This window comes from Carcharodon carcharias, chromosome 17 (assembly GCF_017639515.1).
Source record: "Carcharodon carcharias isolate sCarCar2 chromosome 17, sCarCar2.pri, whole genome shotgun sequence".
NCBI lineage: Eukaryota > Metazoa > Chordata > Chondrichthyes > Lamniformes > Lamnidae > Carcharodon > Carcharodon carcharias.
This window is the reverse complement of record NC_054483.1, coordinates 79083818-79155906: the sequence shown is the minus strand read 5'-3', so window position 1 is coordinate 79155906 and position 72089 is coordinate 79083818. Positions and strand designations below refer to the sequence as shown.

Sequence of the window (72089 nt, the reverse complement as noted above, 5' to 3'; positions counted from 1 at the left end):
GAGCCCATTGTGCCTACTGCAGCACTGCATCCAGGTTCTTGGTGTTGAAACGTGGCATTGACCTACACAGCTATCTGCTCCCATTCCTTTTTCACTCCATGTCAGGAATGCCACCTGCTCCCATGTGAATACAGGACATCTCTCATCCTTTCCACGTCCTCCATTGAAACGTCCACAGCAGCATTAAAAACCTGTGAACCTGTGCTGTGCCAATTCTCACTATTTCGCAGGACAGATTCACTTCCTGCTTCACTCCCAGTACCTGCCTCAACCACAATGCATCATTCCTTTAAGTTGTGCAGTCTAGCTTTAAACATTGCAGGCTTACTTTAAGTGATACTAGGAAGTTAGGATTTTGGGCCCCCTGCTGATGTGTGCAGGAAATGAACAGTGTGGTTCACCCAGATCCTGTGCCTGTCCTCAACAACGATACAATCTTGCCTTCATTAATATTACTTAGGGCTCTTAACAGAGAGTGAGCAGATTTCGTGAGTCCTAGCTTGAAGGAGAATGTGAAAGGACAGTTGTTTCAATCTACTGTAATACTTTTCTTTGTTTAAAAAAATTATCAAAAGAGACAATTTATACCTTTCTACGTGTTAAAATAATCTGCCTCATCTCTTCAGTGAGTTTCTGGATAAGACTACAAAGCCTGCACAAGTGTAATTACAATGGCCTGGATCTTCAAAGGAGCGGCAATCATCATCGTTCTGCTGGAACATTCCACTAACTCAACGCTGTTCCCCATTTCTTCTGGGACCTTCCAAGCCCAGCTTTCCTGCAGCAGACTAGAGTCAGGGGGAAGACAAGACACGCCCCCTTTTTTATGGCACCAGCTGCTGCAAATCCAGAGTGCATGTTAGTGAATGGGTGAGTGGATGAATGAGTAAATGGGTAGGGTGTAGGTAGGTGACATGGTAGGTGGGTAGGGTGGCAGCTGGATGAGGTGGCAGGTTGGTGATTTGGTAGATGGGTAAGGTGGCAGGTGAGTGAGATGGCAGGTGGGTGACATTGTAGTCAGCTAAGTGGGTAGTTGGGGCAGTTGCGGGAGTAGTTGGGTGATCAGGGAGTAGTTGGGGGGGGTCAGGTGGATAGCCAGAGGCTCAGGGGTGTCAGTGTAAGTGATTGGGGAGTCAGTTCTGCAGTTACGGAGGAGTTAGACTAAGTTTTAATCTGTCTAATATTTCCTGGGTAACTATCCAGGCAAGTACTGTGGAACTGTCTGAAGTGTCCAACTTTAACTCAAAGTCTGAGACACTCATGGAGGGTCCTGGGGAACAAGGGAATTGCCCACCAGAAGTTGACATTTTCCCGGCAATTCTCACATACGTTAGCATGTCAGGACTTCCACAGGGTCCTGACGTACATCTTAGTCGAAGATTTGGGCCTATATCACTGGTGTTTAATCACTAAAACACTGAAATATTGCACATTGCCATTAATAGTTGCAGATACCTGTCCAGTAGACTTTTATTGGCTGGGTAGATCTTTATTCCAAAAAACATTAAATATCATCGTCAACTGGCAGAATCTATTGAAGGTTCCAACCATCTACCAATTACCAATATTACTAATCTGGCTTGGGAGGCAGTGGCAGCAATAGTCAATGCCAATGCCCTACAAAAAGGGACAGCCATCCAGTGCCACAAAAGGATGAATAATCTCCTCCCATCCATGGGACCACTCACCACCCACACATGCCAAGCAACCTTATCATTTGGCTTGGCAGGCATCCCGCTTACACTCTCTCCAACTGTATTCATTCAGGACAAGCTGGCACACAAGAGGGAGAGGTCACAGACTGGAGGAGGAATACCCGACATCAAGGTCCTAACTTTGAAAATCGAGTCATCCAGCTGGCCGGCGAGGATCTGGACTGTTTCTGAGCTGACGGTGAGGTCAGTGGTGCTCTGCCAAGTGAGTAACCAGCAGTGCAACATCTATCAGACAACCATGCTGTGAGTGATGTGTCCTGTTTCACAGGCCACTGCCATGCACTAATTATCTCCCTTTGCTTCCGCAGGCACATCTGGGAAACAGCCGAGGGAGTCCAAGAGCCAGGACGTCCGATCAAACCCCGAAGACACCTCAGAAGAACAATCTGATGACATCCTCGTTGAAAACCTGTCACAGCGCTCACCCACACCTTCCACCAGCACAGAGAGACACACCTTGGTGGGACCTAGTTCTAGAATAGCTTCAGGATCGCAATTTGGTAAGCAAATCACACTGTCTGATCCACAGCAGGCAGCGGCAGGTAGTTCCCAGGTTTCCAGTACTCGGAGGACTGTTGGAGACCAGAAATCTGTTAAGTCTGAGTCAGATGATGAGTCTCTGGAGTCAGTCGTACCTCAGTTGCTGGAGCTGCAAAGGAAAGCTCAGGAACATCAGGAAGGGATGTCCACTGCACTCCTCAGATTGAAAGGCATGATGGAGGAGTCTGTCCGTCTTCAAGCTGAGGTGATAGCACCGGCATGCCAACGCACTGAGGTCAACACTGGTAGGATGGCACCAACATGGGGACCTTGGTCCACGGCATCAGTCCTGCACTTTTGCATGGGCTGAACTCCATCGCTGACGCCATAGTTCTGTCAATGTAAGAGGGGTGCAGGGCAGCTCGATCTCACTCCAGCTTCCCCTTCTCCTCAAGGAATTAGCCAGGGACCCTTGGGTACCCATAGGGAGGAGGATCAGCAGGTGCACACCCCGGGGCCATCCACCCAGGTAACTCCAGGAGTGTCCGGCCCATCCGAATCCCCTCTTCCTGTGACCCCAGAAGCTTCAGCTCTACAGACCAAGGAGGGAGCCACTGACACACAATAGGATCCTGAAACCAGGCTGAGGCCCTCCAGATCTTGGCGTTCCAGAGGATGCCCATCAAGGCTGCCTCCACCTTCACTGTGGATGTTGGGGAGTACCAAGACATAGCAGCAGGGTTAAGAATGTTAAGAAGATGTAGTTGCACAGCCTGGGCACAGCTGTTAATCACTTGTACATAATAGTCACCATTGTAAATAAACACCCAAGAATGTCTCCTTGCCTATGGCTCCTTGTTCTGATGAGCATTGTTCGTGTCACTCAGATGTGAAACCTTGGTTCCTGCACAAGATAAAGGCAGGTGTCTCAGTCCAGGACCTCTTCCCTGGTACTTGTCATTGTTGCCAGAATGTTGTGGGCTGGTTCCATTATTATCTCTGTGCGCTCTCATCACCTTTGACTTGGGGCTGGCCTCCCATCTCGTCAGCATCTGTGACCAGTGATGTTGTGCTCCTGAAGTGGTCAGATGCTGCAGGCTGACAAAGGATCAGGTGCACTTAAAGCTTCGTGGCTGTGTCTTGGTTGCACACGAACAGGGGAGAGACCTCATCATGAGTGAGACACAGCCAGGGTGAGTGTGGGTATTAGCAATTTGGTGCACAGTGGGAATTCGGTGCATAAGGGAAGAGGTGTTCTTTGCACTTTTTCTTTGCTATCCAACTTCTTAAATCTTCAGAGAGTGGTCTTGCCCTGCTGCAGCAGTGGAGGCTACAAGAAAAAGGAATGACTGGTAAGTAGTGGGTAAGGTCGGGTAAGTATTTACTACTTTTATCGCTTATAGTTTAAGGTCTTTTTGTGGTTTATAGTTTGTATATTCTGTAGTAACAAGGATCAGGAAAGAAGGGCCCTAGAGTAATTGATTTAAAGGTTTAATTTAAAGGGAGAAGTCATGGCAGGAGAGCTCAAAGCCATGGTGTGCTCCTCGTGCTCCATGTGGGAAGCCAGGAACATTTCCAGTGCCTGGGACCAGCATGAGTGCAGGAGGTGTGTCCAGCTGCAGCTCCTGGAAGCTTGGGTTTCAGAGCTGGAGCGGCGGCTGGGGACCCTGTAGAGCATCCGCGAGTCTGAGAGCATCGTGGATAGCACGTTTAGAGAGGTGGTCACACAGCAGCTGAAGGGACTTGAGGAAGGAAGGGAATGGGTGAGTACCAGGCAGTCCAAGAGAAATAGGCAGGTAGTTCAGGAGTCCCCTGGGGTCCCGCTCGCAAATCAGTATTCCATTTTGGAGGCTAATGAGGGCACTGGTTCCTCCAGGGAGTGCAAACAGAGACAAGCTTCTGCACCACAAGCAGCCTGTCTGTACAGGAAGGGAGGAAGAGAGGAAGAGCAATAGTAATAGGGGATTCTATAGTCAGGGGAACAGATAGGTGCTGCTGTGGCCGTCAACGTGACTCCAGGTTGGTGTGTTGCCTCCCTGGTGCCAGGGTCCGGGATGTCACTGAACGGCTGCAGGGCATCCTGAAGGGGGAGGGTGATAAGGCAGAGGTCATGGTACATATTGGTACCAATGACATAGGTAGGAAGAGGGATGAGGTCTTGCATCAAGAATTCAGGGAGTTAGGCAGTAGACTAAAAAGCAAGACCTCTCAGGTTGTAATCTTTGGATTACTCCCAGTGCCACTTGCTAGTGAGCTCAGAAATAGGAGAATAGCGCAGATGAACACATGGCTTAAGAGTTGGTGCAGGAGGGAGGCTTTTAGATTCCTGGATCACTGGGACCATTTCTGGGGAAGGTGGGACCTGCACAAGCAGAACAGTCTACATTTGAATCAGAGCAGGACTAACATTCTTGCGGGCGGATTTACTAGTCCTTTGGGAGGAGTTTAAACTAATTCAGCAGGGGGAGGAACACAGAATGTTAGCAGAATAGGGACACATCATAATACAGTAAAACAATCAAGTCAGAGGGAGTACAGCTGTATTAAGTTTCAAGGGAGTGAGGAAAGGCTGGGTGGCCTCTACTTTAATGCCAAGAGTATTACAGGTAAAATGGATGAGTTAAAAATGTGAGGATTGACATGTGGAATTATGATATGGTAGCGATCACTGAGATGTGGTTGAGGGAGGAGCAGGATTGGCAGCTCAACATTCCGCGATATAGAATCTTCAGGCGAGACGGGAGGAGGGAAAAGAGGAGGAGGCATTGCATTATTAGCTAAGGAGTCAGTTAGGAGAAATGATATCTTGGAGGGGGCATTGAATGAAGCTTTGTGGGTAGAGTTTACGAATAAAAAAGGGGCAGCCACATTGTTAGGTGTTTATTATAGACCCCCAGATAGTCAGCGGGAAATTGTGGAGTAAATATGTACACAATTTGTGGAGGTGTGTAAAAACAATAACAATAGGGTAATTATATTAGGTGATTTCAACTTTCCCAACATTAATTGGGATAGACATAGTGTTAAGGGCTTGGATGGAGTGGATTTCTTGAAATGGGTACAGAAGAACTTTGTCGGTCAATATGTAGAGCATCCAACAAGGGACGGCGCAGTGCTGGACCTAATTCTGGGGAATGAAGCCGGACAGGTGACTGAGGTGGTGGTGGTGGGGGAGCATTTTAGTGATAGCAACCACAACATGGTACAATTTAGGCTTGTTATGGATAAAGAAATAGACAAGTTGCAAAAAAAATGTTTTGGGTGGGGGAGAGCGGATTTTAGTAAAATAAGGCAGGATCTGGTCAAGGTAGAATGGGAACAGCTACTTGTGGGGAAATCTACAGAGGAGCAGTGGGGGTCGTTCAAAAAAAAAAATGGGGAGGGTACAGGTTCAACATGTTCCCTCTGGAGTGATAGGAAGGAATAACAAGCCCAGAGAGCCATAAATGACCAGAGATGTGCAGGATACGATGAGAAGGAAAAGCGAGGCTTTTAGCAGGTATAAGGGAAGCAAATCAGCGGAGGCATCAGTGGAGTACAGAAAGTGCAGGGTGGAGCTTAAGAAAGCAATTAAGAGAGCAAAGAAGGGATATGAGAAAGCTCTGGCTGGTAAAAGTAGGGAAAATTCCAAGATATTCTATAATTATATCAATGAGAAGAGGATAACCTGGGAAAGAGTAGGGCCCATTAGGGACCAAGGGGGCAATCTATGGGTGGAGCCAGAGGACGTCGGTAGAGTGTTGAATGAATATTTCACATCTATCTTCACCCAAGAGAATGAGGATGAAGGTATGGAACTCGAGGAGAGAAATTCTGAGGTTCTTGAGCAAATTGATATAGGGAGTGACAAGGTATTGGAGGTGTTGGCAGGCTTAAAAGTGGACAAATCTCCAGGTCCGGTTGATTTGTGTCCCAGGCTGCTAAGGGAGGAGATCGCAGGGGCTCTGACCCAAATTTTTAATTCCTCACTGGCCATGGGAGAGGTGCCAGAGGACTGGAGAACAGCTAATGTGGTTCCACTATTAAAGAAGGGTTGTAGAGATAAGCCAGGGAACTACAGGCCAGCAAGTCTCACATCAGTGGTCGGGAAACTATTGGAGAAAATTCTGAAGGAGAGAATCTATCTCCACTTGGAGAGGCAAGGTTTGATCAGGGATAGTCAGCATGGCTTTGTCAGAGGGAGGTCATGCCTAACAAATTTGATTGAATTTTTTTGAGGAGGTGACGAGGTGTGTAGATGAGGGTAGTGCAGTTGATATAGTTTATATGGATTTCAGCAAATCCTTTGACAAGGTCCCACATGGGAGACTTATAAAGAAGGCAAATATACATGGGATACAGGGTAATTTGATAAGGTGGATTCAAAATTGGCTTAGTTGTAGGAGACAGAAGGATGCTTTAGTGACTGGAAGCCAGTGTCCAATGGCGTACCACAGGTATCTGTGCTGGGTCCCCTATTATTCGTCATTTATATAAACGACATAGATGACTATGTGGAGGGTAGGATTTGTAAGTTTGCGGATGATACAAAGATTGGACCGGTGGTTAACAGTAAGATTGAGTTTCTTGGGCTACAGGAAGATATAGACGGGATAGTCAAATGGGCAGATAAGTGGCAGATGGAATTCAACCCTGAAAAGTGTGAGGTGATACACTTTGGAAGGAGTAATTTGACAAGGAAGTATTCAATGAATGACATGACACTAGTAGGTTCTGAGGAACAAAGGGACCTTGGCGAGTGTGTCTGAAGGCAGAGGGGCATATTAGCGGGGTGGTGAAAAAGGCATATGGGACACTTGCCTTTATCAATCGCGGTATAGATTACAAAAGTAAGGAGGCCATGTTGGAGTTGTATAGAATCTTGGTGAGGCCACAGCTGGAGTACTGTGTGCACTTCTGGTCGCTACATTATAGGAAAGATGTGATTGCACTGGAAGGGTTGCAGAGGAGATTTACCAGGGTGTTGCCTGAGATGAAATACTTAAGTTATGAAGAGAGGTTGGATAGACTTGAGTTGTTTTCTTTGGAGCAGAAAAAACTGAGGGTCGACCTGATCGAGATATACAAGATTATGAGGGGCATGGACAGGGTGGATAGGAACAGCTGTTCCCCTTAGTTGAAGGGTCAATCACGAGGGGACACAAGTTCAAGATGAGGGGCAGGAGGTTTAGGGGGGATGTGGGGAAAAGCTTTTTTATCCAGAGGGTGGTGATGGTCTGGAATGTGCCACCTGGGAGGGTGGTGGAGGCGGGCTGCCTCACATCCTTTAAAAAGTACCTGGATGAGCATGAGATAACATTCAAGGCTGTGGGCCAAGTGCTGGTAAATGGGATTAGTTACGTAGGTCAAGTGTTTCTCACATGTCGGTGCAGACTCGATGGACTGAAGGGCCTCTTCTGCACTGTGTGATTCTGCCTCCATGATATGACCCTGATCACTGAGCGCAAACGTGCTGCCCTCAGCCAGACAGGAGTCAGACATTCACAGATGTTATGTGAGGATCTATGGTGTCTCCTCATTGCATGATGTCATCATCCTCCATGAATCTAGCAGTTTTGAGGCCCCCCAAGTGCACCTGCTTCATCTGGCCAGTCCGATGGCTTCATTACCGTTATCCTCACCTTCAAGGACCTCGTCACCCTCATCCCCGTTGACATCCTCATCATGCTCTTTCTTCACCTCCTCAGCCTGCTTCTCCCCCCATTGCAATGCCAGATTGTAAAGGGCACAGCAGGCAACAATGAAGCATGACGCTCTCTGTGGAATACGTTGCAGGGTTCCACCAGACTGGTCCAGGCACCAGAACCTCAATTTCAGCATCCCAATGGTTTGCTCCACCAAGGTGCGAGTTGCAGCATGAACTTTGTTGTACCTTTTCTCTGCTGTAGTCTGAGGTTGCTGCACAGGTGTCATCTGTCACATGCTTTGCAGGTAGCCCTTGTCCCTGAGAAGCCAACCCTGCAGCCTCTGTGGACCCTGGAAGACGTCAGAGATCTGAGACCTACTGAGAATGTAGGAGTCATGAACACTCTCTGGGAATCGTGCACATACCTGCAGGATGCATTTGTGGTGGTCACACCCCAGCTGAACATTCAGCAAGTGCAAGCCCTTGTGGTTGACACAGTTGACTGCTTGTTGCCACGGAAACCTGAGCGCCATATGAGTGCAGTTGATGACATCCTGCACCTGTGGGAAACCTAAGACCTGGGCAAATCCCAGCACTTTTGCTTCCTGGTCTTCCTGATCCCGGGCGAAATGCACAAAGTTGTGTGCCTTCTCAAAGTTGATGTTGTGACCTCATAGATACATCAGTGCAAGGAGACTTGCAATATCCCACAGAGATTACCTGTGGAATCTTGATAGGAGCCACTGGTGTAAAAATTGAGGATCGCAGTCACTTCACGGCCACTGGCAGTGGATGCCCTCCATATCCCTGTAGTGCCAAATCCTGCAGAGGGTGGTAGATGTCACCGATCAGTTCCATAGACATGCGTAGTCTTCAGTGACACAGGTTCTCGGTCATCTGCAGGAATGAAAGGCAGTGTTTATAGACCATGGGTCTAGCTAGGTGCCGATCAGCAATGGCTCACTGTGGCTCTTCAGCGGCATGCATGGGAGTCCCAGCTACCCCTTCTTCCAGAGGGTGCTGCTTCTCCCTCCTCCCAACCGGCACCTCTGTCACTTTCTTCTCCTTCGTCTCCGCTAGGTTACCAGGCTCCATGCTTCTGATGTCCTCCTCCTGCAGGATGAAAGACAGAAATGCGTTGATTAACATGGGTGTTCTAAGAACCTCGCTTGGTTAAGTCTGAAGGCCCCTTAACGTATCCCAGAGAGTGCTGGCCACCACTTGGATGGCCACAGTTTAGTGCGCTGCATGGCTGCCTGAGACCCCACCCAACTCCGCCCCACTCCACCTGACTGATTGGTGGCAGCTTTGCCAATGGACTGCATGCTGAGCTCTCAGCTCAGGAGCAGGCACTCTCCTAACCTGCAATGCATGTCTGCACTGTTAGCTTGAACGAAGGAGGAGACTAGTCCAAGCCTGAATTATGACATTGCAAGGGGCTGTGAGCACCTCCACCAGTGATTGCTTCATGGCCAGCTTTTGCAAGGAGATTGTATAATATGCGCAGGCGACAATTCTTCACAGTGCACTAAAATGCTCATTAGTTTGCAGTCTGTGCCCGATGGGTGAAAAGCTCTGAAGCATTTGGTGGCACTTTGATGCTGCTGCATTGCTTGAGTGAGCAGATAAGCTAGAGGCCTGACTCCAAGCATGTCAATGTGGCTGTACCTGAACTGTCTCCGCTGCTGAGAAATGGTCATGTTACACAAGGTTTCCTGAATGCATGGCCACTTTCCTCCATCCGCACCCCCAGCACGTGCTGGTGCACTACAATCAAATGCAGTGCAGCCCTTGCCACCACCCCCCAACTCACCTCAACCACAGTGCAGCCCTTGTGCCCTTCCCCTCAACCACAGTGCAGTCCAAGCAACCCTCCCCCAAGTCACCTCAACCGCAGGGCAGTCCTTGCCACCAGCCCCCCAACTCGCCTCAACTGTAAGGCAGCTCTTGCCCAGGCACTACACTGTTAGCCAGCTGGGAAAAAGCAACTTGCCCGTGCCCTGGCCTGAATGTGCAGCGTCTCAACCTTGAAGTCCAACAGGCGACCCTTGCAAGCACTGCGCACAACATTACTATGCATTCACCTCCAAATTCCTTAAGTGCAGCTCACCAGGTGCACACTTTGTACATGCTGTTAAGCAACACGTACTTGGATGATCCAACATGGGGCACTGATTCCGGCGAGCTGGGCTTATAATGATATGAAGTTCCCAATGTCTAATGGCAGGAAACGTGGCCCGTCATTGATGGGCAGAGAGGACGATTGCAAACTGGTTTCACAACGTCATTAGACCGATTTTTGGCCATATTGTCCACTCACGCCTGCCATGACGCCTGATGCCAACGGGCATGGAAAACTGCACCTATTGATTTTATTAAAAATGTTTTGAAGCATCCACAAAAAATATATACTTTAACACTTGCTATTTTGTTTCGCAATTATTGTAGATTATGGTGTATAAGTCATCCTAGCGTATAAGACAACCCTAATTTTTCAACACCAAAACGCATGTCGAGGCTTATAAGTTGACCCCCAATTTTCAGCTAATGAATGCTAATTTTTCTATGTTTAGGGATATACTAGGGCAATGTTTAGGGCAAATGCCCCTCCAAGCCACTCACCATCCTGACTTGGAAATGTATCTCCATTCCTTCACTGTCGCTGGGTCAAAATCCTGGAACTCCCTCCCTGTACCTACACCACATGGACTACAGAGGTTCAAGAAGGCAGCACACCGCCACCTTCTCAAACGCAATTAGGGATAGGCAATAAATGCTGGCCTAGCCAGTGACGCCCTCGTCCCATGAATGGAGAAAAAAAACTTGCATTAGGAGTCAGTCACAATTTTTCAGCTGTACATGTTCAGGGTTTTACTCGTCTTATGAGTCAGTGCATGGGACCAAGCAGGCTATGTTGCCAAGAAGATGCGCAGGAGTTTAAGACAGGCCCACACAGAGTAGACCGTGCATGGTGACTGATGAACAGGAAGGGGTTTCCTTAAAAAAGAATGAAGTACGAATCTGCTTTCAAGCTAAAACGCGTAACATTTGTTAACTCATTATTTGCTAACTCGCTGCACTATGTGAGTGTGAGAATGGAAGAAGGAATTCGCCCTGAAGAAGGTGCCTAAGGCCAAATGTGCCATGAGAACAGGGACCAGCCACTGGCCTGATCTTGAGGAACATGTATCGGAACGGGCCCTCGAAAACACTGGCCATTCATATTTTATGGTCAGCCTATAAGTCAACCCCCATTTTTGGAAGGATTTTCCAAAGTTTCAAAAGTCAACCTAAGTGAGGAAGACAAGGGCTCAGAGGTGTGAGTTAATCTTCACGGCAGACTCCCTGTTTGGCACTAGCTTAGATGTAAGCTGATATAGTTGTTTGATGAGGAATTGTCTCCCAAAGTAGCAAAACCTCCACAAGTGCTGGAAATGGTCCTCCTACATCGCACTATTTATTTTTCTATACATTTGATCACAGAATCACAGAAGCACACAGTACAGAAGAGGCCCTTTGGCCCATCGACACATGAGAAATACCTGACCTACCTACCTAACCCCATTTACCAGCACTCAGCCATAGCCTTGAATGTTATGACGTGCCAAGTGCTCATCCAGGTACTTTTTAAAGAATGTGAAGCAACCTGCCTCCACTACCCTCCCAGGTAGCGCATTCCAGACTATCACCACCCTCTGGGTAAAAAAAATTTTCCCCACATCCCCCTAAACCTCCTGCCCCTCACCTTGAACTTGTGTCCCCTCGTGACTGACCCTTCAACTAAGGGGAACAGCTGCTCCCTATCCACCCTGTCCATGCCCCTCATAATCTTGTACATCTCGATCAGGTCACCCCTCAGGCTTCTCTGCTCCGACGAAAACAACCCAAGTCTATCCAACCTCTCTTCATAACTTAAATGTTTCATCCCAGGCAACATCCTGGTGAATCTCCTCTGCACTCCCTCCAGTGCAATCACATCCTTCCTATAATGTGGCGACCAGAACTGCACACAGTACTCCAGCTGTAGCCTCACCAAGGTTCTACACAACTCCAATGTGACCTCCTTACTTTTGTAATCTATGCCTCGATTGGTAAAGGCAAGTGTCCCATATGCCTTTTTCACCACCCTGCTAACATGCCCCTCCGTCTTCAGAGATCTATGGACACACATGCCAAGGTCCTTTGTTCCTCAGAACCTCCTAGTGTCATGCCGTTCATTGAATACTTGCTTGTCAAATTACTCCTTCCAAAGTGTATCACCTCACACTTTTCAGGGTTGAATTCCATCTGCCACTTGTCTGCCCATCTATATCTTCCTGTAGCCCAAGACACTCAATCTTACTGTTAACCACCCGGCCAATCTTTGTGTCATCCGCAAGCTTACTAATGCTACCCCCGATTTAACATTTACCTTGGTATTATAACATTTAAAACTATCAGTGAGGCTAATTGTGACTGTAACGATTTCCTGGTGCAGTGATACACTTTGAAATACTTCAAAAATAAAAAATACTGTGTTTTTTTAATTGAACTATTTAATCATATTCTATCTTTGACTTCTGCTTTAAATGTGTTTAAATTCTAATCCATTAATCTGTTCCATGTTTGCCCCTAGTTAGGTTTTTCACACAGTGTCGCTGGTGAATAAATGCCCACATAGTTGATGGATGCATTTCCTTGATACTATAAGTGGGTTGTTCTCTTGGATCTGGCCCTTGCAAGTATCTTTTGTATGATGGAGACAAATCCATGACAGTTAATGAGAGAGAGCAGGAAGAACTTGTAATAGCATTTGGACATAACTCAGAATTTAAATACTGATTGATGCAAATAAATGTTACTACAAATATGATGAGCAAGCCTATGATTCAGAAGCCTGCTCACCGTGGATCCCCACAGAAAAGGTTTTTGTTCCTCTAGCAGCACAATGCTTCTCTTTTTTGTGACTACAATATCCTCTGTAATGTCCCCTAGCTACTCATTACTATGGAAACCAAAGCAACATTCCAAAGAGTCTAAACACATTCTTACTGCCTATAAGCTTAGACCTCAGGCCAGCAATACATATCTGTACAAAGAGAAAAAATATGCTAGTAATTGAATGGGTGATGATGTATGAGTAAGATAATAAACCCATTTACTAAGAGCATCCGGATGTTGGTGACTTAACTGCAAGCATCTTTTTGAGAAAAAGGAAATTACTGTCAATAATCTATGTCTTTACAAGACAAATTGTTGCAGTAAAACACTTGTAAATCTACTGGTACTTCTTCTGTACCTGATTGTTTTCATTAAAAATGTTTTGAACCATCCACAAAAAGTATTATATACTTTACCACTTGCTATTTTGTTTTACAATTAAGCTCTAATACGACCAGAAACATGGGGCGGAACTTTACAGCTCCGTCACAGCGCAGGTGGGCTGTAAAATGTGGTGAGCTGTTCAAAAGTGCATTGACTTTGGCAAAATCGTAAAATCCCGCTGGCATGAAATTCTCCAAGGGCAGAATTTTAACTGTGGCACACCACTCCCAATGGCAGAACCGTAAATGTGCGTCACTTATGCACTCCTGCTTTTTGCTGGTTCTCGTGTGATTTTAATTAAAATTTAAACTGCCAGTGGCGTGCACAGGAGACACGTGATCACTCAGCAAGAAAAGCTTTTCATTGGTGAAACCCACTGTCAGGCAAAGCAGCAGGTACAGACGGGCTATAAAAGAGCCTCCTGGACAAACAGGGAGGCTCTGCATCATGGCCACAGGTTTACAGAGGGTAACATGAGGGAGACCAGCCATGAGTGCAGTGGAATAATCGTGTCTAGAGGTAACAAAGGCATGAATGAGAATTTCAGCAGCAGATGAGCTTAGACAGGGTGAGGTTGGGCAATGTCACAGAGGTGGAAAAAGGCAGTATTAGTGCTGGCACAAGTAAGAGGTCTGAAGCTCATCTTGGAATCAAATGTGACACCAAGGCATGTGACAGAAAGAAGATGACAATTATTATAGCAGATTTTAGGACTTAAAGATTTTACCGGATAATGTCTGAAAAAATTAATAAGATTAAGGGGCTTGTTTTCTGATTTCTGCATTTTCAGCACAAAGTCTTACTTGTGGGTAGTGCATAATGGAACATAGTAAAGCACAGCCCTTGATTAATGCAAGGAAAAATCATGTTATATCCATGTGCTGTCATGCACATTCAGTTTTGGAATTCTGTGCCATGGCCACAGTAGAACATTTATTTTTAAATGCCTAAAACTGGGCTGTTTGATTATTAGCCTATAGGCAGTTAATGGAGGTAATTTTAACAACCTCCCCCCTCCACTCCCCTACAGGTTGGAGGGGATTAGGAGATTAAATTAGTAAGAATATGAACCCCAATTCCAACTCACTGCAAACATGTCTACATTCAGCTTAACCACAAAGGATTTGAAGAGGCGGGTTAATGATTATAATATTTAAATAAGGCTTTGCTCCTCAGAATGTAGGAGCTATTTGAATTTAACGGCTGCACCTCAAGCTTCCCGGGACTCAAAAAGCCTGGCAGTTGAAGAGTCACAGGTGTTGCCAGATTCCTTTCCAGCACTGCTATTGAGCCAGGAGGAGCAGGACTGCTTCTCTCAGCTTTTCGAGCAAATCTGTCGCAATCTCTCCATCCCGTGATCTCTCCACATTTATTTTTACCCCCTGGCATCTTCAGATACCTGCAATCTCTCCTTCACTGCAATCTCTTTCACTCATTTCTTCCCCATGATCTCTGTCTCACCCTTCCCTGCCCTATCCTTCCTTGTGATCATTCCATAGTGATTTCTGCCCCCTTCTGATTTCTGCTCACCCTCTCCCTCCCCATCTGATAGTGGGGCAGAAATTGACTGTTGTAGGGTATTGGATATCATTCAGTAGGTCTTAATGAAGTCTTCGTAGCCTTAAGTATATGTTTTTGTTAACTACAAGAACTATGAACATATATAAAGTGTTCAAGCTAGGAGCTATCTCCATGTCTGCTTGTGCAAACAGTTCATTCCAACACTAGACTCATCCCTGGTGTGGGCCGTGTGTTCTCTTACATCACTGTGTGGGCAGTACTGTACTCAGTCCCATATGGTGCCTGACACTTATTTTACACCTCCCCCAATGTATTTTAAGTTACATCATTATTACTACCCCATCTCCCCCCTTCAAGTCTCTGAGTTCAAAAGTTCAGGCAGTCTGGAGACCTTATAACCCTTCCATATCTAGGTCGCACTACTGTCAGAGGAGTGTAGAAGCTCTGTCATTGCAGGTAAACTCTGTTGATTTGGAGTTTGTTCTGGCATCTGTATATCTTCCTTGATGTCTTTCCTCTGTACTGTGGGAACGGGGGATGAGGGAGGAGGAGGAGGAGGGGACTTCTCCTGTTTCTCCTGACTGTACCCTCTAGGTTGCCAAAAGGTAGGACCAAGGATGATCTTTGTCCTTCCTGATGATAGTATCGTCTCCCTCGAGATCTTTAATTCAGACCTTGCCATCCCTTCATAGTTGTGGTAAGTGTCTGGTGTGGTATCTTTTATTGTAGGCGGAAACCTGCTTCTGCCTGCAAGACTGCTATCTTGCTTGGATGTCCTGGTAATCCTTGGTTATCAACCCTGGTATTAGCTCTTATGGCAGGATTAGAAGTTGTGTATAGAGTTTCCTGCCCATCAGGAGTTCGGATGGGGCCAAGCCGCATTGTAACGGGGTGGACCTGTAGGTTATCAATGCTGTGGGAAAGTCCTTATTTTTAGAGGGCTTTTTACAATGCAGACAGACCCTTCTTTTGACCTCCCCCTTTGACTGTGGGTATCTCAGGGAGCTGGTATGGTGGCGGAAGCCGATGTGGTGGCAAAGTGCACAAAGTACTGATTTGAAAATTAGGGGCCATTATCAGACACAATCTCGTCCAAGGTGCCGTTATTTGCAATCAACTCTTTCAGTGCCTTAATTACTCCTCTGTGGTAGTCGTATATAACTGCTTCAATTCGACCCAGCTGGAAAAGTAATCCACAACTCTAAGGAATGATTTGCTGTTGAAGACAAATAGGTCAATACCCAGCCTCTCCCATGGCCTGGTAGGGAATTATGTGGGGATAAGGGGCCGTCTTTGGCCCTGCTTGTGCAGCAAACACATCTAACAGTTTGATGTGGTGTCCTCGGTTCCCCTGGAAATGCCTGGCCACAAACAGTAGATTGGGCCTGTGCTCTGCACTGGGTGATGCCCATGTGGTCCTGGTGTATTTCTTGGAAGATCTCTGGCCGAAGGGAAACTGGGATGACCAGCCGCTCATTGTAGACCAGGAGATCATCTATGACCATGAAATGTTTTCATTGTTCAAATTAAGCTTTCACTTGGTCTCTATTGGCAGTAATGGTGATGCAGGCACCTCCTCATCTCAAATTTGTTCCTGCTGACTCTGTGGAACTTTACTTGGGGTCACTGGCATATTGTTAATTGGGAGTACGCTTCCAGCTCTTCCGATGAGATTGATGTCATGTTTAGCCGGAAGGTTGCCTGGAGCCCTGAAAAGTGTATCTGTCGTTGTTTGGTTTTTACCCTAATAGGCCATCTTGTAAGCGAACTTCATGAGGCATAAGCAGAAACTTTGGATTCTGGGAGGCAGCTTTGTTAGCTCCGTCTCATCTAGTAATGAGACTAGTGGCTTATGGTCTGTTTCAGTTGTGACCTTGAGGCCGATGATATAGTCTGAAAACTTCTTGCATGCCCATGTGACTGCAGGGACTGCCATTTCTGTGATGGCATTTCTATCTCTGAGCCCGAAAGCCCTCTGGAAATGTGGTAAACCAGTCGATGACTTCCATCCAGTTGCTCCTGGAACAGGACCACTCCAAGGCCTGTGGCTGAAGCATCTGCTGCTATGGTGGTGGGAAGGGATGGGTCAGGGTGGACCAGAATGTCAGTGGAGAATACAATCGTCTTGATGTGAGTGAATGCTTGCTCGATCTGAGTCCCAGAACCATGCCTGGTCTTTCATAAAGAGATGCCTCAAAGGTTCTGTGACCTGTGCCAAATTTGGTAAAAATTTTCCCAACTGGTTCATCATCCCCAAGAATCGCTGGAGGTCTGCAATCGAGGATGGGGTTGGATACTCGCTAATAGCTTTTGTTTCCTGGGGGTCTCCTGTGATGCCTTTATTACTGATGATGTGGCTCAGGAACTGAACTGTTGTTTTGAAGAATTCACATTTCTCATTCATTGTCAACTCTAGTTCCTGCAGGCACTCTAAGACTGCTGTGAGTTTCTTGTCATGTTCCTCTACCATTGTACCATGAACTAATACATCGTCCATGTGGCAAACGACCCCCGTAGGCCCTGCAAAATGGCTGACATCATACGTTGAAATATTTCCGGCGCCCAAAGCTGTATCAGGCCCACACAAATACAAATGGACCAATTCAGTTTTAGGACTGGGACCATCCCGGAACACCATGAGGTTGGTTGTGTGACTAGGGGGCTGACTCCCATGTTTGTCAACTCACCTAGCTGCTGCTGCACTTGTTTTATGAGTGGGTGGGGGAATCTTTCGTGGCATGAGTAGGCACACGGGTTTAGCATCCTCCCTCAGTGTGATCTTGTATGTGTTTTTCAGTTGCCCCAGTCTTTAAAGAGCTTCGGGGACTTACTTTTATACTTGGAACCAAGCTCTTGTTGGTTGACCTCATCAATTTTTTGTAGAAGGTTAAGTTTGATACAGGATTTGTGGCTTAGTAGTAAACAGTCCTGGTTGTGGAACACAAACAGGATTTTTCAGATTCTTTTATCCTTGTACCTCAGCTTCACCTGCAAGGTGCCTTTCACCTGAAGCTTAATGCCTCCTGTTCCGTATAGGTGTGTCGTGGGTGGCATCAGCCGTTGGGTCACCAGCCATGGTTCTCTGTCCGACAGGGCTGTAACACTGGCTCCTATCTCCATGCATGCTTGTGCACACAGTTCTGTCCAACATGAGGCTGACTGCTAGGCGTGGGTCACGTGTTCTCTTACATCATTGTGTGGGAGGTACTGTACTCAGCCTCACATTAACCCTATATCTGCCAGACCCTTTACTACACTGACCTGTGTTCAGGTCTATCAGTGATCTCTCCACAACCTGAGATCTCTCCTTCATCACTTGCTCTGAGCTTTCTACGCCAACGCCCCCACCCAACCTCCACCCCACCACAACATGTTCCAATCTTCTCCAATTGCCTGAGACTATCTGCAGTGGTCCCTAACTGGGGCCTTCTATAGCTGGGTTTCTCGCCTGTCAGCCTCCAGCTGTTAAATTTGGTGGGACCTTTGCATTCCTGGCATTTTCAGATTTCCCAGCTGCAGACACACACTCTCACTCTCTCCACACCTTCCCACTAATATTGGACCCAATACGTGCGTAGGAAATTCCTCTCTTCGATATTTCTATGAAGGGTAACACTTTTTAAATTAATGCGAATTGTTGACAATTGTTAGAACAAGTTGCATTCTTATGCTGCAATATCTTTTCCATTATTTGTTGTTCTATTATTCCTTATTACCCAGCATATTCTGTTCTGCAGTTACACATGATTGCTGATTTGTTTCGAACTAAAGGATGAAAGTAATCAATGATTTACTGTTAACAAAAAACTCGATGAGAAATATTTGTGCAGAAATATTAGTAAGAAGTTGGAGGACATGATTTATTCATTTGGAACAGTCAATGAGGCATAGTAGGAAATAAAAAGAAATTCTGTAAAAAATGTTTCTCACTTCACTTCCAATAAGCTGCAAAACAAAAGCATAACTGGTAGTCAAATATTAATGCAAAATATGACTGGTAGCATGGGCCCAAGGGACAAGAGCAATCACCAGGACACAAGTAGTAACCATCAATTAACAGGAATCTGATAAGTGAAGATAATCAGCATGGGATTGCTGACAACACAAATAAATCCAGAAAAAGCAGAAATAAATCAGCAAATAAATGGTTCTTAAACTGACACTTGTTGCCAGAAATGTGAACATGTTCAATTTTCCAGCATTGATATCTCTCACCTAGATAAGCATAAAAGTTGACGACTTAGAAGAATATTGAAAGGCACAGGTTACTGGTACAAGCTCAGCATAAGTCACAGTCTTCAGCAGAGGAGAGGGGCAGCAGAATGACAAATATTTGTACAGAAATCGCAGGTATTAAATGAATTTGCTGTTTTTTGGTTACGTAATGCAGTCTTTTTAATCAACAGTTGCCAATAATGTACTTAAATTTTATAAATTATACTAGTTTTATATTGGTAGATAAAATGCTATATTTAAGCAAAACTGCTCTCTTCTATTTTTAAACATAATGAGGTAAAGCTTAACTTTGTGATCAGAGACATGAGAACAGGTAACCAAAAGCTTGGTTTAAGAGGTAGATTTTATAAGTGTCTTAAAGGGGGAGAGAGAGATGGAGAGGTGGAGAAGTTTAGGGAAGAAATATCACCTTCTGTTTTATACTTAATGGCCCTCTTTATAAGACACATGCAAGGGGTAAGCTTTTGGCAAGTTTTATGAGGGGGCTGTAAGAAATTGCTTGCTTAAGCAAACAAGTCATTGTTTAAAGCCTTAAAGAGAAATTGAGCGGTGTGTTTTACTGATATCCCCACTAGTAGTCTGGAATATTCTCAAAGCATCATTGGCGCATGTGGCTTTGACAGTCACTGTCAGTGCCACCCCTGTGCAGAACACCTTGAAACATGCAACATAACACTATCATGATCTCTCGTGTAAATTATAGCCTCGAAAAGCACAGATCCTTTGACAAAACTTGAGATTTGTTTGTTTTGTCTGTAGATGAGGGTATTGATGGCACAAAGCACATTTGGTACAGCCAGACTTACCTGGTAGATCCTCCTTGGTCTTCATATAAAGTAATATTCCCACATGGGAAATTCCCTGTGATAAGATTGTGGAGTGACAGCACCATCATTGAAACATATGAGATTCTGAGGGGGCTTGACAGGGTGGATGCTGAGAGGATGTTTCCTCATGAGGAAATCTAGAACTAGGGGACACACTTTAAAAATAAGGGGTCTCCCATTTAAGATGGGTATCTGGAAGAATTTCTTCTCTCAGAGGGTCAATAATCTTTGAATCTCTTCCCCAGGGAGCAGTGGAGGCAGGGTCATTGAATATATTCAGGGTTGAGTTAGACAGATTTTTGACCAACAAGGAAGTCAAGTGTTATGGGTGTTTGGAGGGGGCAGGCAGAGAAGTGGAGTTAAGGCCACAATCAGATTAGCCATGATCATAGTCAATGGAGGAGCAGGCTTGAGGGGCTGAATGGCCTACACCTGCTCATATTTCTTATGAACGTTCACAAATTGGATGATGCTTTCTGCAACACTAAGAAAAATAAATTGTGAAACTGGATGAGGATATGAAATAGATGAAGAGATGACATTATAAATCTCTATCCCTTTTTCCTAGTGGTTTCATGCACTTTAGTGTAATTAACAGACATAACCAATCATAATAGAGCTCTCTATTTTCATCAGTCTATTGATGTGTTATTAGCAATCAGGGTAGAATTGCTTTTTGTATGTCAAATCAACTATGTCTATTATTATTGTTAAGTCATATTGAACTCTATAAATGAATCCTAGCATAAGCACTACAAAAGCAGAAAATCAGCACTTAATAAAAATTAATAGCCACCATATACCAAATTAAATCCAACAACATTTTGCATTACTTTTCAAAACACAAAACATTTATGTGCAATATTTAAACAATTAGGCATAAAATATTCCAGAAGCAAGCAAATCTACTAATTCTTCAGTCCATAATGCTATATATTCCAATCTTCTGTGCCTTATAGCAAAGTGGTAGCATCCCTACCTCTGGGCTGGAAGCTCCGGATTCAAGTCCCACCTTAGTATTTGAGAGCCACAGAAGATTGGAATATATAGCATTATGGTGTGGTCATAACATGGCCACACAAGTTGAGTACCTGTCTGTAAATCCTTCCAATATGCCTAATAGCAGGCAGTAAGAGCGGGAGAGTTTCCCGGTCCACCATACTGCAGAAGACAATGAAACCACTGCAGTACTTTGCCAAGCATAATTATGGATTAATCCAATGGAGCTCCATGGTTGCCAACTCTTAAGATATATGGTATCTAAAGGAAGAGGAGGAACGTTTCTGCTGGAAGCATTCATTTTATATGAATTAAATCAGTCATGCATTGTGGGTTGATATTATTATTTTAAATACTCTAAGTTTATGATATTGGAGATGATTTTGCAAACTTGCTGCAAATACATCATTTATCACCAACTAAGCTCACAAGTAAAATCACTCCAAAAGTGGTAGGAGAGAACTCCTGGGCACATGAAAAAGCCACCATATTTTCATTCCTGCTTCTGAAATTCAGTGTAACACACTTGCAGTTAAAAGAATTGAAAAAAAATTGATTTATGATCAAACGTGTTTATTGTTTGCACATATGTTCAACTGGACTTAATCCATTAAAACAGGCAATGAGGAGAAAAGGTATGGCCGAGGGTATATAAATGTATAGAGGAAGACTTTAGCACCTGCCCACCCTCTAGGGCTGGGAATGGAGGCACAAAAAATAGCATCATCAGCTGGCATGACAGCTCTCTTGCTCCATCCCACCCATGGACCATTTTTCAAGAGGTGGAATGGAAGGTTGGCAAGGTTAGCAAACTGCTACCGGTGGGTAACCAATTGTCCCACTTAAAGGCCTATTAAGGTCTGTTAGTGGAGGCTGACTGGGATTTTCCAGTCAGCCTCCAGGTCCCAGCAGGGGAGGAGGGGCAGCTTAACTGCCTTGAAGCAGCTTACTGACGGCAGACCAGGGGAGGGCCAGCACTCCTGGAAGGCCTAGAAGCCCTCACTATCTGCCTGCTGGGTTCTGCAGCAGTAACAGACCACACTGTTGAGGGGCTTACCCCACACACACCCAACCACCCCCCCCACCACCCCCCCCCACTCTCCACACCTTAGCCATTCCCTCCCATAATGATGGCTGGGCTGCTGACTCTATTTTTATTTTTAACTTTAAAAAGTTTGAGGAATGAGTGACTCCATTTCGGGATGCTTTCTCCCTTACTTACCTATCATGGCATTCTGCTGCTGCTTTCAAGCTGAAAGGTCTCTGATTGGCCCTCCAGCTTCAAGTGACTGCACACTTAATTGGACGGTGACCCTGCCCTCTGGCATTTAATTGGCCAACCTGAGGAAAATTACGAGTGTTTCCCATACTTACATTTGAGTCTGACAGAATGTTCATAAGCCCGCAGGGAAAATCCACCAGGGAAAATCTTGGTCCAGTGTATTAATTTGGTCCAATATTCAATTATAGTATACTTACAAAATGCACCAAAGAATTGTCCTAATAGATGGGTGGAGAGGGTGAAGGAACATGTCTCCAGCATCACCTGGAAATATATTTTACACAATCAGATGACATATTGCATGTAACTGCAGCTGAAACCATTAAAAGTTCATGTCGCATTGCATATCCATTTAAACTACTTTTTTTGTGTAATACATGAGGCTTCCACAGAAAATTACACTAAATTTCAGAATGTGATCTCAAAATACTTAATTCAATATGAGTTTAAATTACTCAGTTGTTTTGAAGCAGTGGTATTGGTCCTAGACCAGTGATTCAGCATGGACTTTCAGTTATGCATTGTTCTGGGGGTTGTCAGGTTTTTGGGTTTGTCACCTTGCTCCTGCTTTAAGGATTGGCCTTTACATAATATTAATAATTGCTGTGACTTTAACACCCACAAGCATAGCATTTAGAATCATGGAGAAAACTTCTATATCAAGAACCATCAATGTATGCACTCATTAATTTAACACCAAAGTGAGCCTAAAGCTTTTCACCTTCAGATGAGATTACGTTGTTCATTCTAAGCCTCTATAGTTTTTCACAATGGTCTAACTTTATCCCTGTTAAACTCCTACCTGCCCATATTTGCCATTTTTTCTCTGGATACACAAGGACTGATTTTTGTTTTGGGAGCACATTGAGTGAGTGAGAAAGCTGAACCATTTCCATAGGTAGATCTCATTACAATAATATCGGCCAGATTCCAGCACAGAACCAGTGTTGACTGGGTATTCGGCAATCAGGTAGGACGGGGGGGTTTAGGGTTGGGAAATCGGACAGCTTTTCTATGAGTAGAACCTGTGAAACATTAAAGTTTGTTATAACTTCCTCCAGATAAGCAACGGGAAGTCCATAGTCATCACGTTTGCCTCCAATCATAATCACACCAGACACTGATTCCAGCTACTTCCCGTAGCAAGTAGCTTAGGACAAAACCTTAGATCAGAACCTTAGCATCTTATTTAAATCTGAGCTGTGCTTTGAATCACACATCTTGTCCATCATCATAACTATTTAGTTCCACCTCCCTAGTATTGCCTTCTTTGCCCCTACATTAGTGCATCTGCTAAAAAAGCCTTAGACATTGTCATTTCAAAACTGTATTGCTCCAGTGCTTTTCTTGTTAACTTCCCATCCACTACACTGTATGAATATCAAATTAAAACAGAAAATATTGAAAATACTCAGGAAGTCTGGCTACAACTGTGGAGACAGAAAAACAGAGTTACTGGGCAGGATTTTGAGGTTGGTGGGCTGGTGTGGTGGGAGGGCTCAGGAGCAGACAGAAAACGGTCCACCGCCTGTGATCGTGCCCTGACTGTGATGTCACACTGCAGGCTAATTAAGGCGCGCCCAGTGTGAAACACAGCTCTGCGCTGGCTGGGATGGGCCAAGCAGGGGCCTGTTGGCCAGCTTAAAAACAGCCCAGGCAGCCCTTGGAAGGCTGCTGCAGAAGGACTTGTGTTCAGCGTTCCCAATGGAGTTGAGTGCGACTGTAAATAGCAGGCAGGAGAGCAGGTCGGGTGGGCACTCGGCCCCGACTTTTCCAACAAGTGCCTAGCCATCCTACTGATGGACGTGGCTGCCAGGAGGGACACCCTTGTCCCCAGGGATGGGAGGAGGTGGCAGCAATGGTGAGCAGCCATGATGTTGTGCAGTGAACATGGGTGCAGTGCCGGAAGCACTTCAATAACCTGCTGCACTCAGGAAGGGTGAGTACTGTGTTGGCAGAGATCAATGTGCAGAAGTGTAAAAGTCTGGTTGTCCCTCCGTGGACCTCAGGGGTGCTAGAGTCTGAGTTCCAACTATCAATGATGCCGGACCTGGCAAAGTCGGGTAAGCCCTGGCTGCTTGAACTGAGTGCCTTGCAGTGCAAGGGCCACAACTCGGATATGTCCTGCAAGGTATTCCTCAGTTGGGATTGGCCAGGCTGCAATGCCGCTGCAGGTAGAGAGTGGACTAATCAATGCTTATCTGTTGTTTCAGGAGTAGACAAGCCATAACCAAGAGGGCAGCCCAACCTCCTGCTGCCTATCAGATTCCGGCAAGATGCCCTGGAACTCAAGAGCCAGCAAGAGCCCGTGCAACCGGGCATGGAGAGGTGGGGGTGCCATGCAAATGTAAGCGTGCAGAGCACAGAGGTGCGAGTTTATTTATGTTAATTTATGTTTACTTTATCTAAACTGGTCTGGGAATGAAGACCAGAGAAATATATGGGCAGAAATTATCACTGGGTGGGCAGGCACGCGCCCAACTCACTCGGATGTGAAATGACGCGCATTGATGTCGGCCGAGTGTGCTGATGTCAACGCACAGTCGTGTGACAATTCAGTTGGCAGGCACGCACCAGCGCTGGCAGCGCACCCGCCGACAATTAAAAGGTCTGTTAAGACCATTAAGATATCAATTAACGTAAATTTTTCACTGCTTGTTCAACCTAATGGCTGTCAGGCAGACAAAAAGTTTTTTTGGAAACATCATCCAAGGGCAGGATAAGGCTTCCAAAAGCAAATAAAAATAAAATGAAATTTTACTTTTTCATTAATAACATGACCCTGCTCATGTGACCGAGTCACATGATGGGACATGTTTTCTTACATTTTTATTTCCTTATTATGCAGTGCTCACTTGCATGCATGCATGAAGGTCACGCTCAGCCCACTCGTACTCCCCCCACCTTAATTGGCCCGCCAGCATGAAATCGCGGTACGGTGCCAATTGCGGGCAGTGGTCGACTTCCTGACCGCCCCTGCCGAACCCTCCCATCAAGGGCAAAATTCTGCCCTATGTAACTAGTTTGCAATTGTCAAAATGAGATAAATGTTCCTTTTATCGTCATGACCTGAGTACGCTTCACTTTTTTATTTTATTGGTGCAGGGTACCCCAGTATGTAATGCTGGACGAAGTTGGCTCTGAACTTTATTGCACAGGCAATGAGTGTTCATTTTGTTCAAATGAAAGGGTCCTCTCAGACATTCGGGATGGAGGCGGTAGCCCTAGCACATAGTTGAAGCTAATCTTTAGCAGCCTAGCTGAAGGACCGTTAGATCAAGGCGTCCCTAGTGTCCCTGCCTCCCTGGAGGTTACTGAGGTCTTCCGCCATGCCCTCAGCGTTCTCCTCACCGTGCTCCTCTTCTAACTCACTACTGGACTCATCATCTATGGCCTGTGCAGCCGTGTCAAGATCCTCCTCCTCCAGTGGGCTCCCCCCCTGCAAGTGCCAGATTGTGGAGAGCGCAGCATGCCACCAATATCAGTGACACAAGCTCAGGGCCTGAACTGTCCAGGCAGCGGGAAGTGCATCTTGAGGAGACTTATGGTCCTCTCTACCACCGTCCTTGTGCAGGCATGACTCGTATTGTAACACTGCTCTGCCTCTGTTCTTGGGTGGTGGAAAGCCATCATGAGCCACCTCTTCAATGGTCAGCTCTTATCACCCAGAAGCCATCCATCCAGCTGGCCTGGAGCACTGAAGAGCCTCAGCACCTGGGAGTATCTCAGGATATAAGTATCATGGGAGCTGCCAGGGTACCTTGCACAGATTGCCTCATGGAGTGGAATCCCTTCCTGTTGACGAAAGCACCCAGCTGATCCGCTGGCGCCTTGATGACCACATGAGTGCAGTCAATGGTATCCTGGATGTGGAGGAACCCAGCAATTATTGCAAAGCCTCTGGCTCACTCAGCCTGGCTGGCCTCGTCCATACGATAAAGAATAAAGGTCAGCACCCACCTGAACAGAGCTTCTGTCACCAGCTTGGCACAACTATGGACAGCTGGATTGGGACACTCCACACAGATCCCTCACTGACCCCTGGAAAGAGCCAGAGGCATAGAAGTTGAGGGCCACTGGTGACCATCAGAGCCACTGGCATGTGGTGTCCATCCACAGAGTCGGAGCTGATCTCAGGCCCAATCATCTGGCAAATCAAGGTCATGCTCTCCCTTGGCATTGCACCTCAGACATATTGAGGTAGCTGCATTGCTGCCTGTAAACTCTGCCAGCAGGATAGTGGCATCTTCTGTGGCCCCTTCTGCCTTGGACTACCTGCAGGCCTTGTGCCTGTGCCTCTCCTCCCACAGGTCCCTCCCTTAGAAGCTGCACAGGGACATATGGCCTCATCTCCCTTCTGCCCCTCTCTTCCTCAGAGGAGGAGGTGCCTCCAGCAGAGCCCACATTCCCCATTACCAGGTAAGGGAAGACTATCTGATACCTGGAAGGGTCAACACAGTCTGAATCCTCCAAATGTCTTGCAGACAGCAATGAGTCCTGAAGTGAAGCCTGGAAATGATGAGAATGAAGCCCTGAACAGAAATGAGGCTGCCAAGTACCAATAAGCAACCAGCAGCAAACTATCCCCAAAACCCCTCGCTACTCACATTGGCAATGCTGCTGACCCTTTTCATCCTACCCTTCGATGAGGTTTGCAAAAATGTCAGCTGCCTGCTTGCCCGTGCGATGAGCTGGAAATCGAATGGGCACCAAAAAATCGTATTCAATTGGACTCTTAAGTCACCGCTTAATTAATGGCAGGCGCCGCTCCAGCACCTCCATGCACCTGCCAAGCAAAATATCATGTGAGTGCGCAATGACGCGGGATGCTTGCTTGACGTCATTGCGCACTATTTTACTCCCGATCAGATTGGGCCCACGCCCACCTGCTGGATGAAAAGGTCTGCCCACTATTTCAGGTCAATGAGAATGCTTGCAAAGGTCATCGACCTGAAACACTGGGCTGGATTTTACTGCCCCCAGCTGGGTGTGTTATCAACAGGGGTAAAATTGAGGGGTGGCTAGCCCAACACCTCCTTGCCCATCCCCGAGCTGTCCCCCATAATACAGGGGCATGGGCGGGTGCTTGCAATCGGTAGCCACCACCCCCCCCCTGCTATATGTAAATAAATAATTAAGGTGCAATTGATCTTGTTTACAGTCAGATTGGTCGGCAGCTTCCGAGGGCAGGATTTCTTCCCAGTATGGAGCAGAAGTTCCACACTTACCTTGTTGTCGCTGCCGCAGCATGTTATCACTGTGAGGTGAACATTTATTTCGTCCATCATTTTCCAACCAACTTTTTAGTTGAGTGGGGGGGAGCGAGCAGTATGCACCACCTCCACCCCCACCACCCCCCCCCCCCACCCCATCCCACCCCACTCCTGTAAAATCCAGCCCATTAATTCTGTTTCTCTCTCCACAGACACTGCCTGACCTAAGTATTTCCAGCATTTTGTGTTTTTATTTCAGATTTCTAGCATGCACTGTACCTTGTTTTGCTTTTCCATAAATACCAACGTCCCCACAAACTCTGCTGCATGTATTCTGTGCCACATATCCAACATCCCATTCTCTCAGGCATACATTTGTTCCTCAACCCCTAAGGCATTATGTTTAAAATCCTCATCCTTATCTTTAAATCCCTCTATGATCTCATGCTGTGCCATCTCTGGATCTCCTCCACATCTATATTACTTCCTGAAACCTCTATCCCTCTGGCTCTAGCTTTTCCCATCAAAGGTAACAAATTGTGAAAGAACAAACATCATTGGAATAGACAGTATTTTGACATGTTTGAGATTTTGCTTTGACACCTATTTTAGGTTACTAAGATGCTTCCAGTGGTTCACTACAACATTGAGAGACAGACCTTCTTTCACTTTGAATAGTATTGCCAAAGCATTTTGGTACATACTTGGTTTGGAAGTATATAAGTTTGTTGAGCCTACCATTACCTTTTCCATTTTCAGAAAGTTTTATTGAACATTACATTCAGCAAAACAAGACACATGATTATGGGTTTGCAACATTTTCCTTCTATCAATGCCAGTGGAAATTCTGATTTGTTGAAATGGATTTCCTGCTATCAGACTAATTAACTACGACCACATCTCTTGTCTAATTTAGTGGTTTAACAAGTTGAAGATGGTGTGTGCGTGGTTGTGCAATCTAATGGACACTGTGAGCATCATTCGGCCTGATTATCTTTCTTATTGCATTTTTACATGTTTGTAAGTGTGAAAAATGAATTCTGTCAAAATATCCTTACCATCCATTCTTTGAATGATTTCTGTACAAATGCAATCTGATTTGTTTTGAGAAAGTGCAAATGAAAGCAGAGAGCATTCATTTCTGTGGTATTCAAAATATATGATGACACCCATAAGAAAGCAAATGATAAAGATTGTTGTGCATTGAATCAGTTTGCAATGAAAAACCTCTTTGTGAAAAGCTAATGATTCTTTTTCAATCTCTGTGGGTGATAAGTTTGTTGATTAAGTACAATAGACCCAGTTTCCCTTCTTGTGCAATGGCAACTGACTGTCATATAGTTTTGAGCCATGTTTCTCAAATCATTTGGGATGACTCAATTTCAGCAATGAAAAAAAATACTTATAATGTCCACCTGCCTATGTCAGGGGACCAGCCAAATTTGAGTTTGATTTTCTTCCCTACAATTCACTACCATATTTTATTTTGCCAGTCAATTTCCAGCAGTGCTGATTTAGATCTTCTAATAAGCTTGATTGCTGTTTTAACTTGTGGTTGAACACGTGACATTATGATGTCAATTATACATCATTCATGCACGTTAAATATCATCAGTAAAACTCTACACTAACTCTGTCCCTCTTGACAGATGTTGCATAAACTGCTGAGTGTTTTCAGCATTTCCTGTTTTTATTTGCAACTTGGTCATTATTTTTCTTCCACTTTTACAGCTTTGCCTGGATATAAATAATATAACACCACAGATGCCCTCTCATGATAGTATATCAGCAAGGAAGAAGAAGAATCTGCAGAAAATATGAGGGCTGTAACATTAGACAGGGTCCTCCAAAAACACCTTTCTAAATTCAGTGGAATCAGCTAGCTGTGCAGGGTAATGTTAGGAATCTAGACATGAGGAAATGGATACAGCAATGCAAAAAGTTTAACAACCTCTCATGAGTGTTGAGGCCTTTCATCAGAACTGGAAGGTCATCAATGTAAAAAGATTTACTGTATTGCTCTCTCCACAGATCCCACTTCACCCTAATTCCACAATCTGCTAAAATCTACAATCTGTATATGGAGTAACCATGTATCCCTTGCTCTCCCCCCAAAACCAGCCCCATCACCCCCTGCCACCATTTTCCTACCCCCTAACCCTGCCCTCGTGCCTTATGCTTTCAAGTACCCAAGTACTGCTGCTTTCCCAGCCAGTGGAGTCTCAGGCTGAAGCCTTAAATGAAGAAGATGCTGACGAGGAAGAAACACTGGCACTCGATCCCACACTCACAGCCACCAGCTCAGGTACTGACCCTGCACAAAATTTACATTGTAGCATAGAGCTGGGATCTGCACGTGGTGGATCATCAGGCACAAGTGGGCTGCAACTTGGGCAGGGAAAAGGATTGCACGGGTTCCAGCTTCCCATAGGCCAAGGACGCATGTGAGTTCTGTTGAAGAGGGACTCAGATAGGGACTTTGATAGGGTGGCATATAAAAAATGTTTGATTGATATACATGCAGAAATGTTAGGTGCATTGGCAGGCCTGGCAGAGATCCTGCTGTCACAAAGGGCATGGAAGAGTCCAAATCCAATTTGGGAAAGGATTTCTTTTAGAACTCAGATTCCATCTTTTTCACCATAGAAATGCTGGTCAAATTCAGGAGGACATATGCAGACACAACTATGCTGCAGCATTTGATGGCCGATGTCTCAGCTTTATTGCAGCAGAGCAGAAGTCATCCAGTACCAGAATTACAACAGTGGAAGCTTAAACTGAGATTTTAAAATCTTTGCTTGTTGCCATGCAAGCCTAGCTTGGTGCCACACAGGCTCAGGCTGCTGCAGCATGTCTGCGGTTACCAGTGCTCAATGGAGCTTTCAGGTCACGCAGAAGTCCAGTTTGTGCTTCAACACGTTACACGGATTGCTGAGGTGGTAACAAGGTGGAATGGCAGTGACTCTGTGGTGCACAAGCCTTCTATTTTCTCTCAACATCTCAGCATTCATCCTCCTGCACTGACACTTCATCATTGCCCCAGCTGTTCCTTGTCAGCCAGCCAGCCAGCCCAGACTGCTGCTGCTCATGCTGAGGCAATATAGTCCAAAGCTGTGCCTCCTAGCCCAGAGCTGTTCAAGGGCATCCTGCAAGACCAGATGCAGTCTCCCCCATTGAAAGTTGGCAGCCTTCCATCAGTTGTGCAGCAGTCACTGAAGTAGCACTGGGTAGGAGCACTAAACCAGGCATAGGCAAGACAGGCACTGGGAATGCAGAAGCATGAATAGTTGAGTATTGTATGGAATATTGAATGTTTTGTTGGATAAAATTGGTTGGAATGGTTGTTATGTAGTGGCTTTTATTTCAGATTTGTGGTCAAGAGAACACTGTGATGGTCTCTAACAGAGTGCTGGTAAGGTAAACAATGGGATCTGGGATTGTATTCAGGGGAATTGGGGTTGACTGATGGATTCTTGGACAGCCTAGCCAGAATGTGGATATGCCAGCTACTCGTCTCTTCCCTTCCTCCTCATCCTCCACTTCATCCTCCTCCTCCTCTTTCTGAGGCGCTCGCTGAATCCATGGTGGAATCATTCTGGGCAGCTTGTGGCACTGCCATGGATTGGGACACCAACCCCAGCAGATACTGCAGGGCTCCTCCAGAACAGTCAAAGCAGTGAAACCATTTCTTCAGCACCTTAGTGGTCTATTCGATGATGTTCCTCATGCAGCATGGCTCCCATTATATATGTGCTGGTCATGTGTGGTTCGGTTTTGCAGGGATGTCATCAGCCAAGTGTAGAGTGAATAGCCCTTGATGCTGATCAGCCACCCTCTGGTTCGACATAGTGGCTGTAAAATTATTGGATCAGTGGGACTGCTGCAGGATGAGTACATCATGATTGCTGCCAAGATAGAGGCATTCACAAACATGATATGCTGTGCATGGTGACACATTAACTACACACTGAGTGATTGGTAGCCTTTGTGTTTTTGATACACTTCACCATTGAGGTGCAATGTCCACAAAGAGATATGTGTGTGTAGCCAATAGCATCCTGAACCATGGGGTTACCCACTATTCTGGCAAAACCACTTGTGCTTTTCCTGTTTCTCTCTGTTCAGAGAGAATGCAAATAAGTCGTATGTTCTGGCAGATAGAACCTGTTACACCCTAGATGCAACAATGAATATGAATTGCAGAATGTTAGCAATGTCGCTTGTTCCAACTTGGAAGGATCTGCTCATGAATAGGTTCAGGGCCATCATTATCTTAATTCCATTGGCAATGCTGCATAAACGTGGCTGTGATGCTAAAGGTCTTGTGTCAAGAGGTGGCACAGTTCTGGTGAATTGCCACTGATCAGCCATGATTTTATTGAATGGCGGAGCAGGCTCAAGAGACCAAGTGGCTTTCTCCTGTTCCTAATTCATATATTTGTATGAACTGTTCCTGATTTAGGTGCAGGTAAATGTGCTCTCGGAAAAGCCTTGGTAGGTAAGGCCTCCTGCTAAGAGCCCTTCCTCCCCTCCTCCATCTGCAAGCAGCTTCTCTTCCTTGCTACCTCTGCTCTACCTCTCTTTGATACTGCACCCAAGGTTGGGGGGGGGGGGGTGGTGCTGTTACCATAGCCCCCTTTGATTGGGGACAAATAATGTGCTCAAACTCCTTTCAATAGCAACCAATGCCATCCCCACATGCAGCAACACTCCTTGCAGACTTTACCAACAGTTATGAACTCCTCCAAATACCTGATAATTCCACAGGCTCATCAAGAACCAATAAAATGTTATAACCAACTGACCTGGAAGTTGCTGATGGTCCTTTTAAATAGTGCTTGTGGGGACCTCTTCATGCTGCTGAATGCACATTCAGCTCTGTGCAAGTTAAAAAATGGTATTATCTAGAGCGGCAAGGTCAAAAATATCAGGTCTGGCATCAAATTAGCATTACATTTTGACTGGCCACCCTGCATACTTCTGGTGCACCCATGGAATCAAGATGGCATTTGAAGCAGAGTGTGCATCATTTTTCTGCTAAGCCACTATAGAGCCGAAGTTTGCAGGCAACATGTATTAAAGAATAATCAATCAACCAATATGGAATACCAAAATTCAACAATATATATGCCAATCTGATTTATCGATTAACTTTTTATTCTTTTTAAATTATTTATTTTCCTCAGTACTTATACATGCTATCTTGATGGATCAGTGTACAGGTGTGAAATGTTACTGAATAAACAGTAAAACATACAGCCATGGGGAAATCTTCAAACAAGCCTGACCCACTTATGTCATTGTGACACACAACCTCCAGGAGGAAAAAAACTATTTATTATAAAATACCTTTGGAGACATTGAACTTGACTTTATATTTTAGTACTGACATAAACAAGGATTGAGGCTCCAATACACAACAACTTCCACTCATATAGAGCCCCTCATAAAAAGGAAGATTTCACAAGGTCAAAAATTAACACTGGAAGAAATAAAGAAATCTTGAGGAGAGGCAGAAAAGGTACAATTGAAGAGATACTTTGGAGGGCTGTGGTAGGCATAGTTTTGGATGCACTACGGATTGGTGGTTGTCCCTGCTGCAATTCAGGCTTCACAACATGAACCCTTGTGCCTTTATACTTCCCTCTCCTCCTTCAATGCTTTCTTTAAAATCCACTACTCTGACCAAGAATTTGGCCATCCCTCCTAAGTTTTCCTCTTTTAAACCACTGTTCATTTTTCATTGTGTCTATGTGAAGTGCATTGGGACAATTCTCTGCATTAACTGATCTATATAAACACATATTCTTGTTGCTTTAGTCCAGGAACAGTCCTGGAGGTGATGGCCTTTGGAAATAAGTAGAATTGGTGTAAGGGAGCGGTAGCACCTCTCACAGGGGCTCATCGCACTCTTTGGAGTTGCTCGTCCTGTACCAGCCCTCACTTTCACTCAGCTCTCACTTGTGACTCCAAATCGCTATTAACATGCAATAGTGACCATTCCCCAGTAAACCGCTTCAACAGGCGGGCCAAATCAGATGAGAGTAATCAAAAGGTCTCCTCCCCTCGGTGACTTAAGGATTTGTGTACTTTGGCATGCAAGACTGAATCTAGCAGATTGTGCAGATGAGACTATTCAATGTTCTTGAAGGTAGTTCACCACGTTGTTGTGGAAACATAGAGCACTGAATTCTTTCAATCTATGTGGGAGCAAGGAATCGTCCAACAAGAATACAATGATTCCTCTGTTGTCCAGCTGTACAAGCAGAAAATAACTCACCAATCTTGTGACAATAATAGAGGAATCTCACTCTCCTCCATCACTGGCAAAATTTTCATCTGAATCCTTCTGATCCACTTAGTGCAATATCTCAGGCAGGATCTGCTGTCAGAGAGTCAGTGCGGTGTCAGAGAGTGTCAAGGAACCACTGATATGGTTTTCACAGTTATACAGCTCCAGGAGAAATTCCAAGAATAGAAAATGGACCTCAACACCACAGTTGTTGACTTGACCACTGCCTTCAACAGTCAGCCATGAAGGCCTTGGAAGGTAAAGGAGAAATTCAGTTGCCCTGAGAAATTCATCATACTGTTTCAGCATTTCCACAACAGTATGCTCGTGCTTCCTGTACTAATCTGTAGTACATCCAAAACTATTTCTACCACTGTCCTCAAAAGTATCTCTTCAAGCATAGATTTGCTGTCCTCTCACCGCAAGATTTTTTTATTCCTGCCCAGTGATCATTTTACACCTTGTAAAGTCTTATTTCTTATGAAGGACTCTATATGATTGGAAGTTGTTATGTACTGGATCCTCAATCCTAGTTTATGTCAGTACTCAAATATAAAATCAGGTTCAATGTCTCCAGTAGTATTTTATAATAAATAGCCTCCCCATCGCGGAGTCTTTTAACCCATTCCCAGTCACGTCGCTAATGGAATTAAGCATGTCAATGCTAACCCTCTTCAGCATGTTTTTCTCCACCATGCCCTCCAATGCCTTCCATGATGGTGATCCTGGCATCAAATTAGATATCACGTGGATGGAAGTGACTCAATCTGAGACAATTCTGGGCAAAGTCCAAGGTCTGCAAGGACATACTTCCTGATTTCCTGTTTGCTAATGACTGTTCACTAGCTGCTGGATCAGAGTTGGACATGCAGTGTAACATGTTCTCCAATGCATGTGACAACTTTGGCCTTATAATCAGCTAACTGAAAACTGAAGTAATGTAGCAGCCTGCTCCAGGGAAGCTCTATCTTAAGCCGAAGGTTTCAGTCCATGACCAGAACCTGTCAGCAGCGAATAAGTTCACTTATCTCAGCAGCACACTCTATCGAGCTGTCTATATAGATAACAAGACATGTGCAAGAACTTCCAAAGCAAGTGTGGCCTTCAGCAGACTTCGAACAGAAGCCCGGTAATGAAGAGAAGTCTGCCTACCAGACCAAAAGTCTATAGAGCAATAGTCCTACCCACTCTGCTCTACGCACGAGAGACTTGGACTGTGCACCAGTGTCATGGCAAGAAGCTCAACCACTTTCACTTGAACTGCCTTCAAACGCTTTTTTTTATTCTTTCATGGGATGTGGGCATCACTGGCAAGGCCAGCATTTGTTACCCATCCCTAATTACTACAACAGAAGTGCTTGCTAGGCCTTTTCAGAAGACAGTTAAGAGTCAACCACATTGCTGTGAATCTTGTGTCATATGCTGACCAGACCAGGTAAGAATGGCAAATTTCCTTTTCTAAAGGACATTAATTAACCAGATGGGTTTATCAAAGATTGATGATAGTTTCATGGTCACCATTACTGAGGCTATATTTTGTCATAAAGATGTGCTTTATGCCAAATAATGATTTTTACTCCATTGACTAGAAACATGACTTGAACTTTTAAAAAACAGACTTTTTTGAAACATAGATTGAAGTCACTTGAACTCACAGCCAAGATAGCTACCTAAATTGCATTATGCTACATATCACATTCTAATTCCATTGAGATGGAGATGGCATGTCGGCAAAAACCCATCAAAGACATTGACCTCAGAGGAATGTGAATGAATCACTTTTCCTATTCCATTTGCACAATGTTCAGATACTCAAATGGGTGGAGATAAACCATCAAAGCTAATCACTTGATGGGATCCTGGCTAAGAAGGGGAATTCCCAGACCTGTTCTAATCAAATTATAATTAGAATACACAATCATGTTTGAATTACTGATCAGTTGGTGAGGATGGTCACATGATAAGCCAACTGTTTTTTATATTTTAAGCACATGTTTTCTCAGCAGAACTGAGGACAAAGAGCTAAGAAGCTGAGAGAGATTCTTCCTCTCTATCTCTCCACCCAACTTGCAAGCCTTTGGGCTTTGTCTGCTGCTGTCTGACACTCTCTCTATGTGCAGCAGACAGAGATTTTAAAGAAGGAAATCAAATCCATAGCTGTGTTTCCAGATAGATCATCCATCTGTAGTTTTAAACCACCTCAATGATGAAAGCAGAAGACCACCGAGTGAAAGCAGCAAGGCCACAAGATTAAGCCTGAAGTAAGCTGAGTTACCAAACTACAAACTACTAGATTGTGAATTCCTTTTAACTTTTATGGACACTAATTTGGCCAACTTATCCTTCCCTGCTCTGTAATCTGTATTTATGTGTGTGTGAACTTCGAGTGTGTGTGTATGTGAAAGTCAGTGCATATTTTATTATTTAATTAGATCAGTTTAACATAATAAAGCTGATCTCTTTCTTTGTTAAACTTAGGAAAACCAGTCCTGCTGGTTCTTTTATGATCACAGCGTGTAAACAGTTAAGTGGGCCGGAATCTTCCAGCCCCCACCGTGGCGGGTTTCCCAGCAGTGGAACTGGCGAGCCATTGAAATCTCCATTCATATTGATGGGACCAAAAGATCCCTCCGGCATGAGGGACTGGAAATTCCAGCAGCTGTACTCACTGAATTGGCAATATATATTTTCCAGCAAAAAAAGAAAGCCTGTTGCGGTCAAACGAGCAGAGGGCAAAGTGGGAAGCCATTTGACCCTTCCTTATCTGGTCGTAACACTTACAATTCCAGATTTTTTATTAATTAATTGAACTTAAATTCCACCAGTTGTCATGGTGAGATTTGAACCCATGCCTCCCAAGTATAAGCCTAGACCTCTGGATTACTAGGCTGATGATATTATCACCACACCATCTCTCCTGAAGCTTCTGAAGATCAGATGGCAGGAAAGAAACAAATACCAGACAGTGAGGTGCTCATCAAGCTAGCATGCCAAGCCTCCACACCAAATTGAGACAGTCACAATTGACATGTCTTATGTAGTTAGAATGCCTGATACTCACTTAACAAAGAGAGAGGGAGAGCATGAGTCTGGGGTACACTGTCATGGTGTTAATAGGGAGCACTACAAGGACACTCAGAGGCAGAGAGAAAACGCAAGAAGAGGAATCCTGACCCAGCAACTTGTCCAAAACTCAATAATCTGTAGTATCCTGCCCTATTTACAGCAGAACCTTCTGGGCGCAGATCAGTCTTCACAGTCACCCACTGGAACCCTGCCAAACACCCCAGATGATGGACATGGTCATCTTTTCCTTGAAGGACAAACAACATGGATAATGCTGAGGAATAGTGATAATGCATGTTGGTAGGAGAAGTTGTCGGAGAAGTACTGAATGCATTCAAGTGTGCACTTAAAATAGAAATATGTTCACAAATGTATCCACTTTGGTTCACCCATTGCCTTTGTTATTTAATGTTTATCTCAAACCTATGTACAAGCACTTTAAAATTTTATAGTAATACAAGCAGAGATGGTAATAAACAGCATGTAAAAAGTTCACTAACATCATGTACAAGCATGATACAAGTTCTGCCATGCATTACATGTCCTGGAGTCACCCAAGTTCTGCCTTTTTTGCTTGGTATACAGCATAAAAGAAACTAGTTTATGGAGTCAATGTGGGTGGAGGTGATGACAGCCAGTTATATCTGTGAATCTTGGCCTGTATAATGTTGCAGTGCTGAAAGTCAGACAGCTACATTTTGAACAGCAGAGAGTCATTCTCCATCAGCAGGTTATCATTGAGATTAAAATCAGGAGACTTTTATGTAAATGTGCAGCACGACAGTCAAAACTATGTGAGGTTCTCTTCAAAACAGCCTAGAGTTTTAATGCAACACCAAAACTAAAGCTTTTTTTAATCTGGATGTTCTTTAGCAGTAGATGAAACATCACTAGATGAAGCTTAGTGCTGCAGGCAGAAAGCACTAGCTGGCTCCAAAGCATTTAAATAGGAGATATAAAGCGCCTGCAAATCATGAACTGTGACTTTTACAGTAATTCCTGGAAGAATGGGGGTGGGTAGATTTTCTGCTTGTAACGGTCTCTGGCATTATTGGCAGTGTACTAAGCTTAACATGGAGACATGTTTCATCCTGGTTGAAGCACAACCAATGTGATAGGGAGAAACTGGCTTTAAACAAGGTCTTGAACAATGCTTACATATCTACAGAGGGTAAATTTGTTTTTAAATCCTTTGATGGCACAAATCTATATCAGCAATTTAGCACAATGGGTTATTTTGTACTTTTCTTTGTACTGCTGGCACAATCTTGTTTCACATTTCACTGAGGTTGCTATTTTCCCTTGATTATCAGCTTTCTAGAGGTAATTGCTGGTAAATAACTAATATTGACAGATAATCAGGTACCCAGATTTGACTCCTGACAGTTTCCATAAACGTTGGCAACCAAAATTCCCACTGGTCTTCCTATCTGACCTGAACCAAAGTTGAAAGTCTAATCTAGGTAAAAGGCAGAGAAAAACGATTAAATATTTTGAATTTTAAGAAAAAACTATGTTGTCAATGTTTAACATTGTGGTGGGAATTTGCATTTTGGCCAGCTGATTATGTTGAACACTTTTTAAAAGTTTCATTCTAAAATCTAGGTTAAAAGGTACCTGTGATTTATATGTGAACCATTGCCCTCCAAAGTTTGAGTTTGTGGAGAGCAGCATGATCCCAAACAATCAGACCCCTACGATAAGTGTCTGCATCTCAAGGAAATTCAGCTCATTGTCATTGAGCTGGTGTCTGAGATGCAGACATTGTGGGGCCTCAGGGAGGAGGGCGTAATCTGGACTCGAGAACCACAAGAAAATCACATCCCTTAAGTTAGGCAGAGGTGCAGATCTGGTTCGTGGTCAGGGACAGGAGGGTATGACTGTGAGTCAGGCAGCTGCAGTGCTGGAAGAGACTTGGCCTTTATCCTTATCCAACTGGTCCACACTTCTTGCTGGCTTTGCAGATGAAGGAAATGTCTGCAGGGTGGATAAGCAAACTGACCCAATCACCATGGTACAGAAGGGCATTCTAGTGGGGGAGTGAAATGGAATGCGGTAATGAAAGGAAAGAGTATCGTTAGAGGAGCAGATTCTGCTTTCTAAAGCCCTGACTGGGTGTTCTGAAGGTTGTGTTGCCTGCCCATTGTCAGGGTTCAGGGCACCTCATGTTTAAGACAAAACCTAGAGAGAGAGAGGAGCTAGTTATGTAGTCCACACAGAAATGAGGTTCTGCTGAGAGAGTATGAGGAGCTAGGGTCTAAAATAAAATGCAAGACCTCATAATATCTGGATTGTTACCTGTGTTACATGGAAATTGGCATGGGTTTAAAGAGATTAGAAGGTTAAATGCATAGTTGACAGCATAATTTGGGAGGCAGGGGTTTCAATTCTTCAGATGCTAGCACCAGTGTTGGGGAAACAGGGAATTGTTCCATTGGGGTAGGTTCCACTTAAACTAGGCCGGGGCCCTAGCGTCCTGGTGAATCAAATAACTAAGGCAGTAGACTGGACTTTAAACTAATGAAGGGGTGGGGAGAGGATTCAGGAAAGGGTAAATTCAAAAGCAGTAAGAGTAAAAAGCAGTAAAGAATAAAAAGCATTAAAAAGAAAAAAGCAGTGAATGTCAAAGCTGTGGAGCAGAGTAGAAATTTAGGTAAAAATAAGCAATGAGTCAGGAAGAATCAAAGAGCTGAACAAAGGTAATGAAGCATTAGTGACTAAGGTGACATCAGAGAAAAATGAAAAAAGTCAAAAAGCTGAAGGCACTATACCAGAATGTGAAAAGCATTTACAACAAAATAGATGAATTAATAGCACAGAAAGAAATGAATGGGTTTGATCTAATAGCCCATTATCGAGATGTGGTTGCAGAGGGACAAAGTTTGGGAACTAAAGGGTACTCGACTTTTACAAGAGATAGGTAAATTGGAGGAGGAGCTGCTCCAATAATAAAGGATAGGATAAAGACGTTAAAGAGAAAGGATCTTATCTCAGAAAATTGAGAAACAGAATCAGTATGGGTGGAGCTAAGGGACAACAAGGGAATGAAAACATTGATGGGAGTACTTTATAGCCCTCCTCCCACCCCTCAACTTTAGTTTGGCAAAGCATAAATCAGGAAATTAGAAGGGCTGTATCAATGTTAATATTGTAATCATGGGGGCCATTAACGTTCATATAGCCTGGGCCAACCAAATTTCTAGAAACAGCGTGAAAGACAAGTTAGTAGAATGCACACGACAGTTTCCAGTTCAATATATCAAGGAACAAAGGCTATTTTAGATCTAGCACTGTGCAATGAGAAAAGCTTAATGAATAACATTGAGGTAAAGGGGCATCTTGGAAGAGTGATCATAACATGCAGATTTTTATTTTGAGTTTGTAAATGATTTGGTTAAGTCCAAAACTAGGGTCTTAATTCTGTACAGAGCAAACTACAGAGATATGAAGGGCAAGTTGATGAATGTAGATAGGGAAATTGCACTAAAATAAATAGGCAAGTTAAGGCTGACATTTAAAGAATCAATTAATAGATAGCTACAAATATACATCCCCCTACAGGATAAAACCCCCCAGAGAAAAATGACCCATCTGTGACTAACAACAGAAGTTAAACATAGTATTAGATTACAGGAAGAGGCTTGTAATGTTACCAAAGAGAAGATTGTGAGGATTTTAGAATTCAACAAAAATTGACCAAGAAATTGATAAAGAAAGAGAATAAAGAATATGAGAGTAAACCAGTAAGAAGAAAAAAAATGTAAAAATGGAATGTAAAAAGGACATCAATAAAAGTAAATGTGGGCCTGTTAGAGGCAGAGACAGGGAAAAGCATAATAATTAGGAAATAGCATAGATATTAAACAAATATTTTGTATCAGCCTTCATGGTAGAAGAGACAACAATCATTCCAGAAATAGGTAAAGTAAATGGATAAAGTAAAAATGAAGAACCTAAAGAAATAAACATTAGTAAAGAAATAGTACAGGAGAAATTAATGGGACCAAGTGACGACAAATCCCTTCAACCTGAAGGCCTGCACCCTCGGGTTTTAAAAGAGATAGCTACAAAGATGCATTGGTTTTGATTTTCCAGAATTCTTCAGATTCTACAACAGTCCCCACGGATTGGGAGGTTGCACATGTAATCTGGCTATTCAAGAAAAGAGGGTGAGAGAAAACAGGGACTCTAGGCCAGTTATGACATCAGTAGCAAGGAAAATGGTCAAGCAGGTTCAACAGGTGGAATGACCTACCCTTATTTCTTATGTTCAACGTGTGGCAGGATCAAATGTAGTGAATCAGTAGGATCAGTGAGCTATGCTGCGGCTACACCTAATACTACAGCTAATCAAATTCCATTCACCCTCTGAGCTGACTGAACCCATGACTCCTACTGATCCAGATCACCGATAATTGCAAATGTGGATAATATCAGGGCATATAATTAGGACATCATGTATTTCAACATACATTGTGCTGACTACTCTCATCCAAAATTACTGTTAGAACCAGCAAAAATTTCTTTTGTCCCAATGCAGGTCCTTGTTATCCACTTGTCCTTCTTGACCCTATGCTTGCTGACTTTATCAAAATCTTCCTTCCTTCAGACTGCCATCATTCCATTCTTTCTCGTAAAAGCTACATTTGACCCCTGTAGCTTTTTAAACCACAACACTATCTTTAAACCATCTTTTCTCTCTAAGATGTTTTTTTCTCACCATTGTTTCTTGAACTGGCTTTAAATGATTCCCCATCTGTTTGCAGTGTCAAATCTACCCTGGTCAAGTAACATTCTGTGAAATTAAAATAGTGAAATTGTGATAGTGTTTTCCATCCCTCGTTAGCTTCTTTGATCTCTTTCACTGTTGACCATTACATTCTCTTCCATCATCTCTCAACAGTCTACTTCCAAGGCACTGTGCTCGCCATAGTTTCAATTCTATCTGTCTCAATACAACTGAGTTGCAATTGAGTTTAAACAAGCTATCTTCAATGGTATTAGCTTTGTGTAATAAGGGTACATTTAAATATAATTTAACCAACTTCAGAACACCCCATACCACACTGTGTAACATTTGCCATGAAAATAAACTATTAGGAAACAAAATGGGTAGGGGAAATAAATGTGTGTGTGGCAGGGAAAACTGGCAGAAGGGGGTGAAGGGATGAAGCTGCCATGTTTTCAAGACCTCAGGATTTTCAGTGGAATCCATACTATTTAACATAAACATCTCTGAACTGATCAAGGTTTGAGAACAAGGATTTAGATCAATTTGGAAGTTATAAGCATTAAAATAAAAGGTGCTGAATTAATCTTAACTGACTCAAGAATCCGATGTAATTTTAGTATAGTAACAGCAATGTAGGATTTCTACTTTTCTTCTACAGCACACTTGACATATGCCTTAGATGAATGAATAGACCATGATCAGGAATCTAGGGATAAGGTATAACACAGTGAATGGAAGCAGATTAGTAAAGAAAAAACCCACCAACATTAATGTAGAATTTCTGGGTGGAATTTAATGCCCTCCCCTGTGATGTGTTTGGTGGTGGGGGTGGGGCACATTTAATCAGGTGGGAGTGGTGGGTGTGAACCTCACTGCCTTCCTGCCTCCACCTCAAGGTCCGTGGTGGGAAGGCCAGTGAACGGCCTATCCAGCCCAGCACCAATTGAAGTCCTTAAGTGGGCAATTAAGGCCCATTTAAGGGCCTCACCCCATCACCACTGTATTAACCCAGAGGTGAGCTGGAGGCTCGCCATGTGGGGAGCACAACAAGCAAACCCTTTCAAGGTTGCTTGTGGGCTCCTGGGTTTGGGAGAGGTGGAGGGAGGGTCCCTTGTTCAAAGGCACTCTAATTGGCTAGCAGCTTTTGGTGTGTGAGACCTCTTTCCCCCCCCCACCCTCCTCCTGGCCACCACCCCTCCCCACACCACCACTCCCTGGGTCCTTGATCCCACAGAAGGCCTGCCACTGTGCAGCTATGTGCTTAAGTGGCACTTCATTTGGCAGGCCTTCCCTAAAAGAAGAAATGTGGGATGCAAGGCCTCCAAAAATCCCACATTCTGAATCTGACTGAAACTTGTGCTTCAATCAGTGCTTCAAAAAATTTTCATGGGCATTTTTTCGAAGGTGTAGAAGATAAACAAAATCTTTAGTGCCTAATGAGAATATTTTCTCTAATTAAGTAGCTACTGTCCATGTTTGCCTCCAGAAATGTAGGCGTTGTGGTCATGGTTAGGTGCTTTCTAGGCAGAATTACATGTCCAGCTATACCTAGTTTATTTGCCTTTATCTTTTAGGATATCCATTAATTGTGCCCCAAATCATAAAGTGAGCCTGACCCTTTTGGGCCTCTTGACTGCAATGAAGATAATTTTCTGCAGCTGAAAGAACCCTCTGGCAATGATATTTTCTTGATTGATAGTGACAATGAAAAATGTCACTATGGCATAGCAGGTTCCATGTTAAGGTGTGTGGGCATATTGTGAACCATAGAGTTGGATTTCATTTCAGCTTTCTGCAATTGAGTTGTCTGTTACTCAGGATTGCTGGAACATTTTGTGTGAAGGAGTAAATCCTCCCCTCCACTGACTATGTTTACATTCCCCTTCATTTTGTAAAGCTCAGATGCTTAGAATATAGAGGTGGAGTATTATCTGCCAATCTTCATGATTGTTTCTTTTGTTCCCTTTTAATATATCCATAGTGCATTCTGCATTTGTTTATCCATACAAAAGCAAGTCTAAGTTGGATGCAGATACCCAAATAGACTTAGAGGATATTTTTAATGCAGTTCCTTGATATACTTTACAATACATATGATCATGGTTCAGCAAAATTTCAATAATCAGCATAGCTTATGCCATGCAAGGCTGTTCATAAAACTATGTACATTGTGCACAGTTACAAAAGATGCTTTGGAACCTGAGATACATGGTTATATTTGCATATGTACCAGTTGAAATTAAAACATTGTTGAATTATTTTCAGTTCCAACAAAACAGAAAGCAAGAAGTACAGGATCCCATTCAAATATATTATTTTCTATTTGGAATGTTGTTGACATGCAATCCTGCTGCCAGCACAATCTCCTATGCCAATATGGCAGGTGTACATTCCTAACTGGAAATCTGCAAATGCTTCTTAGTTGTCATATTGAATATTTAGATAATCAGTTAGTGCATGAAGTAAATGTGGTATGTGACTGAATTCCTAGGCCTTTGATTAGTTTATAGTATTGTCACTTTCTTTGCCAGTCCAAATTAATGATATAACTTTGAAGTGGTAGTAAGAAAATTTCACCACTAGATTGAAGATTTGTTCTGTTCCTTATAAATAATGAAATTCTTTATGAACAGATTCACAAGTTTTTTTATAAAAGGCACACAAAGGAAATCTTCAGATAAATGTCTCTAGGAAAACCACTTTGCAGTAAAATCAGGAAACCCGAATGCTGTTCTACAATTAAACCAGACAGTTATGCAACTAGCCTCCTCCAACTTCCCATCCATCCCACACAATCCACCAATTATTAGTGGAACTCCCATCTAAGTAATGATTAACCAAATAAATTCATACTCAGTGTTCAGCTATCTACATTTGTATCATAACTCTCCAAAATTGATTCTTTTTCCCACTCCATAACTCCAAGGTAACAAGATATTTTAAAATGGCTGATTTTCCTGCGGTTCATGCCTAAGAGAACAAGCAACAATACACATGAGGACAAACTTTAGTACCAAGATTTCCTGTTGATGCTAATTTAAATATTGGCAGAATTCCATGGTGATGGGCATTGGGGTGAGGGGAATGGTAGGGTGAGCAATGAGGCCTTTGATTGGCCACTGCTGTGCTACAAGTCCTAAATGCTGTGTCTAGTTAAAGAAGCTGGTGCATTTTGGGGTATTTGGGAGATACCTGTGTGAAAAACAGTGTGGCCTGAACAAATGTTAACAGTTTAAAAGTTGAAATTTATGGTCAAAAATCTTCAATGTTTCTGGGAAATTATTTTGCCAGTAGGCCAAACTTGAAGTGGAAGTGTCAAGGAGGAAGACTTCACGGCCACATCACAAATACAGTCCCCAAAATTCCAATGGTTTGGCACAGCATAAGCTCAGCAGAGCTCTTGGAAAGGATGAGAATTTGGTATTGAGAAAGGATCCATCAATTTTACAACTGATTTAAATTCCACCCTAAACTCAGCAACCCAGTGAGGTTGTAAGATATGGTGTCTCTCAGCAAGAGGGCAGCCATGGAATAGGTTAGGCTAGCATGATATCATCCATCCTAAAAATCTGTCATTTCCACCTTAAGATCTTCCTATAAAACTTATACCATTATTGTGCTGGCTATGGCGTAGTGGTATTGTCGCTCTATTAGTAATCTAGAGCCCCATGGTAATGCTCTACAGACCAGGGTTCAAATCCTGCCACGGCAGATGGTGGATGGAATTTGAATTCAATAAAAATCTGGAATTAAAAGTCTAATGATGACCATGAAACCATTGTCGATGGTTGTGCTTTCCCGCCGATGAGGGCTGACAATCCAGCAGTGGGGGGAGTTGATTCTGGCGGGAAGGCCAAATAATGATATACTGACATATTACAATGAGATTCCCAATGTCTGATGGCAGAGAACGATGGTGGGCCAAGTGGACAATCGTGAACTGATTTCACGCCATCGTGAAACTGACTGCGCCATACTGTCCACTCATGCCATCAGACATGCCCAATGATGGCAGGCACAGAAAATCCCAGCCACACTTTGATAAAAAAATCTATTCACTATGCTTAAGTTAATTTAATCCCTTATAAAAACAAGCATTGGAATTCATAGTCCCACTTTAAAAATTCTATAGCCACTTGGAGCTCTCAATCAAACTGTGAACTGAAAGGCACCCCATTGTTATAATGGAAGGTTATGAAATCAGTCATGCAGCACTAATCCAGTAATGATAACCCTCAGGCACATGTCAACAAAAAGAATGAAATACCAAGCACAAGTTTTCTAAACACTTCAGACAGTTTTTCCACAAAATATTTAAAGGGCAGGAATTGCCTTGGCAGCTTGACAGTTCCTTTTGACTGTGCTAATGTTGCCAGTTCCAATTAACTTGACAATTTCAAGGAGTTTATGCACATTCATGTCTCCTTTTAACAATCCCAAATAGCACCTTAACTCTCCCAAAGGGCCTCTGATCTCCCCCAAAGATGTCCTGGGATCATATCCATAGGGGTGCCATATCTCTCCAAAAGGGTACCCCACCTCTCCAAAGGAGTTCGCAAAGTATATACCTGCCCCGACTAGGTTAAATATGCACACATTGTGTTTCTCACTCCTGGCTAATGACTGGAGGCTGTTGCTGTTTTATATGAGCAGCTGCCTCCATGGAACATATATGCTCAAATCCCATCCCCATTTAAGGGGCGGGATTTCTGGATTTCAGCCTCCTGCACCATTTTCACAATGACAGAGATACTTTCTGTCATCATGAAAATCCAGGCCAGGGTCTTCCTGGTCTCTGTGGTTCAATCCAATCTGGCCAGTGCATTTACCAACTAGGCCATCAGCAGAGCTTGGCAGTTTTAATAATTAGCACAAGAGGATAGAAATTGAAAATAGTGAAAAACATTTGATAAAAGTTAAAATTTTGTCTTTGGTTATTTACATCTGTAAAATCTTATGCAGTTGAAATAGTTTCTACATTGTTTCTGTAATACTCAAGATAACAGAACAAATATATCAACCAATTAATCATTAACTGGATTGCTATTAAAGATCTGATTTAATCTGTCTTTCAATCAGAAAGAAGGAATACTGCATTAATTTGTGCACACTGTGGAAGACAGTTACAGTTATTTAATCATGAGGTACTACAAATGCGCAAACAAATGAATATCCCTGGTTAAAGTTCAACGTTAATGCTCTATCATTGTATTTTAATTTATTCCTGTTTTGTGTATGTTGTGTAGCATTGTTTTTAAATTTAGAGTAATACATAAAATAATAATTTATTTGTCAAATAGCAAAACCATATTGGCGCTTTGATCTATGATTGTGAGAACAAAGTGATCTTGATCTTTTAGCTGGATGATTTTACTGTTCAGGCAGTTCACTTGTAAAATCAGTTCAGAACAATTGCTGTGTCATTGAACTAGGACCCTTTCCCAGAATCCAATCAGTGCAGATGGATGTTTTGAAGAGGCTTTTAAAGTCACAAAGGACTATTTCAGTTCAACTAAAGTCTTTCTCAAGACTAACGAGTTTGAAAAACATAAACTAACTCTCTGCATAACGCAAGGGGTGCTGTGCGATATTTGTAACTTCAATGACTATTAATAGCTGATGCTGCATTGTTGTTTAATTGGTAAGGAAATATTGCAATGATATTGATGTGAACAGTTCCAGGAATGTATGAAAAAAAGACATTAAAAGATCAGCAGCTTCAAGTCTGCCCTGTACTGATATGGTGTAATATCTGTACACATGAGAGCTAATCCTAAAAGACGTCTGTTCGCGGTAAAGCCAGAGGCAAAGGGGGTGCCAAGGCCAAGACTTGCTCCTCCAGAGCCAGTCTCCAGTTCCCCGTCGGCTGTATCCACCGGCTGCTACGCAAGGGTCACTATGCCGAGCGTGTTGGGTCTGGAGCCCCCATTTACTTGGCCGCCATCCTTCAGTACCTGACGGCTCAGATCTTTGAGCTGGCCAGCAACGCGGTCCAGGACAACATGAAGACCCATATCATCTCCCGCCATCTGCAGTTCACCATCCGCAACGACGAGGAGCTCAACAAGCTGCTGGGAGGGTCACCATAACCCAGGGTGGGGTCCTGCTCAACATCCAGGCTGTGCTGCTGCCCAAGAAAACCGGGCACTCTAGCATGGTTTATGCCTGAAGGGGCGAGATCAGAAAACGATCACACTCAAATATCTCCCTGCCTACCTAAACCCCCCACCAAGAACCCATGGCCCCAACTCCACCCACAAACACACACCACCAACCAGCCATGAAATTTTCAGGGAGGATAAGGGCAAAACAGAATAAACTTTAGACTAATTAGGGGAAAACTCTAGGAAATTCCTTTCCAAACCTTGAAGGTGATAAAATAATTCCAGGAGATTATGGTGACAGTGAGACATAGACCTTAATACTAACCAATCTTTCACCTGCAGTTATGTTGGCCACTTTCAGAAATTCATCCAACTTCCTTTTGAATACGTACAGCAAATCCACACACTCTCCATGTGCTGGCATCTTGTTCAAAAGGTCACCAACACCCTGAAAAAACAAGTACCTTCTAACATCTAACTTGAAATGTAATTTATACTTATGTTCCCTGCTCCAACTTAATCTATCCAGCTTAAATAACCTATCCAGATGGAATCTAATAGCTGTTCTCTAAACGTTTTACAAATCTTCTATATTCCACTGTATAATGGACTAGATGAGATCCAACCAAGGCTTTATACAATGATAGAATACTCATTCTTGTTTTGTGTTTAATTGCTTTGGCAATACATCCTAACAGATTTTGCAATAGCCACTGACTTTGCACGTGATAGCCTCGATATTTATCCAGAGGTGGTGAGGAGGGGACACCATGAGGGTGCTGGTGAGGTCGAGGGGAGAAGGTCAGCAATCAGAAGGCTGTGCTGGATGCGAATATCAGGTCAGCAACTGGGGCATTGAGGTCTGTGATTAAGAAACTTTAGGTAAATACTGAGGTGGATGTTACTGCTATTCTGAGAAATTGGAGCCATTGGGACATGCCTATTAAAATCCAACATGCAAATTATGAATTAAGTACATTGCAAATGACATTAGTTATAATAAGCCCATTTGTTCATTGTGGAGGACAAGGTCTAGTCAGGGAAAATACTACATAACCGTTGATGAGAAAATGGCAGTTTAAAAGTGTTAGTCAAAATAAAAAATAAATCTTGCGCTACAATTTTACCTAATGCAAGTTAAATACATGACTACAGCCTTGGTCCCTAAGGACAAGACTTCAACTGTGTCTGGATGTTGGGGGTGAGTGGGTGGGTGGAAGCACTAAAAGTTGACAAAAGTCAACATAACAGTGGGCTGTATTTCCGTTTGCATTTTATACAGGGAAAATTAGAAGATAGGATTTTAATTTCCCAACACTATTTCCATCTCCTTAGTAGACAATTATTACCTACAACCAGTTTACCCAGGTGGCTCAGGGTGTCTGTGATGTGCACACATCTAACTATAAGATTCCAGGTCACAAAATGCTGGTTGTTGAAATTGTGTTATGTACATGTGAAATAAAGTCTCCAAGTATGCAACACTAATTGAAAAACAAATAAATGAACTTGTATTTATATAGTGCCTTTCCTGACCTTAGCAGGTCCCACGGCACATTACAGTTAATGAAGTGCTTTTGAAGTATCTGCAGTGACTGTTGTAAATGTAGGGAGACACAGGCAATTTGTGAACAGCAAGATCCCACAAGCAGTAGTGAGATAAATACATGCCCACTGCCCTTTTCATATGACAGCAAATTTCAAAGCATTTGAGTACCCTGATAGCAAGAAGCAGGACTCACCATTATCATATTAAAATCAGACTCCCAAGTGCAATTGAAAGCTTGATATCAATCTTACAATTGCTGAACTGGTTTTCCACCAGAAACCCAGCAGTGAAATAGAGGTCTTTTACAGCATTCCTTCTGGGCCAAGAAGAGCACACCCTCCCAGTCCATCATGTAGCTTTCAGCTCCCTCAGCTGATTGTGACATTTTTGTCCTAAGTGATTTCCTCCACTCCAGAAGTCCCAATTTCTCACTCCTTCCTTCCCATGGTGGTCTCAGCCAAGCCCTAGCCTCAATCTTCCTCCTGTGATGGTCTTTCTCTTCCCTGCCGTTCATCCCTAATCTCTCACTCCCTACCCCTCTCAATTTCTGGGGACCATTTCCAATGGTCCCTGGCTGCAGCCTCTTGTTGCTGATCTTCCCATCAGGGCACCAGGAGAGAACTCCCTTGCTCTTTTTCAAATGGTGTTATTTTGTACATCCATTAGCAGACGAGGCTGTAGTTTATCATCTCATGCAAAAAGACCATACTTTTGACACTACAGCACTCTTTCAAGCTGAAGTGTTAATCTGGATTATGATCAGATCTACTGCCTGCAGCAGGATTATGAAACTCATGGTATTGGATCAGCTGTTTTGTTATACAGCCCACCTGATATTCCTTTCCACCGACTCCAAAAACTAGATGGATATAGTTTCATGCTACACTGTAAAGATAGCAATACAATTTATCCCCGGAAAGGAGAAGCAGTTGTAGCAGGCTTTAACCTGATTCCAGTATAATAAAGTTATGGCTTGTAACCTTATGCACAGACATACTTTGTAATTCATTCAGCATGTGTTCACAAAGCTTGTGCTGGCTCCTTCCCTTAGAGTGACATTACAAACTTAATGAACTGAGGCTAACTGGGTTGGGAACTTGTCATTTAATGCAACATGCATCTGCATCACAACACTTTGTGCAAGGATTTTTACATCATTTACATAAAGTAGAATTCAATCCAGCACCTTTCACATGTATTTGTTACACATCAACATCCTTTTCCCAATGAGTAACTGTATGTTTCATTAACTGATATGAATTTCACAAATCCATCAGATCTTGGCTCATATTCAATGTTAAAATTTGAGGCAGGCGTGCGCCCGACCTGACCGGGTGTAAAATAGCACGCAATGACTTCAGGCAAGTGTCCCAACATCTTCACGCACTCGTGAGACATTTTGGTTGGCAGGTGCGCACGAGTGTTGGCAGCACGCCTGGCGACAATTTGAGGCCTATTAAGGCCCTTAATCAATTAACTAAAAGCAATCTTTCGCTGCCTGTCCAAACTTACGGTTGGCGGCTGGGCGAATCAGCCAGGCGGCCTGTGGATGGTTTATGAAACTTCATCCAAGGACGGGATGAAGCTTCTAAAAGTAATTTAAAAAAAGTAAAAATTCTTAGATATCATTTTTAATATGTCCCTGTTCATGTGATTGAGTCATATGTGGGGACATATTTTTCTCATTTTTAAAATCTTTATTTCTTTCTCAACAAATCTTCAGCTCCCTGCTTTCAGGGAGATGTCTTTGTGCACTCCCCCACCCATGCACAGACTTCTGCGCTCGCACTCCTCCTGCCCCACCCCGGCAACGCTGAGGTTCTCAGCGCGCATTTCACGCTGGCTGGCCATTAATTGGCCAACCAGCGTGAAATTGTGGTTGGGGGCCGATCACAGGCAGCAGACCGTTTCCCGGCTGCTCCCGGGCCCACTCGCCCGTTTCCTGGCTGCTCCCGGGCCCATCCGCCCCATCCGCCCGACAACCAGGAAATCCTGCCGCTGATTTTTGTATCAAATTGTGAATTGCAGGGGAATTACTTTAACAAAATAAAACGGTAAAAACTGGAGGTCATTTGGCTGCAGTAATTCAAGATTTACGATGCCTGTATTTCAGAAAAGTTCAAATGCTGAATGGGTCCACACACCAACCCTCCCAGCTCTTTCCTATTGGGCTGTAATTCATTGTCTACAAAATTCTATGTCCTAAGTCTGATTTTAACCTCAAATGCCAGGCAGAAATTAAGCATAGGGGCAGATAGAAATGACTAGAGCAACTTAGCTACATCGATCCCACAGCTTTTCAATGGATTCCAATAATAACCTGCTCTTTCAAGAAGGCAGAAGGGATACCAACCAGAAAGCATAGATATCCTTTAAATGTGCAAGTCAGGCCCACTTGATGTCACTGGGGCCTGACTGCAATTTGGTAATTGGTAGCTTGCTCAGGGAGGTCATTGTGTCTTCCCTCAAATTGAGAAATGTTCTGTGAATAGCACTTCTATACATGGAATTTGCATGGTGGGCAGCATTAAAATTGGCCCTATGTACACATTTATGTAGATTCAAACTTGGAGATACATGCAAGGACATATGCACACATACCTATGCACCGATACAGATACATAGACACACACCGACATGCAGCCACAGATACTTTCACAGAGATTTGTCAATACAGATGCACAGAAATGTATTTATAGACACACAGATTTAAAGGGTTTTAGAAGCAGGCATTCATGATCAAATGAAGCAATGTCAAATGGATATGGTTATTGCTGTTTCAAGCATATCGTTACTGCCTGATATCATGATCAAAGCAATCTGAATATGTTTCATTCCATCTGTACTAATAAGTAAGCACTGACATCTGACAAACGCACAAAAGGTCTTTAGTTATATCTTGGAACCCTTAGTGGTGTGAATGTGCCTGTATCCTACTGAGATGTTTACTTCTAAATACATCCAGTGTTAGGCTGCAATTTAGGATAATAAGATCCACAGTACAATCCTTGCACCTAAACTGACAATGATACAAGTATATATTATGGAACTGCTTAAAGTAACAAAAGGTGCAAAAAAAAATATGAAAATATGCCAGCAGCACTATTTAAGGTAATGGCAAAAGATTTTACAAATATATTAAGATGAAAGTGATAAAAGGAAATGTGGATGCATTAAGGAGAGATGCAACTGAGACTATAATGGATAATAAAGAAAAGGCAAACTTGTTAAATTAAAACTGTTTCTGTTTTCACAGTGGAGGAAGAAAACAAAATGCTGGCTTTACAAAGGAACCTAAAAAAAGTCAAAGGGAGTAACATGCTGAATTTAAACTAATGTTAAAAAAAGAGTACTGGAGAAAACAGAGACATTTAAAATAGACAAGTCTCTAGGGTCTGATTGTTTCCATCTTTATGTGGTGAAATAAAAAGTTGAGGAGATGGCAAGTATATTCATCATAATTTCCAAAACTCTACACTTAGGAATTGTACACATGATTTTCAGTGCCCTTTTGCTGGGGCATGTTGCAAGTCCAATCACTTCCTGCATGGCACACCATCTTGGGAAGGGCACTCACCTGGCATGCCCACATGCACCAGAAGCCTTAGAATAAGCGCATTCTTGACATCACACAGCCCCACTAACTGATGTAATACCAGGAAGCATCTCAGGTCCAGACAATTAATTTGTGCATGACTCTACAAAGAGCAAGCACTGAGCTGCAAGATGGACCTGGTATTCAGAGTGCCAGGCACCCAACTTGCAGATAGGGCTTTTTGGAATTTTTGCCTAGGCTGAGTTTGTGGAATCACTGTGGAGTTGGGATTTGAGAGCTGATACTTACAGGAAGAATCCCTGTCCCAAGTACAGGGGCTATGATTGCAATGCCTCTTAATCTGCAACATGACCAGGAAATGAATCAAAGGGAGCATATCAGGCAAGCTCTGCATCAAGGAAGGGGAAGAGAACAGCAGGAGGCAGGGAAGAGGCATTCTAGACCCTACTGCCATTAAAAAATCAATGATTTCATTTTTACAATTTCCATAGACCAATATGAATGCATCATTCCCCATCATTACATCCACCTGAGACACTCAATCAGAGCATCCTCTAGGCCACCAGCCAAATAAGAGCTAACATTCACAACCTTCTCATTAACACCTTTATCCAATTACACAAATGAAATGAGCTACTCACCCTTGTGTATTCCCTTAGTGGCTGTCCTGAGAGTGCCTTTGCCTGTATTTATGTTCCTATGCTGTGCAACCCCAGTGGCTGATGGAAAGCTGCTGACTCACACTGGAGGACACTGCAGATGGCCTTTCAGGATGACCTCATGCAGCTCTGGGCCAAGTTGGCTTAACCTCTGATGGCAGCATATTGGCATGGTTTGCAGCAGTCTGGGCTGGCTGACTGAGAGGCACCAGGTCAGCACTGGCAGAGGGGTAATGATGGGCGCATGAAGGCTATCATCTTGAGAGATGAAGCTTTGAGACCCTGCAAGCCCCTTTGAGATCTGATCTATAGAATTGATGGGAACAGTCTGTGTCTGCAGAGCACCACGCATGAACTCAGCCTGAGCTTCCACTGCAGCACTGGTCCATCAGTAGGATTTTGCATGTGCTACGGTGGAAGCTGAGATAGCCACCACCAGACACTCCATCACTACTGGGTGAAGATATGGATTTGGTCATACCTTCCACAGTGGAAAGGATGGAATACAAGCTCTGTGCGATATCCTCAGCTATGATGGAGTCAAACTTCTCTATGTTCCTTGACAGTGACAAAAGGCTGTCTGGTAGGTTTCCCTGTGTACCCAGCATCTCGGTATGCATTATCATCAGTGCTCTCCTGGATGCCACCCCATCAAAGTCCTCATCTGAGTCCCCTGCTGCAGAACTCATCTGCAATCTCACCCTCCAGGAAGCTCGCAAAGGAACCACCCTTTCTCACTGCCTGCCTGTTGCTCATTCATGCTCAGTGATGCACCATGTGCTGATTACGATTCTAAGGTACGTGTACTGCCAGTAGCTGAGCTGGTGGCTGGAGTTTTAACTCAGGTGATGATGCCTCCTCATTACTTCCATGGGGTTGTTTTTCCTTCTAGCTGTGCTGAGGCTGTCCAGGTGGTAGTTCTTGGCTATCTGAAAACATACGAGCAGAAGGTGAGCGTTGGCATGAGGGAAGAGGCTGGGGAGGAAAGCAGGGGGCTCATGATTGCACCATCTGCAGCTTGCACTTGATGACACATCTCAGGAAGAGGGTGAGAAGAGGCACAAGACAGTCACTTACCATCACCTTGGATAGTAACTGTGGATTCAGATACCATGGGCTTTGTTGCTGCTGACTCCATTATTCTAAGCACCACCTCCTCAAGGGGGTCCGAGATGGAGTCACGCTGGTCTCCAATAGTTCTCTGGATCTCCCTGTTGTTTTGGGCCACTTCCACTTGCGAGAGAGAGGACAGAATATCATGTGCTTGTGTTGAACTCTGTTTGGGTAATATCCCTCATATAGCTGATTAGCTGGAAATATGTGGAGGCAGCGAAAGGTGGATGTGAGGCTGGCATTTGGAAGATGTGTGTGGGTGAGTTGGAGTATGTGAATTGGTGCGAATCTTGAGTGTTAGTGAGTGCTGCTGGGTGAGTAATGAGCATATGGTGCATTGAGCAACTGGAGAGGTTGGTGGGGTGGTGGGCATGGGAGGTCTTTTGATAATACATTCAGTAACCTTTCCAAAAATGTTGTGAGCTCATTAAACTTCTTGTGGCACTGGTGCTAGATCCCCAGGGACATACTACAGGCATTCACCTCCCTTGCCACACGCTCCTATTCCCTTCAGAGGCTGTTGTTTGAGGATCATGGAAGCATGACCACTCTCCAGATCACCGCCTGGGTCACCAGTGCCCCCAATCTGGCTTCACTAAATCTTGGAGCCCTCTCCCTTGCATGCTATGCCATTTTGTTAGCCTTCAGTGTTATGCAATCACTTTCTGTCAGCCTTCATTCAGCGGTGCATTTTCCCTTTAAGAGGGACAGTCTGTCAAGCAGGAAGTTAGTTGCAATACATGCTTGCCTCGCAGGTCTTAGGCCATCCCATTCAGATAGGTCGCAAGGTGTGGCCTTCATACCCGAAAACCAGGATAAGTCAATTTTTAGCCTTGTGCCTTTAAATTGGAAAATTGCAAATGTCACTTCCTTATATAAGAAGTGAGGGAGGAAGACCATAGGTAACTACATATCTGCCTATTCAACTTCAGTTGTATGGAAGTTGTTGGCATCTATCAACAGAGACAGGGTGACTAGCACTTGGACAAATATCAGCTGATCAAAGAGAATCAGCAATGAATTTCAAAAGATAAAAGCAAAATACTGCAGATGCCGGAAATCTGAAATAAAAACAAAAATAGCTGGAAAAGCTCAGCAGGTCTGACAGCATCTGTGGAGAGGAAGACAGAGTTAATGTTTCGAGTCCATATGACTCTTCATCAGAACTAAAGAGAAATAGAAATGAAGTGAAATATAAGTTGTTTAAGCTGGGTGGGGCAGTGGAGCTGGATGGAGGGCCAGTGATAGGTGGAGGCAAAGGAGAGATTGCCAAAGATGTCACAGACAAAAGGACAAAGGGGTGTTGACGGTAGTGATATTAGCTAAAGGATGTGCTAATGATGACATTAAGGGTAGAAAGTGGGATGAGCAAGTGATAGATGGCCTTAGTGTGGGTAGTGTGGAGGGAAGGGATTGAAATAGGCTAAAAGGTGGAGATAAAACAATGGATGGAAATAAATTTAAAAATAATAATAGAAATAGGTGGGGAAAAAAAATTATTTAAAAAATATAATAATTATTGGAAAAAAGGGGATCAGAAAGGAGGTGGGGATAGAGGAGAGAGTTATGATCTGAAGTTGTTGAACTCAATGTTAAGTCCGGAAGGCTGTAAAGTGCCTAATTGGAAGATGAGGTACTGTTTGTCCAGTTTGCGTTGAGTTTCACTGGAACATTGAAGCAGGTCAAGGACAGACATGTGGGCATTGAGAGCAGGGTGATGTGTCGAAATGGCCATCGACAGGGAGGTCTGGGTCATGCTTGTGGACAGACCGAAGGTGTTCAGCAAACCGGCACCCAGTCTGCGTTTGGTCTCTACAATGTAGAGCAGATGGCATTGGGAGCAGCGAATGCAGTAGACTAAATTGACGGAAATCCAAATGAAGTGCTACTTCACTTGAAAGGAGTGTTTGGGTCCTTGGACGGTGAGGAGGGGGGAAGTAAAAGGGCAGGTGTTGCACCTTCTGCGGTTGCATGGGAAGGTGCCATGGGAGGGGGTTGAGGTGTAGGGGGTGATGGAGGAGTGGACCAGGATGTCCCGGAGGGAACGGTCCCTACGGAATGCCAATGGGGGGGTGAAGGGAAGATGTGTTTGGTGGTGGCATCATGCTGGAGTTGGCGGAAATGGTGGAGAATGTTCCTTTGAATGCGGAGGTTGGTGGGGTGATAAATGAGGAAAAGGGGGACCCTATCATACTTTGGGAGGGAGTGGAAGGTGTGAGTGCAGATGCGTGGGAGGTGGGCTGGACACGGTTGAGGGCCTTGTCAACCACCCTGGGTGGAAAACCTCAGATAAGGAAGAAGGAAGACATGTCAGAAGAACTGTTTTGGAAAGTGGCATCATCGGAACAGATGCACCGGAGATGAAGGAACTGTGAGAATGGGCTGTTCCCACTCAATCCTAAGATCCTCACTCAGTGCCATGCGCCACTATATGAACACGTTCGACCTCTCCCTCCAGCAGCACCGACTCACCCTATCTCTAAGCTGTCCTTGCCCCCAGTTTCATTTTATTCTTCATCTCATCCGACGCCTTAACAAGAAACTTTATCTCTTTCTTTCAGATACAAAAGAATACAAGCTCCAACAACTCATCAACATCAACACCCATCCAGGACCCTCCACCCCTGCCTGTCCCTCTGTCCTCATCCCGTCTTCCAATCTCAGCCCCGGTCGTGTATTCACCATACCCTCTGACCTTCCCCTCTCTGATGCTGAACATTCAGTGCTCAGCAAAGGACTCAGTTTCATACCTTTATGCCCTCACCTCAATGAATTCCAGGCTCGGCTGAACTCTTCTTCCGCCGCCTTTGTCTCCGTGCTCACTTCTTTGGGCAGGAGTGCTTCCCCCCGTTCAACGGATCCTTTTCCCCATCTCCAATATTCTCCCTCCACCTGGACCCCTCCCTCTGGATTTTTACCTGCCCTTGATTTTTTCATTGAGAACTGTCAGTGTGACATCAGTCATCTCAATTTCTCTGCTCCTCTCACCCACTCTAACCTGTCTCTTTCTAAACTTGCCGCATTCCATTCTCTCAGATCCATCCCTGACTTTGTCATCAAACCTACTGACAAGGGTGGTGTTGTTTGACACACTGGCCTCTACCTCGCAGAGGCTGAGCTCCAGCTCGCAGACACTTCCTCCTACCTCCCCTGGACCATGACCCCACCACTGAACATCAAGCCATTGTTTCCAGGACTGTCACTGACCTCATCTCCTCTGGAGATCTTCCCTCCACAGCTTCCAACCTCATAGTCTCCCAATGTCGGATGGCCCGCTTCTACCTCCTATCCAAAACCCACAAACAGGATTGTCCCGGCAGACCGATCATGTCAACCTGTTCCTGCTCCATGGAACTCATTTCTTGCTATCTTGACTCCATTCTCTCTCCCCTTGTCCAGTCTCTTCCCACTTACATTCGCAATTCCTCTGACGCCCTACATCATATCAACAATTTCCAGTTCCCTGGCCCTAACCTCCTCCTCTTCACCATGGACGTCCAATCCCTCTACACCTCCATCCCTCACCAGGATGGTCTGAGGGCTCTCCACTTCTTCCTCGAATAGAGGTCCGAACAATCCCCATCCACCACCACTCTCCTCCGTCTGGCTGAACTTGTTCTCTCACTGAACAATTTCTCCTTAAACTCGTCTCACTTCCTCCAAATAAAAGGTGTGGCTATGGGTACCCACATGGGCCCCAGTTATGCCTGTCTCTTTATGGGGTATGTGGTACATTCCTTGTTCCAGTCCTACTCAGGCCCCCTCCCACAACCCTTTCTCCGGTACATTGATAACTGCTTCGGTGCCGCTTCATGCTCTTGTCTGGACCTGGAACAATGTATTAATTTTGCTTCCAATTTCCACCCTTCCATCATTTTCACATGGTCCATCTCTGACACTTCCCTTCCCTTCCTTGACCTCTATGTCTTAATTTCTGGTGATAGACTGTCCACCAATATTCATTACAAGCCCACCGACTCCCACAGCTACCTCAACTACAGCTCCTCACACCCTGCTTCCTGTAAGGACTCCATCCCATTCTCTCAGTTCCTTCGTCTCCGGAGCATCTGTTCCGATTATGCCACTTTCCAAAACAGTTCTTCTGACATGTCTTCATTAACCGAGGTTTTCCGCCCTCGGTGGTTGACAAGGCCATCAACCGTATCCGGCCCATCTCCCAGGCATCTGCTTTCACACCTTCCTCTCCCTCCCAGCCCCATGATAGAGTCCCCCTTGTCCTTACTTATCACCCCACCAGCCTCCGCATTCAAAGGATCATCCTCCGCCATTCCCGCCAACTCCAGCATGATGCCACCACCAAACACACCTTCCCTTCACCCCTTCTGTTGGCATTCCATAGGGACTGTTCCCTCTGGGACACCCTGGTCCACTCCTCCATCACCCCCTACGCCTGAACCCCCTCCCCCGGCACCTTCCCATGCAACCGCAGAAGGTGCAACACCTGCCCCTTTATTACCCCCTCCTCACCATCCAAGGGCCCAAACACTCCTTTCAAGTGAAGCAGCACTTCACTTGCACTTTCATCAATTTAGTCTACTGCATTCGCTGCTTCCAATGCAGTCTCCTCTACATTGGAGAGACCAAATGCAGACTGGGTGACCGCTTTGCCGAACACCTTCAGTCTGTCCGCAAGCATGACCAGAACTCCCTGACGCTTACCATTGCAACACACCACCCTGCTCTCATGCCCACATGTCCATCCTTGGCCTGCCACAATGTTCCAGTGAAGCTCAACGCAAACTGGAGGAATGGCACCTCATCTTCCAATTAGGCACTTTACAAACCTTCCAGACTTAACATTGAGTTCAACAACTTCAGATCATGAACTCTCTCCTCTATCCACCCCCTGTCCAATCCCCTTTTTTCCAATAATTATATTTTTAAATATATTTTTCTTTTCCCACCTATTTCTATTATTATTTTTAAATTTATTTTAATCCATTGTTTTATCTCCTTTTAGCCTATTTCAATCCCTTCCCCCGACACCACCACCACTATGGCCATCTGTCATTTGCTCATCCTGCTTTCTACCCTTAATGTCAACATTAGCACATCCTTTAGCTAATATCACTACCATCAACATCCCTTTGTCCTTTTGGCTGTGACATCTTTGGCAATCTCTCCTTTGCCTCCACCTGGCCCTCTATCCAGCTCCACCTGTCCCACCCCATTTACACAGCTTATATTTCACCTTATTTCTATTTCTCTTTAGTTCTGAAGAAGAGTCATATGGACTCGAAACATTAACTCTGTCTTCCTCTCCACAGATGCTGTCAGGCCTGCTGAGTTTTTCCAGCTATTTTTGTTTATGTTGGAATTTCAAAAGGTAGGTTATGTCTAACAATCCTGTTGAATATCTTGGAGTTCACTTGCATTGTGGATAGGGGTGTGTCTACTTGTGTTGTTCATATGAATTTCCAGCAGCTATTTGATAAAGTTCCACACACAAGATTATTAGCAAATATGAAAGTACAAGGAATGGAAGTAATGGACATTGGTTGGTAAATGATTGGAAAGTAGTAGACAGAGAATAGGGATGAAATGATTGTTCCCTCATTGATGGGATGCGGAAAAGTAGTGTTCCTCAGTGATCTGTAATGGAGTCTTGGTCTTTCATCATATATATTAACGAATTGGATAAAGGAACAGAGAGCTGTCTCTCCATATTTGCACATCTCAGGAGGCACAGTATACTGTGCAAATATATCAGGATGTTACAAGACACGGCAAAACTGTAGCAGATAATTTTCAATGTGAGCAAAATCCACAGTCCTCAGTTGTGCGAGTGATTTGACAAGCTTTTTTGCTTTTAAATAATCATTTTTATTGATGGCTTTGTAATGTCGGAATTTATTTTGTTTTTGGTGTGTTGAAATTAATATTACGATTGCAGTTTTTGGCAAGAACCTTTGGAGCCATAGAAACAAATCGAAGGGCTGAATTTTCTCACCATTTAAGAAGTCTCACTGCAGGGATTGTAAGCAGGAGCCAACCCCATGCCGGCGAGTGGCAGTACCCGGGGTTGGCATTTTGCTGACGGAGGCCAATTAAGAGGCTGCTGCCAGGATCAAGATCCAATTGAGGATAGCTGCCCAGCTCCAGAGCTCCAAGGCCAATCAGAGGCATGACAGCTCAGAAGCTCATGCAACACCGCTGGTAGCACTGGCCACTGCTGAGGCTGCTGCAAAATGAAGGAGAAGCCACTTCCATGGCAATGCACTCTCAAAGGCCAAGTAAGTTTATTTCAGAAAGCTGGGGAGTTGGGTGTATGGGTCATATTCCAGCGCGAGTGCCTTAGCCATAGGGACAAGGGACACCCTTTGTTGCCAGGTGTGCCCCTCTATGGGCTGTCTAATGGCCATAAAGGTGGATCTCCCCAATCATTCTCTGGGGAACTGCTGAGAGGTCACCAGAGTTTACCTGGCAGTCTTCCACACGGTAACATGCCCTCCCAACACCAGTAAAATTCCAGAAGGGATAGGAGGTGGTACATAATTGTTTTCATTGGCCACCCTGTGGGTAGCTACGTTGCTGATAATATGTTGTGGCGGCAGGAAGACATTGGGCTTCCCTCCTCACCCCTTGCCCTGACATCTTACCAGCCTTTCTGCCTTGCAGCCTGTCTCTAAAGGGCTGTTAAAATCCAGCCCTAGGTTTCCATTTCTTACATTGTGACACTAATGTGAAAGGCACGGGTTGGGTGTGGGTAAGGGGAAAGAGGAATTTGTATATATTGGGTTATCTCCATTAATTAGAATATATATTGGAAGTGTTACAACCAATATTCTCTTTAACATTTAGTTGATTGATGCAGCTTATTTTTTCCCAGTGCATGGTCCCCTTTAAATTTGTTTGTGCAGCCTTGCACACATTACTTGTCAAAGAATAAGGCCTGTGTGGTACTTTTAAGGCTGCCTTGCAGTTGTGCACCTACACAGCTTAGTGGGGACTGGGGTGTTTTATTGACCACCTTAATCACATTTTGGTTTAAAGTTTGTAAGTTTCCTTTAAACTTTGTCTTTAGTTTTACAGCTGACCTGAATTAGGGGCTGTGCTTGATTTGTCCTTCATTCTGTTAATTTAGTTTAATTGTTTTAACTCCAAAAGAGTTACACAGCTTAGTGGGAACATTGGTTATAACTGATTGGGTGCCTTAACAGCTCACTAACAGAATTCATTCTCTGCCAACAGAATGTTTATCATTGTACAAAGTATTATTCAAAATACTGGGTGGCTTCTTTTCTCAACAGAACTATTTACAATCTAACAAACAGTCTTTAGCTTTGACAGCTGGAAGCTGTGTCATATTTTGGTCAAATTGCATTAATTACATACATTAATGCAGTAAAAACACTTTGAGCAAGACTTAACTTCTTGATTCAGAAAAATAATGACTCAGCTGTCAATTCTATTCAAAATCATTATTAATTCCAATTCCTAAAAATTTCACAGAGGTGTCAGAACATCCTGATAATGATTGCTAATTCATGGAATCATATGGCACAAATGGAGACCAATTGGCCAATCCTGCCTGTGCTGGTTCTTTGAAAGAGCTATACAATTAGGCCCATCCACCTGTTCTTTCTCTATGGTCCTACAAACTTCTCCTTTCAAATGTATAGACATTTCCCTATGTAAAGTTACTATTGAATATATTTCCACCAGCCATTTAGGCAGTGCATTCTAGATCGTAACAACTCACTGCATAAAATAAAATTCTAATTTCCGCTTTGGAATTTTTGGCAGTCATTTCAAACCTGTGTCCTTTGGTTACTGAACCTTCCACCAGTAACACCAGCTTCTCCCTATCTGCTCTATCAAAGCCCCTCTTGATCATTGCTGTAAACACCATACAATTGTTTGTCACCAGAACAAATGTTAAAGAGGAAATTTTATGACTTTGGACTCGCAGTATTGATCTGTTGTGGGTGTCTATATCAGGAATACAATGCAGAACTCACAAACTCTTGCTATGAGCCACTGATGGGTAAAGCTGCACTCAGAACTTGAATCTTTAACCTGCTTCTTCTAATAACAGGTGTTTGCAATAGTTACTTTTTTTTCATGAACTGCATTTTTTATTTGAAAACTTTGTGTAACTTTATAAGCGGCAATTCACAATACAGATCCACCTTCTCAATATTTTAGAACTTTCAGGTATCTACAATCTACACTAGGCTGTGAACAACAGGTCAAATATATTGTTCAATTGCATATTTCATTCCACCTTTCCTTATTCCAAAAAAGTTGGCAAATGCAATTGTACACAAATAATAGAACCTATTGGTAAGGACAGAGAAAAAGCTCAAATTCTAAAAACTTGCTGCCAATTAGAAAGATACCATTTAATTACAACACACAGGAAATTACACAGTGAGCGGTTGGGTCAGTGACAAGGGCCTGACATTTGGGGATGACAGGCACTGAAATCTGACCACTTCAACATAAAGCTACTTATCACCAGAAGTTGTCTGGAAGGCTGACAATCTGATGGCATTGTCAGCCCAATTCATAATTCATATATATTTATCAAATTAATTACTGAAAAATTTGTGCTGCTGCTTGCCATAAAAACAGTGGCTAAATTCATTGATTGTTGGCTCTGCTTACTCCTAATAACTGTGCTGTCAGTTTAATGAGCACGATGAGTGGGTCCTGCTTGAGTTGCATGACAGACAAATTGCTGTGCTATACAGAATGATACTGGTAAGTTAAGAGAAGAAAAGAAATATGTCATTGTCTGGTGACAGCCACAATCGTGCCCTTGTCTTGAAAATTTTAGCATCAATTCTAAAATACATGAAAGAGTGAATGAGGAATGTTTGTGGTAATCTTTCAAATACTTTTTGGATTTCTGACCGAAGGTACGTTTTCAAATGTCTGTTCCTACTGCTTCTTTCGAAGGATTAAGAAGACAATCATTATCCGAGATGACAATGACAGATGTTTTTCTGTATATTTTACATGATGGTATATATAAAACACCCTGTACACTTATAAGGTGCAGTGATGCTTCAGCCAGCTAAACGGCACTATCAATGATCAGGAACATTTAGACTGAAAATGTTCTAACTATTGTCCCAATGCACAACAGGTTAATACAGTGGCATGATGTGCTACACAGTCTTCAGACAGATACCTGAGATCAACCACCAGTGAACTCTCTGATCTGAGGGAGAGCTATCTGAGGAAGAAACTACAAGAGCTAGAGTGACTTTCATATATGGAAGGGAAGATATAGTAGAGAGGAAGAGTAAACTACAGTTCATGCAGACATCTCACATTCAGTTACAGAACAACATTAGCAAAACCTGACAGCAGACCCCTGTGTACCCTCTATATTAATGTCCATGAAACCTTATTTACATGCAGGGAAAAATTACTCTGAAAAAGAGTACAAAAGAAATAGATCTCATTGCTAAATATAAATTCAGCAAAGCGATGTAAATATATTTCTGTAAGTGTGGCAATATTTATTTCTTGGTGTCAGCTTCATTCAGTGTTACCCCTGAACCTGAAGGTTGCTCTAGGATTTCTGATATAAATTGTGGAGCATTACCTGACATCAACCTCTGGCAACCCATAAATTGCAACCCAACTTATCAGAACCTCAATAGTTTTTACACTTGTGATATTGGGCATAGATTCAACATTTATTCACTTAGCTATCAACCAAAACAAGGTACTCTTTCCCTTCCACTTCAAAGAAACAAACATATACTCATTTGGATGAGGCAGAATTTCACCATTGTTGGGCGGGCATGGCGGGGATGGGCAGGGGCAGTCAGGAAGCTGACTGCCACACGGAATCAAGGTCGGAAGGCTGCCTGCGTGGACGGGTGGGAGGAGGGTGGGCAGGGCAAGCGTGAACTTCGCGCATGTGTGCGAGTGAACACTTGAAAATCTCCCTGAGGCACAGACCTGCCTCAGGGAAATTAAGGGTTTAAAAAAATTAAGAAATTAAAAATGTTATAAAACATGTCCCCTCAAGCAGCGACATGTTATTAATTAAGTTTTAAAATTTTTATTTTATTTTTATTTACCTTTAGAAACCTCTTCCCACCCATGAATGAGGTTTCCTAAAAAGTGCAAAGACCGCTTGGCCTTTTCGCCTGCCTGCCAACCGTAAGGCTGGACAGGCAGCAAAAAATTTCTTTAATGGTTTCGTTAATGGCCTTAATAGGCCCTTTAATCGTCGGCGGGTGCGCTGCTAACCAAAATATTGTGAGATTGTGCGCTGATGCCAGGACGCTCGCCCGACGTCAATGCACATCATTTCGCGCACCTGCCCGCCAAGGTAAAAATTTTGCCCATACCAGAAATAGCTTCTTGTATTGCTTTCAAATGGACTATATTGTATGCTGTTAGTAAGGTTCCTCTAATAATTTCTCTCTAAGCCTTGATGAAATAATGACTCTTAAACACCACAGGAGACAGCCTTGATCTATTTTCAGTTCATTTTTATTTGTGAAATACTCTGGCAATTTCTCACCTTCACACTCTTTAAACCACATATTCCTGACATAATTGAGCACTTTACTGAGCAGTACATCCTTGCGTGTTTCTTCACTAATTTCTCTGGCAGACATTGGCATGTCACTTGTTTATGTCAAGTAATTCACAAGTAACTTAGTGGTTAGAAATGAATCAGTCTTCATTTGTGGTGAGGCATCGCATGCTAAAACCAATTTTTTTCTTGGGACCATAGTGGGTCAGAACAGATTCACTAGTCAGTACTTTCTTCACTTCTTCAAATGCTTTACGACACTCCACGGACCACTCCCAATCTATTCCACCTCTGAGCAGTTAATACAATAGAGCAAATGTGTAAGCTATGAACTTTGAACAATTCCTATGAATGTTTTAAGTTCTTCCATCTATACTCTCTTTGCTTTTAAGATCACCTCAACCTTCTCCTCCATTGGGTGGATATCTTCACCACCTATTTGGTGACTGAGGTATGTTATACTTTACATCATGAAGCAACACTTGTGCTTTTTAACTTTGATGCCATACTCTTGAAGTTGATCTAGGACTTCCTTCAACCTTACAATGTGCTCTTTCTCCATCTTACTGCTAACTAGAATGCCATCCAAGAATAAATACACTTTTTTCATCCCACTTAGTCCCTGATCCATGATACTCTGGAACACTGCAGGAGCAGTAGACGCCCCAAATGGTAACCTAGCTGGTACAACTCTTTGTGTATGCGGTAAGCAGTTCCTTGCTCTTACCAGTTACCTAATTAACTTAACTGCAAACATGTGTTTGACAAATCTAACTTACCGAACACATTTCCATTGGCTAAATTAGAAAACAAATCTTCACTGTTGAGGAGTAAGTATCAAACTCCATCACCATATTTACTGTTTCTTTTTAATCTCCACAAATCTGAATGAACCCATTTGCTTTTTGAACTACCACAATGGGTGCGGCCCATTCACTGCTCTTCATCTTCTTAATTGCCTTCGTTCTTTCTAATTTATTTGGCTGTTTACTTACTGCTTCTAACTGTGCAAAAGGTACTGTCTAACATTACAAAATATCGGCTGTACATTGTCTTTTATCTTGACTTCGGCCTTGTGATGCCTAATTTTATCATTTGGTCCTCCTTGATCAAAGATCACCATGTGCTCTTTTAGCACTTTCTCAATGTCAAATGTACTCTCACTGATCCCTACTGTAAATAACTCAGCCAAGTTTAACCATATCTTCGGCCAATTCCTTCCCATCAGGGAAACTTTGTTCCCTCCTCCTACTTACAATGGTAAGTAATAGGATGTATCATTGTATTCCACCCAACATTAACTTGATCTAGTGCTAGAATATTGTTGTTGGAATAACTAGTCAGCTTTGTGTAAGGAAATATGACTTAGCAACTTTTTGTGCTCTCCGTCCGAGATAACACATCTGCAGCTGTATCAATGGTGAAAGAAAGTTGTGAATCTCTTGATTTTCATTTCTACTATGGGCACTGGAATTTTATCTTCAGCCTTATTATTCTTATCTTCCATGTGCTGTTTCTCTTGCTCTCTTAATGAGTGCACTCTTGACATTCCTGTTTGATAACATCAACTGTTTCCATATCTATCATATGCGCATTTGAGGATTTCCAGATTCCTTAACTAACTTTGGTTCTACCACCACTTCAACTTGTGCATGGCTGTGACCTGGAGATTTATCATAGCCTAGAGTATTACTGTTGCCTCTACCCTCACATGGCATCTGGATATGAATGACTTTCCCACAGACATAACACCGTGACTGTAAATGGGGCATTTAAAGGCTTGGTGTCTACCATGGCAATGCTAGCATCTAAATTTGTGAAAATGAGACTGTGAACTTGGCTGCTATGGCCTGAATCTGCTGAAATCTATTTGAACTCCCCTTCAGGATCAGGAAGAGAACTCCCTTGCAATTTGTAACTATGGGGAGAATTTTCTCCTCATTGGTGGGGGGAAGCTGGCTGGGAGCGGGCACGGGTTTGCGCGCAGCTGATCGCCACCTGCAATCGGCTGAGCGCCACCATTTTACGTGGGCAGGCCAATGAAGGCCCGCTCAGCGTGACATGCACCCAGAAGCGCTGATCACTCCCTGTGCGGGCAGGGAAGTAGGCTGAGTCGGGGCCTGCGCTCTTTCGCACATGCACTCAAAAGAGCACAGAAATCTCCCTCAGGCGCAGAGCTGCCTCAGGTAGATTAGTTTAAGTTCCAAAAATTTTAATAAAGAAAAAAAAAATTTAAGACATGCCCCCTCATGTGACAGTGTCACATGAGCTGGGACATGTCAATGAACTTTAATGAAAACTTCATTGCAATATTTAAACCAGATGGATTTTGATAAATGAAAAAATGTATTTAATTTATAAACCCTTCAAGAAACCTCATCTTGCCCGTGGATTAGGTTTCATGATAAATGCGAAGGCCACCTGGGCTCTTCGCCTGCCCACCAACCTTAAGGCAGCTCAATTAATTATTTTAATTAGTTTTTAAATGGCCTTAGTAGGCCTTTAACAGTTTGGCGGGCACGCAGCCGACTCCACTGCACGCCCGCCAAACTGAGGATCAGAATGACGCACGGTGATGTCGGGAGTTCCAGGGCTTTGACCCAGCAACAGTAAAGGAATGGCAATATAGTTCCAAGGCAGGGTGGTATGTGGCTTGGAGGGGAACTTGCAGGTGGTGGTGTTCCCATGCATTTGCTACCCTTGTCCTTCTAGATGGTAGAGTTTGTGGGTTTGGAACGTACTGTAGAAGGAGCTTTGGGGAGTTGCTGCACTACATCTTGTAGATGGTATATGCTGCTGCCAATGAGTGTCGATTGTGGACGGAGTGAAGGTTTAGGGTGGTGGCTGGGGTGGAAATCAAGCGGGCTGCTTTGTCCTAGATGGAGTCGAGCTTCTTGGGTGTTGTTGGTGGTGCATTTATCCAGGAGAGTTGAGAGTATTTCATCATACATCTGACTTGTGCCTTGTAGAAGGTGGACAGGTTTTGGGGAGTCAGGAGGTGAGTTACTCTCTGCAGAACCTGCTCTTGTAGCCACAGTATTTATATGGCTGGTCCATATAAGGTCAAGTATATTTGTCCCTCTTTTTGGTTCCCACACTACCTGCCATATACTTAGTTTTGCAGTGATATCCTTCAGGACTCGGCCAGCTCGGTCAGCAGTAGTGCATTCCAACCACTCTTGGTGAAGGACATTGAAGTCCCCCATCCAGAGTACATTTCATGCCTTTGCCACCCTCAGTGCTTCTTCCAATTGGTGTTCAATATGGAGGGGTACTGATTCATCAACTGAGTTGGGGGGTGGCTAGTGCGAGGGCATAGCTAGTAAACGGCAAGACGTTTCCTTGCCTATATTTGACCTGATGCCATGAGACTTCATAGGATCAGGAGTCAATGTTCAGGACTCCCAGGGCAACTCCGTCCTGACTGTATACCACTGTGCCTTTGGTAGGTCTGTCCTGCCAGTGGGATAGGACATACCAAGGGATGGTGATGTCTGGGACATTTTCTGTAAGGTATGATTCCGTGAGTATGACTATGTCAGGCTGTAGCTTGACTAGATTACCTACATCCTTCTGCATGCTTCCTCACAGTTTTCCATGCCCCCTAATTTGGTGCCTGCAACAAATATTGACTGGTGAGGAGCAAGGGTCTGCAGACGGGTGACAGCAGGAGGCACGCAGTCATTGACCATTAGGTTGGATGAGCAGCGAAAATTTTAATTTAATTGGTTAATGGCCTTAACAGGCCTTTTAATTGTTGGCGGACGTGCTGCGGGCTCCGGCGCGCACCCATCGATCGAACTAGCGCGCAACTGCATGTTGATGTTGGCACGCTCAGCCGACGTCATTGCGCGTCATTTCATGCTCAAGCGGGTCAGGCGCACACCCAACCACTGGGCAAAAAATTTCTGCCCCAGTATTGCATCCATGATCTGCTAGGTTTGGCCCGCCATAATAGTCACCAGTCTGTCAATGAAGGGAGGCATGAGTTCTGTTGAGTGGGTCATTGCAGCACTCATGAAATTGATGGACCCCTCCAATGTCAGTGCCAGAACACAAAACCCTCCTGGTATCTCTGCCATATCTCTACGCACCTTATGCTGGGTGACCAGCAGCTGCCGCCTGACAGATGACTCCAGAGGCTCGTCATTAGCTTGGGGCTCAACAGCTAGATCACCTCGAACATTCCTCAAGTGGAGGACACTTGCTCCATCTCAGTCTCTGACGGCTGTTCGTGTGACTGTGATATGCATTCACCAGTCCATCTATCCATTATAGTCAAGTCGCACATACCTATCAAAGTGCGTGTTTCTGCACTTGTGCCAGGCACAGAGCAAGGATGTGATGCTGCACCTTCTGAGGCATCTTCTTCCTCCTCAAAGGTTGGCATTGGTCCCTCGTGGTTACTGCCTTCAGGTGCCGAAGTTGTACCTATGTTGTAAACAAAAAGGAGAGTTAGGGCCATCTTCAACCTTTCAGGTGAGTTTGGTGAGAAACTTTTTGTCCTTACAAAGGCATGTGCCATTGGGAGATGTGGTTCAGTGTTATACCATTATAACCTTATACCATTCAACATGGAGGCATGCTTTCCTTCCTAATGTTAGTAAGCCTTCAAAGTCACAAACCACCCATGCTACCTCCAGCCAGCTTTCTCGGCTTCAAGCACCCTCCCAGTGATATAGTGGGAAATTTTGAGGTGCAGGAGCTCTAAAAAAATGTGTTGGCCTTATCATTTCTAAATCTACTATTACGTTGTTTCCCTATGTATTAATCATTTTAGTCCCCAAACATCAGTAAAGTGAAAAATATTGGTGCCAGTAGGGATTTTATTTCGAACCATGTAGTATTTTGAAACATTAGTCTTTCGCATAGCTCAAATTTTGCTATGCAACAGTTTAATTATTTAATTCAATCCTATTCAAAAATGAATTACAGAAGACTTACTTCTGACTGGGGGTGGTATATGGAGGGGTGTACAGTTTTTCTTGATTTATATTTAGAACCCAGATCTGGGTGTACAGGGCACAATTTCAAAATCTGAAGATGATGCAAGATTTGGAGGTATCGTGAACTGTGAAGAGGATAGTGATAGACTTCAAGGGGATATAGACAGGCTGATGGAATAGGCAGATGCATGGCAGGTGAAATTTAATGCAGAGAATTGTGAAATGATACATTTTGGTCAGAAGAACGAGGAGAGGTGACATAAAATAAAGCATACAATTTTAAAGGAAACGCAGGAACAGAGGGACCTGCGTGTATATGTGCATAAATCATTGAAGGTAACAGGACAGGTTGAGAAAGTAGTTAATAAATTATACTGAAACCTGTGTTTTATGTTTAGGAGCACGGAGTACAATAGCAAGTAAATAATGAACCTTCATAAAACACTGGTTCAGCCTCAATGGGAAGGATGTGAAGGTTTTAGAAAGGATGCAGAAAAGATTTACAAGAATAATTCTGAGGATGAGAGACTTCAGTTATGTGGATAGATTGGTGAAGTTGAAGCTGGGGCTGTTCTCCTTGGAGAAGAGAATGTTAAGAGGAGATTTGTTAGACGTTCAAAATCATGAGGGGGCTGGAGAGTGTAAATAGGGAGAAACTGTTCCCATTGGCAGAAGGTCGAGAACCCGAAGGTGATTAACAAAAGAAGCAGAGGTGACAAGAGGAAAACCCCATTTAGGCAACAAGTGGTTTGGGTCTGGAATGCACTGCCTGAGTGTGTGGTGGAGGCAGATTCAATTGCGGTTTTCAAAAGGGAATTGGATAATTATCTGAAGAGAAAAGATTTTACTGAGCTACAGGGAAAAGGTTGAGGAGTGGGACTAGTTGAGCTGCTGTTGCAGAAATCTGACACAAAGACAATATGCTGAATGGCCTCCTTCTGTTCTGTAACCATTCTATGATTCTAATATAGTTACTAGTATAGAAAAATTCAAGGAAGTTGATAAATACATGAGGAAGATAGCGTGATGAAGAAGGGTGGGAGGAAGCTTTGTGTGGAACATAAACACCAACATAGATGGAGTCAGCCAACTAGCTTGCTTCTGTGCTTGCTGTAAATTCCATGTAAAGCTGTCAGTGGAGAATACAAACAGTATACTGTGACTCACATCCTCAAGCCATCACAGCCCCACCCTATCTCCTCCCCACACTCTCTCCCCATTACACTCTCTCTTCCCCCACCCTCTCTCCCCCGAGATATTCTCTCCCGCCACTCTCTCTCCCCCCACCCCCTCACACTCTTTTCCCCCTATCCATCCCCTCACACTCTCTCCCCCCCATCCTCTCACACGGTCTCCCCCATCCTCTCAAATACTCCCTCTCAAACAGTCTCCAGCCACTTACTCATTCACATGCCAATGGGCCCCACTACTCTGGCTGCCTTGTCTGGGTCCCGCACTGCTGCTCCAGCTGCCTTCCCTATGCCCTGCACTGCCACTCCAGCTAGTGAGCCTACTAGCAGCAAACGCAGGGAGGAACCAGCCTTGACTGGATCTAAGCAGCTTTACAGCATTTTTCAAATATCAGTCACTTGAATGACCAGGGCTGCACTGAGTTTACAAGTCTGCTTGAAATCGAAGATACTGGAGCAACACTTCAGTGTGCTCCAGCAGCACTACACCACTGCAACCTCCCCTCCCCAGCCCCGTCAGCAATGTTTGATGGAATTATGAAAAAGTGCCCTTGGATTCACTCCACACCAGGGCCTTCCCCCTATTTTGCCTCAACCTTTGGCCCATTGGTTGGCAGCCAACTCCAGGGTCTTTGCCTTAATACCTGTCAGAATGGTGATGTTGGAGACACTCCTCCAGTCCTGCTTTCCCAGGCATTGTACTCCCTCTTCTCCTGCAAATAAAGACAGAGGGTGATGATGATTTTCAGAAGGCATTTGATAAGGTGCCACATCAAAGATTATTATGGGAAATAAAAGTGCATGGTATAGTGGGTAACATATTAGCATGGATAGAAGATTGGCTGGCTGGCAGAAAGCAGAGAGTATGCATAAATTGATCTTTTTTCTGATTGGCAGGATGTGACAAGTGGAGTCCAATAGGGCTTAGTACTGGGGCCTCAACCTTTTAAAGATTTACATCAATGACTTAGGTGAGGGGAGTGATGACATGGTAGCTAAATTTGCAGATGACACAAAGATAGGTAGGAAAGTATGTTGTGAAGAGGACATGAGGAAGTTGCAGATGGATATAGGTAGGTTGAGTGACTAGGCAAAGATCTTGAAAATGGAGCTTAATGTGGAAAAGTGTGAAGTTGTTCACTTTGGCAGGA

General features: G+C 43.8%; 1 protein-coding gene across 1 annotated transcript; it reads left to right on the top strand.

Moving 5' to 3' along the window:
• The first annotated feature begins 29378 nt into the window (after window positions 1-29378).
• LOC121289663 (histone H2A-beta, sperm-like) lies at window positions 29379-47382 on the top strand. Its single transcript, XM_041209289.1, has 2 exons — window positions 29379-29508; window positions 47093-47382. Exons 1-2 carry the CDS (start codon window positions 29379-29381, stop codon window positions 47380-47382), a joined length of 420 nt encoding a protein of 139 aa, XP_041065223.1.
• The last annotated feature ends 24707 nt before the right edge of the window (window positions 47383-72089 follow it).

Bases quoted from the DNA above. Each gene is read 5' to 3' on its own strand.
- LOC121289663 (XM_041209289.1), top strand. From the start codon at position 29,379: ATGCTTTCAAGTACCCAAGTACTGCTGCTTTCCCAGCCAGTGGAGTCT. The intron at 29,509-47,092 runs GTACTGACCCTG...TTCGCGGTAAAG, and splicing joins ACTCACAGCCACCAGCTCAG to CCAGAGGCAAAGGGGGTGCC.